This window comes from Theobroma cacao, chromosome 10, assembly GCF_053813885.1.
Source record: "Theobroma cacao isolate CCN51 chromosome 10, ASM5381388v1, whole genome shotgun sequence".
NCBI lineage: Eukaryota > Viridiplantae > Streptophyta > Magnoliopsida > Malvales > Malvaceae > Theobroma > Theobroma cacao.
Window position 1 is genome coordinate 9,886,033 of NC_142648.1, and position 72,089 is coordinate 9,958,121.

The following is a 72,089-nucleotide window of genomic DNA, read 5'->3' on the forward strand; positions in this document are numbered from 1 at the left end:
GCCATAAACTGTCAAATTGCCATCATAGTTATTTTTCCAAGTATAAAAGGGTCTTTCAATGGTTAGAAATCAGTTTTTTGAGAGAATTGAAGGTTTCCAAGTGATATAAAGTTGAAAAACCAAAAAATCTTCTCTGCACCTTACTGCACTTAAACGCCAATCTTTGTAATAGTGTTCATCACTTCATCTTGTACCATCTAGATCAAGTAAGTGATCATAGGTACTTTTTTATTTCTTCTCTTCTTGTACACTTAGAGTGAGCGAGTCACTCTAAGGGATTTATTCAAGCTTGGATTGCTTGATTGAGTGTAAAGGTTCCAACTTAGCCTAGAAAAGTTGGTTGTTGGGTTTTGGTTGATCCCGGTAAAAACCATTGTTGTAAGTTGTGGTTGAGCCTTTGAAAAACCACTTTGGGTTTTGGTTGAGCCCGTGAAAAACCATTGTGAATGGTTGTGGTTGAGCCTTTGAAAAACCACTTTGGGTTTTAGTTTAGCCCGTGCAAAACTAGTGTAAAAGGTTTTGGCTAAGCCTTTTAAAAGCCATTGTAAAGCTTGGTGAAAGCTTGTGAATTTCACTGGTTATTAGTGGAATTGTTGGGAAAATCCTTGATTGGATAATCAAGGTAGTGGATGTAGGTCTTGGACCAAACCACTATAAATTATTGTGCATTGTCTACTCTGTTTTTATTTTTTTTGTGCTGGAAATTAGTTCCTCATCTTGTCAAGAGCCGATTTGTGCTATTCACCCCCTTTAGCACATATTATTGGGACCAATAAGTGGTATTAGAGGCTAACACTCATTTTTAGGGCCTAACATCCTTAGGGTAGATCTTAATGGCTCTAGAAAATTTTATTGATGTTGAGGGTCAATGTATAAATATGCCTCTTCTATTTAATGGATCAAACAATCTTTATTAGAGTACTAGAATGTCCAATGATTACAAATTCGGTAAATGGTGAGAAAACTCCCAAAGATAGAAATAAATGGACTGAAGCTGAAATAAGGAGAGTACAAATGAACTCTAGGGCCATGTACACTCTCATTTGTGCACTTGATTATAGAGAATACGATAGAGTGTTCATGTGCAAAAGTGCCAAGGAAATTTGACAAAAATTAAAAGAGTTATATGGAGAAACAAATATAGAAAAGGAATTAGAAGACAACTCTTGCGAGAATCAATGCTCAACAAGCAACATGGCAAATGCAAACAAGGAATCAAGTGAAGATGAATACTCAAATCAAATTGAATTATGCTTCATGGCTCTTGAAGACATAAAGGTAATTTCTTCATCTTGTGAACTTAATTCATATGTTTTTGGTGAATTACATGATGTTTTTGAGGATTTAGCATTTGAGTTTGAGAAAATGAATATGAAGAACAAGAAAATCATTTCTACACTCGATGTTGAAAATGAATTTTTGATTAAAACAAAAATTGACTTGATAAAAGAAAATGAAAATTTGGAAAAGGATTTTGAAACTTACCAAGATAAAATTGATATTTTAGAAAAAAGGAAATTTTGACATGGAAATGAAATTTGAAGATTATTGAATGAGAAACAAAAGGCTTTCATGAATTCCTCATTTTCCAAAATGACTAAAGGCAATTATTGCACATGTTATAGTTATTGTTCATATACTTGTCCAATTAAAAAATGTGTGCCTTACAAATTTAGACAAGTGTGGGTTCCAAAAGGAACTTTATGCAACGAGACTAACTTTCAAGGATCCAAAGAAATTTGGATACCAAAGATCAAATGAAAAATATCTTTTGTAGGTGTGCTAGAGCAAGGAGAAACAATTCTTGAAGAATGAATGCTCTTGAGTCACACATAAAGGAAAATGGGTGATTTCTATGCTAATTTTTTTTTTAGAATCTTCATTGCTTATTTATTGAATGTTTCATTCATTTGGCTTGGTTTCTAAAATTGTTTGCTACATTGAAAATCTTAGTTGCCTATTCTTGCTTGAATATTAAGTGCATAATTCTTTGAGCTTTATTGATCAATCTTGGCTACGCAACTTGATTTGATATGATACATACTATAAGTTGCAAGGAAGACTCAAATGATTGAGTATGTACTTATATTTGATCTTGAATATATTATCATTCTTGTTTTGAGAAAATTGCTTTATTAAGATTGATTGATTATGGAAAATTGTTTCTATAAAATTTCCTCATGATTTATGACATTGTTTCTATACTACTTCTTTGAGGAAAATGATTTTTATGGATAATTTTGAAACATGAAAGGCTAGATAATGTGATAGAAATATGAGCATACTTGATGACTTACACTCACACCTATTCAAGTAGCCTAAGACAAGGAAAATTGAGTTAAAAAAAATTTTGTCTTTGATTTCCTTGTGCTTAACATAAGTTGACCATTTGAACAATCTTGATTTACATTCTAGAACTTGCTTGAATAGTTCAAGATGGTTGACAATGAGCTTGAAAGTTTTAACTACTTTGATTGGTACTTTTTAGGCAAAATGACCTTAAATGAGAAAAATGTTGCCATCCTTTAAGTTTAGAATGACAATAAGTTAAATTGAGTGTGATAGGTTTTCATGTTTAATTTATGTGTGTGAAGCTTAGTTAGGATTTTATTGAATACTATGTGCTAGTTATTATGGATGTTCAATATATCTTGCTTAGCTACTGTGGGCATTGTATATCTTGTTTAGCTGTTATGGATATGATAAATAGTTTATTGCAAATCTTTAAAGAAAACTAGATGCATTGACTAAGAGGGAGCAACTCATTATTCATAAAGATTTGAAGCATTCATATTGAACATAGACATTGCACTTTTAATCTAGGAGTGTTTTGTCATCATCAAAAATAAGAGAAAGAGAATGTTGACTCTATATGTTTTTTATGATAGAAAAATATTCCCATTCATTTGTGTCTAATGCCTTTACTTGAGTGTGTAGGAAAATTAATGTATGAAATTAATAAATTAATCTTTCAAAGAGTATATCAAAAGAAAAAGAGGGATAAAAATAATAAGATGTAATTGTCTAACAAGGAGGAAGCTTATTGGTTAAATAAGGAAGAATGTTGGTTGACTAAGTGTCAAATTGGAGGAATGGTGGGCTGAAGAGTTTGAGAAACAGAACCAACTTAGTCGATCAAGTCAGTCGACTAAGTGCTCTCTGCCAGAATCTGCAACCTGAAACAGAACCAACTTAGTCGACCAAGTCAGTCGACTAAGAGCTTTCTGTCTACAAATTGAACCAGAGCACTACAAGACAGATTAATGGCTAGAACTCATCATCAATTGTTTCCAACGGCCATAAACTGTCAAATTGCCATCAGAGTTGTTTTTCCAAGTATAAAAAGGTCTTCCAATGGTTAGAAATCAGTTTTTTGAGAGAATTGAAGGCTTTCAAGTGATATAAAGATGAAAAACCAAAAAATCTTCCCTGCACCTTACTGCACTTAAACGCCAATCTTTGTAATAGTGTTCATCACTTCATCTTGTACCATCTAGATCAAGTAAGTGATCATAGGTACTTTTTTATTTCTTCTCTTCTTGTACACTTAGAGTGAGCGAGTCACTCTAAGGGATTTATTCAAGCTTGGATTGCTTGATTGAGTGTAAAGGTTCCAACTTAGCCTAGAAAAGTTGGTTGTTGGGTTTTGGTTGATCCCGATAAAAACTATTATTGTAGGTTGTGGTTGAGCCTTTGAAAAACCACTTTGGGTTTTGGTTGAGCCCGTGATAAACCATTGTGAAAGGTTATGGTTGAGCCTTTGAAAAACCACTTTGGGTTTTAGTTTAGCCTGTGAAAAACTAGTGTAAAAGGTTTTGGGTGAGCCTTGTAAAAGCCATTGTAAAGCTTGGTGAAAACTTGTGAATTTCACCGGTTATTAGTGGAATTGTTGGGAAAATCCTTGGTTGGATAATCAAGGTAGTAGATGTAGGTCTTGGACCAAACCACTATAAATTGTTGTGCATTGTCTACTCTGTTTTTATTTTCTTTGTGCTAAAAATTAGTTCCTCATCTTGTCAAGAGCCAATTTGTGCTATTCACCCCTCCTTCTAGCACATATTATTGGGACCAACAAGTTACAGGGGAAAGTTTAACTCGAGTGAGTAAACTTAAAGAGTTGTTAGAGAGAAAATTTAGCTTGTCTAATCTTGGTCTAATGTCTTACTTCCTGGGAATTAAAGTTAAATAGGAAGATGATAGCATCATGCTATGTGAACAAAAGAATGTTAGAGATGTTCTTAAGAAATTCAAAATGTCTCACTACAATGTCGTATCAACTCCCATGGCAATTAATGAGAAGTTATCTCATGATGATGGTGCCATATTAGAAAATCCTTCAGAGTACAGAAGTCTCATTGGATGTTTGTTATACATCTATGCCACAAGACTTCAGATAATGCATACTATGAGCTACTTGTCAAGGTTTTATACAGCAACAATGCTAATCACATGCCATTGCAACTAAAAGAATACTGAGGTATTTGAATTGTATAATCACATTTGGACTCAAATTCACTCATTGTGGTGAAATATTCTGACAATGATTGGATTGACTTTATTGATGATGCAAAAAGTACCTCTGGTTATGTATTCTCCGTTGGGAATGAAGTATTTTCATGGTGTTCACAAAAATAGGAGACTATAGCTCAGTCCTTAGCAGAGGTTAAGTATGCCACAGCTGCAGCAGCAGCAAACTGAGAATTTGTTTAAAGAATGACTTGGGATTCCCACAAACAACTGCATCAGATTTGTTTGTTGCACTACTAAAAAATAAGCTTTTTCTGGCAAAATTTTTTGTTGGAAAAAATTAAAATTCCATTGAAAATTCTATTAGTAAAAGCATCAATGGAAATCCACCAGAAATTTCAACGAAAAATTTCGTCAAAAAAGTACATAATCTATCAATTGTATCATATTAATTTCATTAGAAATGTTTTTCCAACGGAATTCTGTCAAAAATTTTCGATGGAATTTTTTATTGGAATAGTATTTCCTAAGGAATTTCGTCGAAAATTTTGCACAATATTTCTCTGGGAAATGCTTTTCCAATGGAAAATTTCGTTGAAAATTTCATTAGTAATTTCCGATGAAATGTTCCTTCAATAATGCCTTTCTAGCAAAAATTATCAACTAAATTTTAGTAATAAATTATCAATTGACATCCACAATTCACATCCAAAATTTATACGAAAAATATGGATTAAAATCTAAAATTCAAAATCAAGTTCATGTAATTAGAAATTGTCATCAACACACAATATCTAAAAATGTCAAACAAATGTAAATATAAAGCTAATTATGTTATTGTATGCCACACCCTAACTTTAATGTTATTGTATTATTGTGTGTTGCATTAAGTACAATTGTAACAAGCAGCTAAGTACCAAACCCATACACGTGAGTACATGTAGTCACCATTCCTCCAATTACTTCAGTCCAAGCATGTGGATCGAATTCCAACAGAGATGATGAATCTTTACCATGCTTCTATGATGATGTAGAATTATACATTTCCTACAAAAAAATTAAAAAAATTTATGTACATATTAGAATTTCATAGATGTTTGATACCCAACAATTTATCAAAAATTTATGTAAATATCATTATGCAAGTCCTTTGACTTACAACTTCCCAAATCATCAATCCTATATAAATTAAAAAGGATTCCATTGGCCAAGTGTGAATTAAATTCAAACTTAAAAATTTTCTAGAATCGTTATTACTTATTATATTAATTTTTGGAATTTTTTAAGAAGCTGAATGTAGAAATTCTATAGGCAATGATGGCTGCTTAAAGGCTCAATGACCAAAGATGCAAGAAATACTTTGCTAGCTTTGATGACATGTATAATAGATTCGAGAAAATAACAGGGGATGCATTTGAATATTTATTAATTGTAGTTTAGTAACAAAAGCATCCAATCCAACAATGTTATATCTTTCACCTAACTACACCAGAATAATAATAAATCTATAACATCATTTTTTATACACTACATATGGAAAATGGTATGCCCTAATTTTTTGTTTTTCTAATAAGGTTCTTTTATACTTCAAAAACAAGTAGCTTTCAACTAATAAGTCAGTGTGAAAAGCGAAAGGGGTCCTCTGATAGTTATATATATCTTTGACTATAGAATGTATTATGAATTATATTTGATTCTAGTAATAAGAATTTGATGTATCTGTTAATTTACTAAGATTAAATTATAAAATATAGGCGTAATATTAAAAAGAGAGAGGTGAAGGATAAGACAAGCTGAGATTTGCTTACATCTGACATGTGAACTCTATTGTACTTTATGTGTGGGAACATCTATTTGACATTATACCTATCAAGCCTAGCACTAAATTATTTACCATGTTACACATGAGACTAATAGAGTGATTGTATATTTGAACAGCCCCTGAAGAATATTTAAAAGTCGGTATTGTGCTTAGAAGCACAAGTAAGTCGATTAAGCCTCGAACTAGTTCAAATAAGAATTTTAAGGTGAAATTAAGAGTTTCACAGTCTAAGAATGACTCAAAAGGGTAATTCGGAGTTCGAGGATCAATTTGGAGTCAAACCAAAATTTTCACTATCTAAGGAAAAAATGGTCATTTGCCACCTGAGGATAAAATGAGAATTTTAGAAAATATTTTTGGCCCTATTTGACGTATTGGAGTATGATTTGAGCTTTAGAAGTGAAAAAGTTTTTAATTCTCAGTGTTTTTGGAGTATAACGGTAAAAATGGTAATTTTACCACCTCGGGGGTAAAACGATAATTTTGCACCCCCAGAGCATTTTTCCAGCACAAGGTCTTCACCCACCATCATTTTTGACCATTGAATAATGTGTGGTGGAGATTTAAAGCTTAAAAGATAAGAATTTAAAAAAATGGACCAATCATGGAATGCCATGTGTCATCTTTTATTATTTTATTTTTTTTATAAAAAGACATAAAAATCAGCCCATTTCTTTCATATGGCCAGCCAAACCAAGAGAAAAGAAGAACAAAAGGGAGAAAAGAAAAAAAAAACCTAAGTGGAGAAATTCGAGGGAAAATTGGTGAAAATTCAAAGAAACAAGTGACAAAAGGTAAAATTTCTTGATTTTGACTTGTGATCTACCTTTCCCATGCATTTCTCCTCATTTTCCATGGTTAAATCACATGTTTTCATGATGAATTCATGGCTGGTCAAAATGGATATGGAGAGAGAAAGATGTTAGATTGATTTGATTTTAAGTTATGTTAGTGTTTTTAGTTAGTTAAGCATGTTTAGAAACAAAACAACAAGAATAGGATCCATTTTTCCCATGAACCTTCAATGGCCGAACCCAATGTGAAGTAAACTTACTGTCATTTTAATTATCTAGGGTGGTTTTTAGATGATTTCATGAATTTTATGAAAAAATAGATTTAAAAAGGTAAATTTTCATGTTTTATGAATAAACGAGTTTCAATGAAATTAATTTATAAATTGTTTTGAAGTTAATAGTGATTTGCAAAATAGAGTACACGGAGACTGCTATTTGCTGCAATTTGATTGTTAAATTGATTGGCTTATGATAAATTGGCATGATTGGCTGGTTGGCAATTGTATTGAAATACGAATTATTTGGTTGCCTTGAAAGGTTATGAATTACAATAATTGCCATATCATATTATTAAATTTTATTGATTGGTGGGATAATTATTAGCTTACTACAGTAGGCAGGTTCCGTGGATCAGCCTATAAGAGGGGCATGGTAACCCCGTTTATATGTGCTCACCTCGGTTGTAGAGGCGCGTAAGGTAGCTCCTGAGGTGATATTTGAGTTCACTTCATGTCACACCACCACGTGATGGTGAACTTAGCCAACGCCAAGGAATGGCTGTGTTTTTCTCAAATTAAAAATATGTTTTAAGTATATACGAAATTTTTAACAGCCTTAGTGGTCTTAGTAGGATGCCTCGGCCAAGGTGTCTCTGACGATGGATTTATGGCACAAGCCTAGTTTTATGAGATTCATAAGCCTCTTTACGTATTTTGAATGAAATGTGTTCTAATGCTATGACCAGTTTACGACGATTTACTTTATTGTCTTCATGTACTCAACTCTAGATGTTTATGATGTCTCTTTACTCACTGGGATTTTATAATCTCACCCCCCTCATTTCCTCACATTTCAGGCTCAGGAAATTCCATAGTTAGCTGACTTTGACAAGGACCTTCATTTGGACTTGAATCAGCAAAAGTTGTAGGTTTTCAGCTTTTGATGCATTTTGGTTAGATGTGGGCCCACGTGTCGCTGTAAAAGCAATTTTATGCTTTGGTTATTTGCTTTATAATATATATGAATATAATTCACCTTTGCGCTATAAGAATTATTTACCGATAGCTTTATAAAAATTATTTTACAAGAAAATAGTTTATTTTATTGAATATTTTTATTATTTTCAAATAGTTAAATTTTCACTTCAAATGAATGTTTTAGATACTTAATTTGTTTTTAAATTACTAAATATATATTTTCTGCTTCCCTACTATATTTTTAGCAAGTTTTGAGATTTTCGATGAAAAATGACGAAAATGCCCCTGTGAGCCAAAAAACAATATGTTATGTTCTGATTTGGAAATGACTCTTAATCCTTCGAATTATGATATTTGATAACTATTGCTCACCGGGGAAGTGCAAAGCTGATACGAGAGCCTTGCGAGGTTTCGATCGGCATTTGGGGTGAAGAATGTCTGTCGAGGCTTCGAGACGGATGTCACGGGCCAGATGGGGAGTTCCAAGTCGTGACAATTAGAATGGTATCAGAGCTTTTAGTTTTAAAGATCAAAGCCTTTGGTTTTAAAGATTAGAGTACAAAGCTTTTTGTTTTAAAGTTGTTTTAAAAACTACAGTGTCAGTGTGGCCCAAGTTAAGTTAAGTTAGGTTAGGTAGAATAGAATACGTGCTTCTGCATATAAAATTTAGAGTTGTTTAGACTCGTTCTGTTTCTTCTTATAGATCTTATGAGAGCTATAAGAACTCCTGTTCCCAGTAATCCACTTCCTTGTTAATGTCATGCAAAGGTCATAAGTAGGGTCATTGTTCGGGTTTAAGATGCCACCCATGACACGAGCCAGTGTTGGAGAGATCTTAAAACGAATGCTCTTAATGAAAGATTAATGAAATGATATATCCCTCCGATTATGGATGGAGAAATTTGGAGTTAGACTAATAGGCCGTGATAATTTATTCATTTGGTGGAGTTATAATTGAACTCATGGTTGTTAATTAGAAAAAAAAAATCTGGGGACTATGGATTGTATTGGGGTTGATATAAAGGAGCACGTGTGATAATGGTAATAAGGGGCACACTTTGGTTAGAATGAATAATGATGGTTGTAATTCACTTGGAGTGTATAAATTGAGCATTGAAGTAAGAGTAAATTTATACATATGTGCATGAAGATAAGAACACTATGTTAATTGAGCGTGTTATGCCTATATAAAAGTGGTGTTGATTTCAATTAAGCGATTGTGAGATTTCAAGAATTGATTGGATCTATTATAGTTCATGGATGTAAGCATGTGAATTAACTCGAGAGTGAGTATCAATGATTACTATAATTGATGTGTTGTCATGAAGTAAGAAGTTAGTAAACAAATCTGCTCTAAGGATGAGCTTGAACTTTGCTATGCATAGTAAGGAGGAGCTAAGGGATTAAAGGACTAGATGTGGAATTGGCAGCTTGAGGTTAAATGGCTTGGAAATGTCGAATCTAGTCTAAGTGCCATATGAAGTTCTATAATTGAGATTGATATACGAATTACTTGAAAGATCAATTTAAAAGTTTATTCGATTCAAAGTGTGGTCTATGATACGAATGATCAGTCTTGAAGGTGATCTCCCCAGAGTAAGGAATTTAGAAAATGTTGATATTTGGATATACTCTAAGAGAGAGAGAACTTATATATCCTAAGTTTAGGACAACTTTGATCTTATGATTGCAAAGGCAAGGTGTGATAACTAAGTAAATTATTCAATTAATAAATGTGATTGGTTATTGATGAATAAAGTCAAGATCTTAACATTAAATGGTGTACAATTTGATAATTATGTATTTAAGAGTTATTTGGAGACAATTCCTTCATCAAATTTGCACTAAATGCTATGATAAAGGCATATCAATGTTAATATGGACAAGGTGAAATTTGAAATTTTAGTTGCAGCTACAAAATTTGAAAGGATATAAGTGACGCTTATAATGGATTTTTGATTCTATGAGGATTGTGAATATAAGTGTAAAGAAAGATGAAGGTATGAGATATCGATGAGGAATATCAATGTTAAGTGATGAAGTATGAATAACGAATTAAAAGTGTTATAGGATGAGATGAATTTGAAAATATTCACTTTACCTAATATATGTGATGAGCACAAGAAGATATAAATGGTCATAAAAATTATGACGTAAGCTTGAAGGGAAACCAAACGGTTGAGAATGATTAGTGTAGTAACCTTAAATATAGATGAATAACATTGATTAAGTAAACTCCAACAACCATCATGCCACGGTGCTAAGAACACTTCATGTCTAGGACGCATGAATAAAATGAGACAGATGTGAAGTTGAACTTACGAGTTGACCTAAAGTCATTGAACTTGATTCTACGTTTTGTTAACTGGAGTTTTAAGGTTTTGGAAGGTATCGATATGAATGAGTTAAAGCTGAAATGGTTAAAGGCATTCCCTTCAGGGGGAGAAGCAAAAAGTCTGGGGTTTGAAACTTGGCGAGAGGTCCTGCAGGGCCTGTCGTGTCACCCTTAGGCGCCACGAAAACGAGTAAGTCAAGTGATGGGGACCCAGACATAACAATACCTTGGAGTGGGCCTCGAAGAGGATGCCACATAAATGGCTAAGTTACGGGTTAAGTGATCACATGTTGTGAGACATAAGTTTAAGATAGATATCCCCAAGGAAATACCCAAGAGAAGTTCTACCGTGGATCTTGTAAAAGCAAGTACTAAGTTATGTGATTATAAAAAGGAAGCTATAAGCTGAGAGTAATATTAATATTAATATTCAAAAGTACTTGAGGAGAATCTAGTTTTAAGTCTTGCAATTTCAAGTACAATTTGTAAATTGGTTAAGGAAGAATGATGTTATATTCGTATGAAAGAGTGGAACTTTATTAAAGGAAATGTATGGAAAAGCATAAGATAATATATTAGTTTGACTTACTATAAGAGGTCAAAAGTTGGATGGCCATGAGTGGCTTGTAAGTAAACCAGGAATGTATAGGTAAGTGTGTAAAGGAGCTATGATCGATAGATAAGGGTAAAACTTTAATGATGAGACAGTGTTCGCTACGTTAGACCTTGAACTATAAAATATGGATATGTATCCACCTTATGAATACTCTGCTGTGATAAATTTGAAAGAATTTTCGCAATGAGACAACATTAAAGCTTAAGGAGCAAATGGCTATACAGTCAAGTTAGACTCATGATTGACATGTCATATAAGTATGAGGATGGGATACAAGCATAAGTATACTTGGAAATATTGGTTTGAGGCAATGATTATCCTACTGTTTTATGGAGCCGATGAGGTTCTGGTCTCGACATAATTGTAGACGTAAAACATAAATTGTAAAATGTACTTCCCCACAAGTTTCAATTTATTTTTAAGTAATTATCAAGGCAAAGTATTTGATAATGGTAGACAAAGGTTGAATTGTGTTTCGAATGTTTAGAAAATGAGGATGATACAGTTTGATTAAATGACACTATTATGTATGAGGGAATAGAAATACGCTACGGGAACTATAAAGATCTACTTAGAAGAGAAATGATGATTCGAAAATTCAAGTACTCATGTACAAGTAAGGGTTTAGTGATGAGATATGACATAGGATTGAATTACTCCAATATGAACTTTGACTATAAAAATTTGATTTATATAATACGTGTTGTTTGGGGATGATGCCAACTAGTGGTTAACTCTCATATGAGAATGGAATATGTGCAATCGACTTCATGTAATCGAAAGTGTGAAAATTTGCCTTGATTGGCATAAGCCCATGACTCAAAATGGATGATTATGGATTTAATCTTCTAAGGTAAAAAGGGCTGAAGGAAATTGATATCAGAAATATCTTGATAAATGATACTTTGATTTTAAAGTGTACTTGAGGGGAGATAAATGTTTATTTTCATCTTCAGATTGATGAACTAATAAGGCCATGAAATCTAGTGTTTGGAGAAAATTTTGAGAAATCACAAGTTGGATATGTTTGTATGTGACGTATAACTAACAAGTTGGTTATGACCTAGGAATTATAAGGATTGATTAAGTCCATAAGGATACATCCAAAAGTAGGTTCATTTATTTAAATATATCGAGGTCATAGAAGATATCTACTTAATAAGTACTCGATCCTGAAAGTACTAGAGTTTTCTTTTTGAGAATATGGTTATTAATGGTTATCAAATTTGAATTATCTGTGATGTTAAATATATATATGGACAAATAAAGAGTGTTTGATTCTTATGTATCATGAAATGCTTGAATAGGAATTGTAGTGCACACCCTTTTAGGAGAAAAATTGATTTGGAAGCAGTTGTAATATGGAAAAAGTATTCTGAAGTGGGAATTATTGATTGTTGACAAGTGATAAAGGTAGCGTAACGATAAGAAATCCCATTAGAGATTGAGTTGTGTGGATATAAAAGACTTTGGGAGATAGTTAAGGAAATGGTATCAAGGAGATGTAATCTGTAGCGCGGTTAAGCCGTAACTGATAGACTAATATGATTAAGAAGATTGAAGCTACATAAATGTGAGGTAAACATAAATATGAGGATACGTACAGGAATGAATAAGAGCATCCCAATGATCAAAGTATTGTGGATGAATGCTCGAATGGAAGAGATGATAGGGGAAGTTGAACATCAGATAAGAAGACAATACCCCACCTTTTCTTTGAGTTCAGTAAATGAAATTTTGAGGTCAAAATTTTATTTTAAGGGGGGTAGTGCTGTCAAGCCCAGCCCTAAATTATTTACCATGTTACACATGAGACTGATAGAGTGATTGTATATTTGAACAACCCCGGAAGAATATTTAAAAGTCGATATTGTGCTTAGAAGTATAAGCAAGTCGATTAAGCCTCGAACTAGTTCAAATAAAAATTTTAAGGTGAAATTAAGAGTTTCACAGTCCAGGAATGACTCAAAATGGTAATTCAGAGTTCGATGATCAATTTAGAGTCAAACCGAAATTTTCACTATCTAAGGGTAAAATGGTCATTTGCCACTTGGGGACAAAATGAAAATTTTAGAAAAAATTTTTGGCTCCATTTGACATATTGGAGTATGATTTGAGCTTTAGAAGTGAAAAAAATTTTAATTCTCGGTGTTTTTGGAGTATAGGGGCAAAAATAGTAATTTTGCCACCTCGAGGGCAAAACAATAATTTTGCACCCCCAGAGCATTTTTCCAGCACATAGTCTTCACCCATCATCATTTTTGACCCTTGAATAATGTGTGGTGGAGATTTAAAGCTTAAAAGATAAGAATTTAAAAAAATGGACCAATCATGGAATGCCATGTGTCATGTTTTTATTATTTTATTATATTTTTATAAAAAGGCATAAAAATCAGCCCATTTCTTTCATATGGCTGTCCAAACCAAGAGCAAAGAAGAACAAAAGGGAGAAAAGAAAAAAAAAACCTAGGTGGAGAAATTTAAGGGAAAATTAGTGAAAATTCAAGGAAACAAGTGACAAAAGGTAAAATTTCTTGATTTTGACTTGTGATCTACCTTTCCCATGCATTTCTCCTCATTTTCCATGGTTAAATCACATGTTTTCATGATGAATTCATGGCTGGTCAAAATGGGTATGGAGAGAGAAAGATGTTAGATTGATTTGATTTTAAGTTATGTTAGTGTTTTTAGTTAGTTAAGCATGTTTAGAAACAAAACAACAAGAATAGAATCCATTTTCCGCATGAACCTTCAATGGCCGAACCTAATGTGATGTGTAGAAGTAATGAATTGATTTTGTGATCAAGTGAATTGGTTGAAAATTTGATGAAATGATGATTTATGGTGAGAAAATGGAATAGGAAAATTTTTAATGATAGTGCACCACAATGGCCGAAATTTTCAAGAAGAATTATGAGGGTTATTAGGCTGAATTTTAGATTATTGGAATTGTATTTAGTGAATTGAAATATTAGAAATGAAATGGAGCAATTTAGAGACAAATCAGACACAATTGTCATTTAATCGGGTAATAGGCTGAATTAGGTTAGCACCGCATTTAAGCGGTAGTCGAATAAGTTGCATATCATATCATGCATATACACCGAGCCTGAATTGATTTTATAATGGTCAAACATTAATGTGGTGAATTATGTATTGTACATTGTGGGTAGGTGGTGAGCAAATTACACTGGTAAAAGTACAGAGATTGTGCTTGAAGACTGGGATTAGGAGTACATCAACTCCTAGCACTGTGAGTAAACTTACTGTCATCTTAATTATCTAGGGTGGTTTTTAGATGATTTCATGAATTTTATGGAAAAATGGATTTAAAAAGGTAAATTTTCATGTTTTATGAATAAACGAGTTTCATTGAAATTAATTTATAAATTGTTTTGAAATTAATAAAAATTTAAAAAATAGAGTACACGGAGACTGCTATTTGTTGCAATTTGATTGTTAAATTGATTGGCTTATGATAAATTGGCATGATTGGCTGGTTGGCAATTGTATTGAAATACGAATTATTTGGTTGCCTTGAAAGGTTATGAATTACAATAATTGTCATATCATACTATTGAATTTTATTGATTGGTGGGATAATTATTAGCTTACTACAGTAGACGAGTTCCGTGGACCAGCCTATAAGAGGGGCACAGTAACCCTGTTTATATGTGCTCACCTCGATTGTAGAGGCGCGTAAGGTAGCTCCTGAGGTGATATTTGAGTTCACTTCACGCCGAACCATCACGTGATGGTGAACTCAGCCAACGCCAAGGAATGGTTGTGTTTTTCTTAAATTAAAAATATGTTTTACATGTATACGAAATTTTTAACAACCTTGGTGGTCTCGGTAAGATGCCTCGGCCAAGGTGTCTCTGAGGATGAATTTATGGCACAAGCATGGTTTTATGAGATTCATAAGCCTCTTTACGTATTTTGAATGAAATGTGTTCTAATGTTATGACCAGTTTACGACGATTTACTTTATTGTCTCCATGTACTCAACTCTAGATGTTTATGATGATGTCTGTTTACTCACTGGGATTTTATAATCTCACCCCCCTCATTTCCTCACATTTCAAGCTCAGGGAATTCCATTGTTAGCTGACTTTGACAAGGACCTTCATTTTGACTTGAATCGGGAAAAGCTGTAGGTTTTCAGCTTTCTATACATTTTGGTTAGATGTGGGCCCACGTGTCACTGTAAAAGTAATTTTATTCTTTGGTTATTTGCTTTATAGTATATATGAATATAATTCACTTTTACGCTATAAGAATTATTTACCGATAGCTTTATAAAAATTATTTTACAAGAAAATAGTTTATTTTATTGAATATTTTTATTATATTCAAATGGTTAAATTTTTACTTCAAATGAACGTTTTAGATACTTAATTTGTTTTTAAATTACTAAATATATATTTTCTGCTTACCTAGTACATTTTTAGCAAGTTTTGAAATTTTTGACAAAAAATGACGAAAATGCCCCTGTGAGCCAAAAAACAATATGTTATGTTCTTATTTGGAAATGATTCTTAATCTTTCAAATTATGATATTTGATAACTATTGCTCACCGGGGAAGTGCGAAAGCTGATACGAGAGCCTTGCGAGATTTCGATCGACATTCGGGGTGAAGAATGTCGTCGAGGCATCGCAGCGGTTGTCACGGGCCCAATAGGGAGTTCCGGGTCGTGACAATACCAATGATGGTAGTCAAGAACATTAAATATACACCCTATGATAAGTTTGGCTGTGGATGGCATACTAAAAAATACACAACGAAAAGAAAATTAAAACTTTAGAACTAAACAATCAAAACATGCCCCACCCATGGATTATCTTGGTGATGTTTAACACATAAAAGCACAAAATTAATTATTATTTAGAAAGTTACCTTACCAAGCAATTTTGTAATCAAAATAGCACTTCCCAAAGCAATCTCGTGAACACCACAAGGAGCAAAAATGTAAAGCCCAACCTTATAAAATACTTGTCATGACATACATGTGATGGATAGCATGTTTGCATGCTAAGAGAGTCCCGACAAATTTACAAAAGTCGGTATTGTACCTAAAGGTACAATAAAGTTGATTCAAGCCTCGAACTACATCAAATAGAGATTTTAGGGTGAAATCAAAAATTTAAATTCTCAGAGTGACTTAAAATGGTGATTCAGAGTTCGAGGATTAATTTGGAGTCAAACCGAAAATTTCACTATCCAGGGGTAAAATGGTAATTTTGCCACTTGAGGACAACATGGGAAATTTTTTGAAAGATTTTGATTATATATGACTTATTGGAGTATGATTTTGAGGTTGAGAAGTGAAAAATTTATAATCCCGTTATTTTTCTGAGCATAGTGGTAAAATGGTAATTTTGCCACCTTAGGGGCAAAATTGTAATTTTCCACCACCAGGACACTTGTCCAGCACATGGTCTTCCCTTATCTTCATTTTGACCTTTGACTAATCATGTGGTGGAGAATGGAAGCATAATTATTAAAGTATACAAAGAAAAATGGACCAATAAGAAAATGACAAGTGTCAAGCTTAGGATATTTTATTATTTAACTTAAAAATCAGCATAAATCAACCCATTATCTCTCCAAATATTCGGCCAAGCAAGGAAGAGAGGGAAAGAAAGGAAGAACAAACCCTAGGTGAAGAATTTCAAGAGAAAAAGTGTGGAAAATAAGGAAAACAAGTGAAAAAGGTAGGATTTTTCAACTTACGCTTGAAATCTATTTTCCTTAAGCATTTCTCCTTATTTTCCATGCTTAAATTACATGTTTTCATGATAAATTCATGGCTGGTCAAAATGGGTATGGAGAGAGAAAGATGTTGGATTGATTTGATTTTAAGTTATGTTAGTGTTTTTAGTTAGTTTAGTATATTTAGAAACAAAACAACAAGAAAAGAATCTATTTGCCCCATGAACCTTCAATGGCCGAACCCTATGTGAAGTGTAGAAGTAATGAATTGATTTTGTGATCAAGTGAATTGGTTGAAAAATTGATGAAATGATGATTTATGGTGAGAAAATGGAATGGAAAATTTTTTAGTGATAATGCACCACAATGGCCAAAATTTTCAAGAAGAATTGTGAAGGTTGTTAGGCTGAATTTTAGATTATTGGAATTGTATTTAGTGAATTGAAATATTAGAAATGAAATGGAGCAATTTGGAGCCAAATCGGACACAATTGTCATTTAATCGGGTAATAGGTCGAATTAGGTCAGCACCACATTTAAACGGTAGTCGAATAAGTTGCATATCATATCATGCATATACACCGAGCCTGAATTGATTTTATAATGGTCAAGTATTAATGTGGTGAATTATGTATTGTACATTGTGGGTAGGTGGTGAGCAAATTACACTGGTAAAAGTACAAAGATTGTGCTTGAAGACTGGGATTAAGAGTACATCGACTCCTAATACTGTGAGTAATCTTACTATCGTCTTAATTATCTAAAGTGGTTTTATCCGATTTTGTGGATTTTACGGAAAATGAGTGTAAATGGTAAATCTTTTTGTTTTACAAACAAAACGTGTTTAAATAAAATGATTTTATAAATTGTCTTGAAATTGAATGATGACTTTGAAAATAGAGTAACTGGAGACCACTTGAGGTGCTGTAAATTTATGATTTGAATCGAATGGCTTATGACAATATTTGCATGAATGGCTGAATTGGTATTTGAGTTGAAATATATGAAATGTGTATTTAGCCTTGAAAGGCTGTGAATTACAATAATTTACATATCGTGTTATTGAATTTTATTTACTGGTGGGATAATTATTAGCTTACTGCAGTGGGCGGGTTTCTGTGGACCAACCTATTAAAGGGGCACGGTAAACTCCGTTGTATCTTACCTCAGTATGAGAGGCGCGGGTGGATAACTCCTAAGGCTAACACTTTTAGAGTTCACTTCACGCCAAACCACCACATGAGGGGGAACTCAGCCAACGCCAAGAAACGGCTATGTTTACAAAATAAAAACAAGATTTATGCGTACATAACTTTTTATTAGCCTTGGCGGACTCGGTTTGGGATAGCCCTCGGCCAAGGTATCCTTGATAACTGAGTATGAGAATAATTTTTGGCATGAGCCAAGTTTTAAGATACTCATAAGCCATATTGATTATTTAAATGAAATGAATATTTATGTTATGAAATATATATTTAGATGGAATATTTTAATTGTCTCCATTTACTCGCCTTTAGATAGTTTAGATGGTGTCTGTTTACTCACTAGGATTTTATAATTCACCACCCTCATTTCCTCACATTTCAGGCTCAGGAAATTCCATAGTTAGCTGACTTTGACAAGGACCTTCATTTGGACTTGAATCGGCAAAAGCTGTAGGTTTTCAGCTTCCGATGCATTTTGGTTAGATGTGAGCCCACGTGTCGCTATAAAAGTAATTTTATGCTTTGATTATTTGCTTTATAGTATATATGAATATAATTCACTTTTACGCTATAAGAATTATTTACCGATAGCTTTATAAAAATTATTTTACAAGAAAATAATTTATTTTATTGAATATTTTTATTATATTCAAATGGTCAAATTTTCACTTCAAATGTACGTTTTAGATACTTAATTTGTTTTTAAATCACTAAATATATATTTTCTGCTTACCTACTATATTTTTAGCAAGTTTTGAGATTTTTGACAAAAAATGACGAAAATGCCCCTGTGAGCCAGAAAACAATATGTTATGTTCTGATTTGAAAATGACTCGTAATCCTTGGAATTACGATATTTGATAACTATTGCTCACCGGGGAAGTGCAAAAGCTTATATAAGAGCCTTGTGAGGTTTCGATCGGCATTCGGGGTGAAGAATGTCTGTCGAGGCTTCGTGGTGGTGGTCACGAGCCCGATGGGGAGTTTCGGGTCGTGACAAAAAACCTTAGCCAATAAAGTGCTTGGCCTCCAACGATAGTACATACGATTGCACATGAACCTTCAACAAAAAAGGAAGTTTTTAACTATACTTTGTGCTAGCAATGAGAACAACAATTTTCCTTTTTTTCTTTTTCACAAGCTTAGCCGAACCTCTCTTAAAAATTGCTTCATAAGCAATTTCCTCTTTCACACAAAAGGAGTAACGGAAAGGAGAGAAAAAGCTTCTTCTTTTTTTTGACAAAAATTATGTTTTCTTCAATTATGAAAAATCTCTCATATGAAAAATAGTTAAAAGGTAACTTACATAGTTAGGTTAAAATAACTTCAATTTTGCAATTAAGCCCTTACTACTATAACACATTATAGTATTGGGCCTATTACTTAATTAAACTCTTTTAATTAAGTCCTTGAAAATTAAAATCAAAATTAATTTTCTTTATTTTTTGCAATCAATGACTTATAATTATAACTATTTATAATTATGCCTAAAACTTAATTAAACTCTTTTAATTAATGAAACTTTATTGAACTCCATATTCGTTCTTGCAATTATAACATTAGCTTTATAGAGACTTATGACACCTTTTCATAATCTCCATATCGTCTTAACTAAGGACTTCAATAAGCTAATGTTAACCAAGAATTGATAGGATATGTCCTCTAAAACACTTGAGGTGATGATTCCTATCTTGACAACTCATTTGCCTCATATACTTCATACTATTCCAAAAAACATCTTATTTAGGCATCTTTAGTTAAGCACCTGTAGAGATGAAATTAAAGCATAGCACTGCACATATAAGACAACCTAATGTCTCAATTCAATTGAGTATTTACACGACTAACACATGAGAAGTATTGCATAGACACTGAAGTGTATTACCAAATACATTTCTTATAACGGGTCATGTTCAGTGAACTTGCTCTCCTAAGTAAGCACCTATTCTAGTTCTAAGTATTTCTATACTTCAATCTATGAGATAAATTGCTTACTTCCAAAGTAAGGAACATAGAATATACCAATCTCTAAGCATCATTGATCTTCAATCTCAATGATACATTGACCAAGAACATTTTGATATTATGCTTTAATGCATAAGAATCTTATAACTGCAACCCATTACAATTCCTTTACAAGGCATATTAATCTCATGGATTTCATCCAATAGACTCATAACTTATTATAATTGATGTCTTATTGATGAAAGAAAATCTCTAATCATTCAATATAAATGATATTGTTACATAATTAGAATCAAGCCTTAACCAATCCCAATTGGTTGTAGAGTTTATCCCAACACCCCATGCAACCTAGATGATAACTCTCAAATTTGGCATCAACAGGATGTTCACGAAGTTCTCTTCCCATGTTGAACACAATAAGAAATGATCCCTTAAAGCTTGCATCCTTTGAGTGATGCATGATTTCAACTAATAGGTTTGTAAAACCTGATACAATAAAAAAAAACACAGTTTGAATAAAAAAGGGAACTTGGGTATTTTCCTATACCAAATACTAGAATTAAACAACAGATAACATGTATACAAAAAGGCAAGAAAGAGGTGACAAACACTTTTCTGACTATTTCTTTTTTCTAAACTAATTAGTAGAGAAGACTCATTCATGTTTGAGAAGTTTGTGAAATTTTTTAATTTTGACATAGTTTTTGTCCTGGGGTTTGTGAACTTCAAGAAACCATGTAGGTACCTCCTGATCATTTCAAAGTGAAGAGTAAAGAGTGAAATAAATAACCAAATAATCATTCAATGGAATATGTTCCCACTATAAAACAAGAGAAGTCCTTGACATAAATTTTTAGAGAAGAAAAACAAGAAGAAAAGGTTAACTTCATTAGAGAAGCTCAAGGGGAGGTTGGAAATAGAAAATGAGAAAATTAAAGCTTGCAGATTTGGCAGTTGTTTTCAGTTTCACAGAGTTGGTTTACTTATTGATACCTTTCAATCACTGTTAAAACATCAAAAAAATTTATTATGCGATGGAAACAGCTACCTTCAATTGATTATGCAATCAATAACATAACAGAAAAGAAAAACAAAAAAGGGGTTAGAGAGAGAGAAAAAGAAGAAGTAATTGAGAAAAATGCATTAAAAACCTTACAAAGGCTTACCTGAAATACAGAAGTTTCGAGATTTTCTTTAAGCATGAAAGAGCTCAAAGCTCTGAAGCAAGTAAAAAGCTGAAAGAGACAACAAAAAATAATAAATAGTAAAAAATCTATAGAAAAATCTTCTACATAAAGATCATATGAACACAAAAGACATGCTTATTATCATATATCTTCTAACGTTTTAGGAGGCAGGGTGGGGGAAGCACTATCAAAGTACATTTTTCATATATAAACAAAGATATTGATGAAACAAGAACACAGACAAAGATCTTCAAAAAAATGGTGCAACCACACATTGAAAATGGAAAGATTATTATTGCAAGGTATAGACAGTTCCCTCCACAATTCTTGGTAACCAAACAAAAATAAATAAAAAGAGGAGAAGAATAAGTAAAAATCTTAAGCTCCAAAGCTGTGAATCGAAACCATAAAAGAAGTGAAGAGTTTGGAAAGCAAAGCAAGGAACCTTCAGTCGACACAACACGGGAAGCTTCAGCCGTCTGTCTGGTCACGACACAGGAAGGGGCATCAAAGGGATAAGGGTTCGGCTGATTTGGGAAATTTTGGTAAAGTGACTCACATGGGTTAGGGGTAAGCGATTAGTATATGAATCCTTGGTTTGGTTTGGTTCACTTTTAAAATTAAATTGAACGGGGGTAGATTTGATAAAGGTTTAAGGTACTTTCCATCCATCCACAAGTTCGAGTCATTACATCAACAAAATTTTAAATAATTTATATTAAGTATTATTATATATGAATATTTAATAATATCTTTAAATATTCATAATATATTAGACATTAATGTATAATATATCATATTTAATATTATTAAATTACAAACAAAACTAATATTATTTTATTATTTATTTATAATATATTGTTTATTAATTATTAACTAAATTTATTATTTGCAAAATATTAATCACTTATTTATATAAGTATAAGTAATATGTTAAGTTTATATAGTATATATTTATATATATTACTTTATTATATATATATATATATGAAATTAATTACCTAACTTATATGTTATACTATTTTATATCAAAGTTTGTATAAAAAATAACTAATTATAAACAATATGTTATAAAAACTAAGGTGATAACTAATAAAATTTTTAAGTGTAATCTTATAAATAAAGTTTATTATAAGTTATAGTAATATTTATGTAAAAATTAAATATATATATATATAATATTTATACAAATATATATTCATAACATTTTATATGACAAACATTACTAAGGTGGAATAATTATAACATATTAATAGATAGAATATTTATTATCATATATTAATATTAACATATAAGTTATATCATTTAAAAAATATAACTTGTAATTACATATTAGTACAGATTTATAAATAAATATATAATTAATATTAAATTTCTATTATTATGATTTGTATACATACATATAATAAATTAATATATTTTAAGTATATTATTTAATTAAGTTTACTATCAATTTTTCTTAATTTATATTAACTAATATTAGTATACGCATCAAGTATTTTTATTTTTGCATATTTTATATGATTATATATTTATAAATAGTACTCCTGATTTCAATTATTAAAATTATAATATAAAACTAATCGTAAAGGATTACGTACTTAAAGTAATATTAGAATTATTTAATACATATATAATCAATGTAAAACATAATGTTATATTACTTTATTGTATATATTAATGGCACAAATTGTATGTTATAATGTTATATATATACATATATATTCCAAAGTTTGTATAACTAATAACTAATTGTAAATAATTAATATGTCATAAAAACTAAGATAATAGCTTATAAAGTTATTAAATATAATCATATGAATAAAATTTATTATAAGCTAACATATAAAACATATTAATATATATATGTAGGATATTTAATGTCTTATATATATAAGTATATTTATATACATATACATATATCAACTTATAAAGTTATATCATTTAAAATAAATAACAGTTAATTTCATATTAATACAGGTTTTGTATATAATTAGATATATATAATTTGTGTACATATAATAAACTAATATATTTTAAATATATTATACTAATTATAAGTTTACTATATATATATAAGTCTTCTTATAATTTATATTAATTAATATTAGTATGTACCTAAAATATTATTAGTTTTTGTTTAATATATTATTTGATTTTATCATCTATTTTTATAAAATTAAAAACTTTATTATGTTATGTTTTATAAACTTTTTAATTTTATAACATTAATGAATTTATAACAATTAATTTATAATTTATGATTCAATAAAGTTTTCAAAAATATTTAAAAATAATAATAAGCCAAGGAAAACATATTTAAATTTTTAATATTCTAAACTCATTATGTATATATTTAATTTTATTAATATATTTCCTATAAAGGATTAATAAGACTTTAGAAAATTTTTAATATATTTTAAATAAAAAATTTTGAAAATACTACTACCAACGGAATTCTCCAATAGAATATTCCTTTAAAAAAATATGTTGGTAATGTCTTATTCTAATAGAAAATTTTGTTGGAAAATTCAGTGAGCTTTAAATTTTTTTACCGCTTTAAACTTTCCAACGGATTATTTTTTATTGGAAATTTCCAACAAAAATCTGTCGAAAAGTTTAGCAGGAGTAAATTTTTTTGCACCAAAAAAATTTTCGATGGATTTTCAACAGAATTTACCTGTTGAAATTATTCCATTGGAAATCCATAGAAAAAAGTAAAAAGAAATTTCTGTCAAAATTCTATTGGAATTTCTAACGGAATTTTTTCCGTTGGAAAAAATCAATTTTCTTATAGTGTTGACAACAAATCTGCTATTGCCATGGTAAAAAATCTTGTCTTCCATGATCGCACTAAACACATAAATATTAAGTACCACACTTTAAGGAATGCTGAAAAACATGGTGAAGTGGCTGTCATTCATTGTTGTTTAGATGAGCAATTAGTTGAACAATGACTAAGTCATTGAGCACGTAGAAGTTTGAGTACTTCAGAGTTAGAATGAAGATTGTGAGTGCAAGCATTAAAGGGAAATGTTGAAATATAATGATCTCATCACACGTGGATACTATAACATGTGTGTTCCGGTTCGATTTCATGTAAAGGCAAAAGAATTTTGGTGAAGCCTGATGACTTTACGTGTTACATTGCATGGAGCAGTGAGTAGTATGTTTTACACTTGTTAATTCATCAAGAACAAGTGCTAGTGTTTAATTAAACTTGTATCCCTTTGTATATATGTGCTGTACTTAATCAAAGTGTAGTTTGACCTTCTTCAACAACCTCAAAGTTTCCCTCTATTCACCCTTGTTCTACCACTCTCTATCAAAGCTCACATTACAAAAGGATATTCTGCATATTGTCCTTTTTCATTTAACATGATCTAGGTGGTATTATACTGAATCAAGGAGAAAAAAGTTTAAATTTGAGTATATTGATCTTTTTTATCTTTGATTTTTGAAATTTTAATGTTTCTGAGTATATTTTGTTGTATGATCTAAGGTGTAAAGGAATTATAAAGGAACAAGGCTATAACGATTGGATCTTGAATGTTGTTGATGCTTTATTTTGGGGTAAAATACCTTGATCCTCTTAAGTTTTGATCAAAATTACACGGAGATCTATTAGTTTTCGAATGTATACTCCATCCTAATAAAGTATTTTTCATTAGTCAATCGTTAATATTTTTGTTAACTAGCTGACATGGCAAGGGTAAAAAAATAATTTTACCCTTGATTAATTTTTATAATAATTATTATATAATTTTATTATTTTTTATTAATTACGAAAAAACCTCCCCATCAGGGGAGCACCGGAGATCCCCTGAAGAGCCTTGATCGGGCTCTTTAAGGGAGCATCGGTGCTTCCCTCTCTTGGGAGCACCGATCGATGCTCTCCTCCCTTGGGAGAACCAATCGATGCTATTTTTTTAGTTTTTAAAAAATATAATAATAATTTTTTAAATTAATAAAGAAAAGACATTTTAGTTTTTTCATAACTTCGGTTAACAATATTTGTGTTCTTGGGACGAAGTGTTTATTTCGAAAATTAATAGACCTCCATGAAATTTCGATAAAAACTTAAGGAGTTCAGGGTATTTTACTCTTTATTTTGTGTTTTTGATTACTTCTAGGTATCTTTTTCTAGTATGATATAGGTGTGCAGCTATGATGAAACAAGGGGAAAATTGAAACATTGAAAATGTTGGTTAATACCGTATCTTTTTTGTTGTTATTATTATTGTATGATCGAGGTGATATTATAATGAAATATTGAATACAGGATAGCATATCTTCTTCTCGGTCTGATCACATTGAAATTTGGACTTGTAGATTCAAGGATTGATATTTGTGTTCTTTTAGTGTGACTAAGGTGAATTTTGATGAAATGGGAAGGTTTATTACCAAAAGGATGTGAGATCTGTTTGGGAAATCGGGTTTGACAGAATTGGTGAAGAAAATTTCTTTATTCTCTAAGTTTCCTGGGTTGAATCAGTTTTGGCATCAAGTAGGGCTGAGATTAGCTCCAGGTTTCAGAAGAGTGGCGTTTGGAAAATTGCTAGAGTTTGTGTTTCAATTGACTCATGAACAGGGAAACGAGCTGCTGATTGAGATTTCGAAGGGCAGTGATGTCTTGAAGATTGACTCTGGTTTGTCTTAACGAATTATAAACAAGAAAGCAATAGGAAGAAAGACCTGAATTTCAAGCTCAAGACCCACAGAAACAAAAAAAAAAAAAAAACACAAGTACATATAGAAAAACGAAAACCACAAGCGAACTATGAAGGCAGATTTGAACTAGGTAACATAAGAAATTGCTAGACTAGGTTTTTATAAGCGAACTCCGCGTGGTTGGTTTGAAATTATACCTTCTTTCAGTTGTTTCCATTACTATTTTATTGCTGTATTGACTTTGGCTTGTGCTGCATGATTCTGGTTTGCATGAATGTTAAAACTGTGGATCGTTTTCGTAAAGTTAGAAAAAGGAGAGTCCATTGAAACAAGGTGTAATATATGAGTTGATAGGCAGGTTAACTCTGAATCTATGTTCTGGAATAGGAGGGCTAACTGCTGGCAGAAGACTTTTCTCTAGTTCTACGTCCATTGTAATTGGTGGAATTCACTGTTCACATGTATTGGGCTATCTTTTAGCTATTTGTTTCAGTATAAATTGTTCACAACTGTCAATGTTTCTGTATAAGTTGTTCAGACGTGTCCCTGAATTGCATTGAAGAAATGGGAGCTCCAATGAAGTACATCTGTGTTCTTATGTTTCTTGTGGTTTTGAGCATTGCTGGCTTCAATGGAGTAGATGGATATGGGCCATGTGGGAAACATAACATCGAGAAGGAAGCTGAGAAGCTGGCTCCTTGTACAAAGGCAGCACAAGATTTGAAAGCTCCAGTTTCCAAGAGTTGCTGCACTGTCATGGAGAAAAAGCTCAAGAATCCTGGCTGCCTGTGTGCTATTATGTTATCTCACACTGCTAAGAATGCTGGAGTCAAGCCAGAAGTTGCTGTGACCATTCCCAAAAGATGCAACATTCCTGTTCGTCCCGTGGGTCACAAGTGTGGAGCCTTCCCACTGGTTTAGGCGTGAAGACTCCCATGCTTCGTCTACCTGTACTAAACTACATGATGTTGGCAGTATCAGTGTCCCGGATTTTGTCCCTGTTGCAATCTACTTGATGAGTTTCAACCTGACATCCAGGCTTTTAAGTAATAAATAAAACTGCAGTTGTATCTTCGAATAAAAAATGAAAATTGTATTTGTTTCTTGTCAATAATAAAGAAAAGTTTAGTAATCTTTCCAAAAAAATAGCAAACCCATAAAATACATTCACATAAGCCCTATCTCCTATACATTCTTTCTTTGGATTTTTTCCTTTTAATTCTATCCTGGAATTCATTTGCAGGTGCAAATTTTATTACTTACCTAAAAACATGAATTCTTTTTTTATATTGGAATTTGGATAAATTACTTATTTGGTTACATAACTTTTTAAAAATATTTAATTTGGTCACCAAACTTTTATCCAAATTAATGTTTTGATCACTCAATCGTTAAAACTAACGATTATTTGACAAGTTTTTTGACTTTGGCTATATGATATGTCCATATCAACTCATCTATCATGTGTATAATATTATGTGACAAATCAGTTGACATGGACATGTCATGTGATCAAGATTCATTGACATGTCAGACAAACGTTAACTTCTTACCAATAAGTGACTAAAATATTAATTTGATAAATATTGATAACTAAATATGACTTTTCAAAATTAAGTACTTAAAACATAAATTTTTGACTGGTTAATGATCAAATAGATAATTTACTTTTAAAAGTTTGAATTACTTTGTAGGTGTAAACAAGCCTAACTTAATAGATAATATGAACTATTTTCATATTGAAATTTTGAACGAGTGAATAAATTACAATCAAGTGCTAAATTACAATTTAACTTTACATTATTGACAAAAATGTGAAATAAAAAAGTTTGAATGTAATATAATATAATATTATGACCACTAATAAATTCCCAAAGCATAGACAACAAAAAAGTAATACAAATTAAAGATCTCAATTTGGGTTTGGATTGCCTAGGGCCAACCTTGTTGAGTTTCCAATTTGTATGCCAAATATCAATATTCACAATTCAAATGGGGAGCTGACCCAGAAGCCCCACTTGTCCAAGTAAAGCAACTTAAATAATTTGAATGGCAAAGAAAAGAAAAGGGGGACAAGTGGGTTCTACTCTGGAATATGGTATCCAAGGCTTGCTTTCCTTTCCTTTCCTGTCCTAGAAAGCTTTGACGTAGAGCATTTTGAGCAACAGTTTTTGTGTGTATTGAGACTAAAGGATTGTGTCACTGAAGCTTCCTGGTGGCTAATAGTACTCAACTGAATTGTGGGTACTGTCATCCACTGCGAGAAAATCCCTGTGAGTGACTGGCCGAGGAGTGTAAGGGGGTGTTGTACATCTCAATAGTGCCCAGTTAACTCCATTGAAGAAATGGTGATGCTTAATTGCCGTAGAACCCATTGTTGATCCCATTCGCCTGGAAGGGTCCTTGACCAAAAGCTGTGCGATCAAGTCCTTCGCTGGGGCTGGCACCGATGGTTCCTTAGGGAACTCCAGTGCTCGAGCCACGATATTGGCTAGGGTCAACTCATGATCAATCCCTTTAAATGGTGTGAACCCATAGAACATTTCAAACATGAATATCCCCAGCGTCCACCAGTCCACCGCATTGCCATGACCCTCCCCCGATACGATCTCCGGCGCCAAGTACTCGTGCGTCCCCACGAAGGACATGGAACGAACGTCCACCGGTTCCGCCACGATCTCCAAGTCCCCACGATGCATTGACTTTTTTCTACGTTTACGACTCTTAGGGTGTAAGCATGAGACCGCTGGTACTATACAGTTGGGTAAAATGCATGATGAATTGGCAAATGGAGGTGGATCAGCCGCAGGATCACTAGATGAATTCGTTGCGGACGTGTTTTGATCGGAGACGAGCTGAGCCGTGGATGTTGGATTATCACTCTTCAATGAAAGATCGAAATCTGTGAGCATTATGTGACCGTCCGATCTCACCAGGACGTTTTCTGGCTTGAGGTCACGGTAGACGATTCCCATCATGTGTAGGTATTCTAGAGCGACCACAACTTCGGATGCATAAAATCTGTTTAACGTTTTAATTAATTAATTATAAAAATAATATCAATCAAAGTTTAAAAACACAGTCCAGCAATATATGTAAAAAGAAAGATTCAGAAGCATAGTGATTGAGAATAAACAAATTCATAAAATATTCAACTCCGATAAGATTCCATATATTAATGTCATTTAATATTTTTTTAAATATTTTAAAATTATTTTTTATGACTTTTTTTACTTATTTTATATTAAAAATTATGAAACAATTAAAATTGCGAATATATATTAACTACAAATTAACAATTAAAATCTCCTTGGTGCTATTTTGTACGTTCCGACCGAACAGCAGCCATTTTATCCCATGCAGTGCCTAAACGCACGGGAGAAAGTCGCGTGGGATATAAAATGGCAACTCTGGAAACCAAAAGGCAAAGCTTCAAATCTTCCACGGCTGGGGCCCACATATATTGTCACTTTGCGCTAAGTGCTAATGTCACGGACTCATTAACCTTCCTCCTAAAAATTAAACTAATACAGTGTGCAGCACCCATACGAATAAGTTTCTCGAGTTCTCTTGCTAGCCCAATATGAGATTGAAGCATTCAATTTACTTTCTCTCAAAAACCAGACGTGACACTTTTCCCTCACACTCATTCAATCTGGTGATAGCGACATTTTGATCACCGTTAATCTTTTTGCTTGCTTCTCTTCAAAAGTGTTTGATTTGAATTTAATGTGTTATGATATCACTTGTCATAAGGTAATTATCTCCAGTCTAAAATAATCATTTAATAGACTTTGTAGTATCACGTTTATAAACATCTCAAAATCTGTAAAACTAAAGCATCTCAATCTATTTTTCTCTGAAGAACTAAGCGTGACGCTAACATCATGCTCTAGACCTTGGTCAAAGAATGAAAACTCATTATTCAAAATGACAATCATAGCCATAAAACAATAATTATAAAACTCTTGTTCTTTTGGGTCAAATATTTTTCTTTTATATGTATAGATTTTAAATTATTGCAGACGTTGAGATTTGCAAAAAGGGGAAGGGGTCCTACAAAAGGCGATTAGAAGAATGCAGGCAAACGACAAATTAGAAATTTCCAGGGAGCTCCAAGGCTTAAAAGGACAAAAGCTAAATTTAAAACTGCCTGGACATGGTGTGTTGACTTGTCAATCATCTACCATAATTCACGTGAAGTAATTTTAAATATATATGAATGAGATTCACCAAAATCAGTAAAAGTATCCTAAAGCTGGCCATGAATTGAGGCATGTGCGGAGCAAAGTTAGACAGAGTTTGTGAACTTGTTTTCTTTAAGAGAGAAAACTTCATGTGTATAATAATAATGACAAGTGCATGAGAGTGAGACACACATCGAAAACCTGAATGGGCTCACATCCACTGTTCCTCCAGACATAGATAAAGCCATTGGAGCCCACATGCAATGAACACTACTTAACATATGGTAAAACCCCAGTTATGATGACACATCATTTCTCATTATGCACTCAGTAATTTCATACTTGCAAATGTATGCTATATCTCAACTTGGTATATGAATCCATATTTGTATGGGTAGATATACATATATATAAATACAGATAAATGTACGTACCGGACTGCGGTCTCATGGAACCGTCTGTCAGGTTGTCGTTGACGGAGAACATGAAGGTCGCCGCCGGGGCAAAATTCAGTCAACAGACAAGACCACCTTGGACAGTCTAATGTGGCATAAAGAGTCGGTAGAAATGGATGGTCCAATGATTCCAATATTTCCCTCTCTATTGTCGCCCTGCTTTCTTTGTTTCTGCTCACAAGCTCCTTTTTATCCATTACTTTGGCAGCGAAAAAGCACCCACTAGCGCCCTTGAGTTCCACTAGGTAAACGCTCCCTATGTCACCGCTGCCAAGCCGGTGAACGAAGCGCAGGTCTGCAAGGGTTAGCACATTATTCTCAGACTTCACTTGTTGGATGGCATGCCAGCAGGGGTCACGTGGCGGCGCGTGGTGGTGCTTGGTGGAGGTGGATAGTAGGCTGGAGGGAGTCCATGTGGCTTCAGAACCTGAACTCGTGCTACGTTTCGTTTCGGGCACGGTGGTGGAGGTGGTGGCTGTGGTGGAAGTAGTGGTTGTGGAGGTGAAGCTAAGGTTGTCAAGGTCATCAGCAAGGTCATCGACACATTGTTGCATGGTGATGGAGGGTTGGAGCCACCCTTGCTGATGGAAAAGGGAGCGGATGTGTAAGATGAGAATAGGAAAAGAGAGTGAGAGGGGGAGAGGTTTTTGAAGTGTAAGGAAAGAGAGCATGGGCCGGCAAAATGAGGTCGGGCCATGTGGCAGAGTTTGGTGTTGAACCATGGGACCATGGAGGACCCACTTGGTCAATTCCCATTTCTGGTTCTTTGTACTTCCATAATTGGAGTTCATCCTTCGAAACCATGAATTCTTGAATGTCACTGTTGGGGCTACAAGATAAATAAAAATTGTATTACTTCATTTTCTATGTGTTTTTCTCCTTTTATCACATTTCAGGTCACTTGATTTGGTTTGTGTGTATTCTAGGTAAAATAATTTGTGATGATGGGTTTTGTTATTACCTTGTTTAAATATCTTGTTTTGGGTAAAAATGAAATTAATTTCTCTTTTTTGGTATCTGAATGCAAACTTTCTGTTTTATTAGGCAAGAGTTCCTTTTCAGCAATTGAATGTCTCTCTGGACATTCCTTCTTTTTTTTTTTTTATCTCTAACTTGTAACAAATTTCCCAATCTTTCCCTGATAAAATATTAGAAGCATCTAAACATTTTGGCAGCTGTTGTCCTGTAATGGAAAATAGTTGTCAAAATGGATTTCCAACAAGGGACAGATACACGATGATACCCCCAGCCAGAGTTGTCAGCCTGTTGGCATTCTTTCTATTTAATTTTCTCCACTTGTTAAGCATCCATTTGTTGGCATTCTTTCTATTTAATTTTCTCCACTTGTTAAGCATCCATTTGGCATAAAATATTTCCAAAATCTATGCAGATTTTGATCATCATACAAAATGCTGTTCCAAGCAGCTGTTGTTCAGTGACCAAGTCTCCAAAGAATTCGAAAAGGAAAAGGCCACCCTTTCATGCATACCCCAAACTGCTGAAAACGATATATGCACGTGTTCTTCTGCCTAGCTAGTCTACAATCAATGAGGAATTTTCAAAACACAATGATCTGTGACTTTGAGAATTTTTCAAAACCTGACCTCTGTCGACAAAGGAAAGGAGACAACCTTATCGAAACATAAACATAAAAGCCAAAGCAGATAAGGTTCAACCTTCCAATTTGAACAGTATATATATTGCAAAGCTGATATATTTCAGATTGTACCAAAATGAGATGATATCAGCAATGAAAGAAAGATCCCGGAGCTAGAATCCCAGAAAGTGCTAAATTAAAACAGTTAAGGTGCTTCTCATGTATCCATCCTAGATCCCTCTCTGCTAAAACATAAAACATAGCCAGCTGATAGCCTGCAGCTCGGTAAGGAGACTTGAATTTCAATGGCATACATACAATCTAGTTACATTGACAACAAGGATATTGCAGCTTTCTCTGAAACCACCATCCTTAATCTCAATGATTAACATTAAAAACATGAAATCGTAACAAAAAAGAACTTTATATAGATATAATGTTCTTCGATTTACATTTAAAAACTTATGACATACATTCACTATATTCATGTATATAACAGTTTGACAAAAGAAGAGTTCCCATTGGATCCGTCCAGAGTACAACAATACGTTACAGTACTAGCTATTACCCTAAATCAGAGAAACAATCTTTACATAAGAAATTTTGATACATCTATATGGTTGTTCCACCAATTACGCTCGACTAAATTAAATAAATCAAAAGAAAAATGATATACATATTACACTTCAACAGCCAATTCCAAATTACGACCATTGGAGACAATAAATGTACCATAAATCAGGTATGCACACGATTTAGAGAACTCAAACTATGTATGTCTGCTTCAAGCTCTTTGGACCTCGTTTTCTTCTTGGGTTAGCACTAATCATGCAGGAGAAGGCATTGACAAGTTCAGAATCCTCTTCAGTTGTCAAAATCTTTGCTGCATTTGGGTCTGCAAGCAGAAGTTTTGCCACAAGATATCCAGCAATAGACCAGGTCTGGAACAGGTGTGATTGTTTTCCAATAAACCTTGCCTTTTTAGTATCATAGTATTCGGGCCATTTGTCCCTAGATATGCGTTTCTCAGCAACTGATATAGCCTTTGCAGCAATTTCTGGTCTATTCATCTTCATGCATGCGACTGTGAGCTGTAAAATGGGACTTATATATAAGAATTTCGTACTTTGGTTTTCAAGCTTACACTCTAAATAAACCTCTTTCAATATTAGATATATATAGATATGAAAATGGTTAGGAATGTCATAGTGGATAATGCACTGACACCTAAAGGTAAGCCCAGAACAGTATAGTCAGTCACAATGGAACAAATGTCCCCAGCATCTACATTTTCTTTTCTTTCTTTCCTCTTTTTATGGATAGTCATGTACAATTACTTTAGGTACAACTCCAGATTAATAAGACCTTCAAATCATTAAGAGGAATAAAAAGTAAACATCCTCAAAATCTACATGTACCAAATGCAAACCTAAGATCCAGCTATTAAAAAGACAATTTAGAGAAACTAAGAAGGATGCCACCATTACTAACCTGCCACAGTAAAGTCGGCCACGAACCACCATTGTGGTAGGACCAAGGCCTGCATCACAAACAATCTTTCTTACAATTAAAATACTGATGTAAACAAAAACTAAGAGCATTATCATATTTGAGGTAGATATTTTACGTGTTCTTGGGATCACTGCCTGTAATGATCTGCCACTCCCGACCTTCAAGAGCTGGGTAGCAGATCTTAAATGGCATGTCGGCCACCAAATCTGCCCATTTAGCTTCGATGAGATCCAATATAGCATGTGACTGATCAGTTGTTGCAAGACCACTAGCAACGGCCCACAAATTTCCTAGAGAAAAGAATCGGAAATCCATATGAGCTGGTTGTAAGTTCCCAATCAGAAAGCCTCCTTTATTAGGCATCCATTCCACCAACCAAGGAGAAATTTGATCCGGATAAATATTGAACTTATTAACAGCATCATATGAATACTCTTCAGTCTTGTAACGGTAAATTTCATTAAGTTTTCTCATATCAATCCAATAATATTCTCTGATATGAAATGACAGAGCAACAAGACGATTATTAAGTGCTCGAATAAGATCAGCTGATCCATCCTCTGGAGTAAGCATTTCACGTGCACAAAGTAATGCTGAATAAAAAAGCGCCTACAGGAAAGCAAAAATTATCTCAAGATCAGGTCTGGAGTTTTTGCAAGTAAATATGGCAATAATGAAGCCATATACTGTTACTAAATTCTTTGCCATATAGTTGCCACTTCCACTCTCTTGTATGGAAATTTCTCTGCATTTTCAATGTATATTTCTTGAAAGTTAAAAATAAGTTGACTCAAATTTGTTGTTTTCTGCATAATTGGTTCAGGTTCCACATATTGCATGTTGCTTTTCAAACCAATTAATGTGTGTATTTGAGTCAAGTTCTGGTTAATTGCTTCTTCAGAGAAGTTTACTGATGATGCAATCCTGGGAGCTAAAGCCAAAGATGCAACGCTAGGGTAAAAGGTAGTTTAGACATATTGACATCCAAGTTCTCCAAACCCGAAAGTTGAATTAACACAATGAAAGTTATTAGCCGGAGCCAAATGCATCCTTCAAAGTGAAGCATTGGCATATCCAGATGTATGTTACCAGCACCACATAAGACCATCTCAAGAGAGATTATTTAGCCAGGATGTCATGATAAGTCTATAATATTTTGGGTCAGAAATGTCTATTTCTGATCCTCTTTCTATAGATAGAAGAAAAAAACAATGTTTGTTGGGCAAAAGGTGGTCTGTAAATATGGTTAAACACCATTAATACACATCACAATCCAATCAATCCAGGATAAGATTCATTCTCAGCTTTCAGCATTTACCATTTCAGTCCTCCTAAGACGGCCATGCAATCAAGCATTTAAGAGCTTGTTGCCTATTAACAGGAACACAGAAAGGGCAACTACCTAAGGCTCAAAACAAAAATAAGTTATATAACTGTCATTAAGTTTATAGCCATGCCAAACACAGAACCCTCACCAAGTTTGACCCAAATAACATGAGTGCGTTTATGGGTATCATATGGAGATGCACATGAATTTCACATCTTACATGCTCTGAGGCCGCCTACTCTCAAAACCTTTCCCAACTCAACCTCCTTGAAGCCAAAATAAAAGCCCTTTGAAAACTCAAAGCCTAAATATACTGTCTGGATTCAATTACACAACCCTGCCATCTTTAATCCCTTTCATAGTCCATACATACCTTTTCTATCAAAAAGAGAATATATATATATATATAATCCTAAGTGAATTTCATTTTCAGGATTTCCCACTTTCTCAGCATGAAACAATTCAAAAAGTACATCACCATGTTTATCTAGTTAGTGGTTGCAATATCATTATCAAACAGTGAAGTCAGTTTGGCAGTTAAGGGGATAAATTAGCCTTGATTTGGTTCTTCCTATTGCTTTGCTTCAAGGAAGCAAAAACGAAAAATGTTTGGATAGAAAATTGAAGAATTAAAATAAAAAACGTAATGTTTACAAGTGAAATGCCAGATTTTACTTGTATATAGACTAATCATGTTATAAGTGGTATTACATTTTAATCAGTTCTTCATTTTCAATTAACTATAATTTTCCTTTTATAATTTACTTTTTATTTTACAACAAATTTTAGGAAGCAAAAAGTAAGTAGCGATAGCAACAACCAAATGGAGCCTTCTATTATTTTGCTCTTTGCATTCCGATATTGTTATTTACCTGAATTTCCAGAGGGTGTCCATGAATCCCCATGCGACGATCTATCATACAAGAACCATCTGTCACCAATAATGTAGGAAACATATCAAAACCATCAGCAAGACATAGCCGTAGAATCATCTTGATTCCAGTTTGGACATCAACTCTCTCCTGAACTGAAAGATCGCCAGAGCATTTTCCATATGCCCGTAATAATATAATCCACCACAATCCTGCAATTGAAATAGGTAGTCACAAAAGAATTCAGAAATTTAAAGTATTTCAATAAAAAAAATTGAAAACACAAAACCCAGTTTAGACCAGACTTCATTACCAGAATCAACAGGAGCAACACGGCCAATAGCTGCTTCTCCAAAGTCAGGATCCAATACCTCCTCTGTTGCTGAATCATCACCATCAAGAGGAACTGTGCGCACTTTAAAACTTGCAGGCATCAATCCCTGACCAGGGCTATGACAGTCCATTGTTTTTTCCCAGCTCTAAAATATGAGTAAGTAAATTAAATAACAAAAATAAAGCAGGATATTTTTCTAACAGGAGGATATCCATTAAAACCATTTTATATTCAAGTTTGTCAGATGGACATAGATGCAGATGCATGACCAGAACTGCATGTGCACAAATGAAGAGCCAATCACAGAAGGATGTGTACAAATGAAGAGCCAATCACAGAAGGATGTGTACAAATGAAGAGCCAATCACAGAAGGACGTGCACAAACAATGCTACTGCATATCGAACTGTGCAATCACAGTGGTTCCAACATAAGACATTTACATATATGTGGAAACAACAATATAAAATAGTTCTTATTCACAGACACTTACAAAGAACCATTAATTGTGCTACATGGATCAAATTTTTCCATATTATTCTATTTAAGACCATATTCAAAGCAAGATCATTACATCAGATTCCTTTAATTATATTAATTATGCTCTCTAATAAAAGATTACATGACCATAGTTGTCAAGATATTCAAATCCATGATTATGCTATTTTACCTTTTTCTAGAGAAGTATCTGCTGTCTCCGATGCATATAACCATCAGGGTAACAAAGCATTAGGATGTAAACCACTTCTAGAATTTTATTGGCAACAGGAGGCAGTTAGAATGGAAAGTGAAATTATTCATGAATTAATCATCATAATATAATCATGAAGGATTAATCAAACAGAACAGTACAAGAGTAGCTACAAATCACTGTTTCACTTTTTAATCTTGTTTGGTTTTATATCTTGATTCTTAAGCCCATTTAGTGTCTTTATTTTTAGGCATGATACTAGATTTAAAGTTTGCCAAAAGTTAGTATAAATTTTTTATTTTTTTGGTGGTGGGTTGGGGGGATGGGGGTTTGGATGTGTAGCCATCATCAAGAAAGTGGGAACATATAGATAGCCTAAGTTGGTGACTAAAGATAAAAGATGGTTGTAAATGGGTTTTGGGGTTAGCTTGACCATTGTAATCTCGGATCTTTGAAGTAGATTTCTTCTTTGTAGTGCGCATGGATTTAGAGAATTGTTTCTCGAACCACGAATATGGTTAGTGTTCTCTTTTTGTGGTTCTTTTTTTCTTGTCTTGAGTTTCTTAATTGGTTTGTTGCATTGCTTTTCATCAGTCTAATTTCTAAGTTGGTTAATTTGATTGTATTCATCTGCAACTGTACTTCGGTTAAGGTCTCAATCACAACAAACTGAAATTAGAGAAAATTTTCTTAGAAATTGATTGATAGGGTTGTCTGTCATGGCTTTCGATAAATTTAGAAGTAGCAAGAGTTCGGTTGCATGAGTTACAGAGAAGGCTGATATTGAGAAATTCGATGATACAAAAGATTTTAATCTTTGGCATGTAAAGATGAGGTCTGTTGACAACGATGAGCAAGGAAGACTACTTGAGTCAACCCTTTGAGTACAATGCAGTTTGCCTATTGGAGGAGGTTCTTTGGGAGGTAGTGGATGAAACGACTCAGCATGGATTATGGAGAAAGCTCGAGAAAATTTATTTGACCAAATCCCTCACCAATCAGCTTTACCTAAAGCAGAGGTTGTACAGACTTCGTGTGAAAGAAGGTATGTTTATGAAAGACCATCTCAGTAAGTTCAATAAAGTAATTTTAGAGTTGAAAATATAAAGATTAAAATTGAATATAAAGATCAGGCTCTTTTACTCTTTCATTCTTTGCCACCATGGGTTAGTAGCATGAGGAAAAAGGGTAGGGAAGAGTGGTGACCAGAGTGAAACTAAATCTAAGTCACATTCAAAATGGGATTGTGACATAATTCAAGTGTGGAGAGAAAGATCATGTTAGGCAAAACTATCCTAAACTCAAAGATTGTAGGTTGGATGATGAAGCTAATATAGTTACTGGTTGGGGTTTTGAGGATGATGGTTTGAGCTTCACTGTTAATACTAATAAGCCTAGCAAGGTTTGGATTCTTGATCCAACATGTCCTTATTACATGTGCAGTAAGGGGGGGAGTGGTTTGTTACCTAAAAAACCATTAACAATTCTTAGGAGATACATTCACCTCTCTAGGTTTGGTATGGAGTTGTTTGTTTCAGGATGTATGATTGTATTGTGAGAGAACTAATGGTTCCTCATTTTCAGGTTTGAGGCTGAATTTATTATCTTTGTGTTTGTTATAGGAGGTTGGTTATGAGTTCTCCGAGAAGGATGGTTTGCTCGATGTGTGTGACATAACTCATGTTTACTTCAAGGTATTTGGATCAGAGGTCTCTCTCATCTTCAACATCTTGTAGTTGGAGGTGGAGTTGACTTGATGTGTAACTATATATGGCTATGTCATGCGGTGCTCATATTGGTGACTTAGAGGTTTCACCTTTGTTGAGGTCCGCTCTTGTTAGGTTGGGACGCATGGTGGGTTTAAGTTATGTGCGTCTAGCTCTATCTGGGTTTGCATCTAATGTAGTTCCAAGACTTGATGATTTGTGGATGTGGCCTTCATTGCTCTTGGTGAATAGTGTTGCATTCCATACCTTTAGGAAAAATCGAAATTCACTGGGAGGACTACCAAACTGTGACATTGAATCCATAGTTTGCTTGGAGAAAGGTGAGTCTAGAAAATTCTGCATGGGTTGCATTGTGGAAAATTACGTTATTAGGAAAACACTGGGTCAACACATAATTGAAGAATGGAATAATAGTCTCTTGTTTAGAGCTTGATATATGGCTATCTTTGTTACTCTAGGTGAATTGATATGTGTTAGTTGAAACTGCTTATTCCTGGTAGGTTGGCTCATCTCCATCCAGTGCAATGGTTGTTGGAACTCCTAGTAGTTGGTTGGGTTACTCTGGTGAGCATCACTGTTGTTCTTTGGTTCAAGCAATGGATGGTAAACTTGATGGTTGCATATTTCTAAAGTATCAATTGTGTGTTAGAGGATTGCAGTGTCAGTTCCTTCTTAGTTCCAAGGATGTGATGGGAGAATGTAAGACCAAGGAGGTTTTCAAGGAGTTGTTTGCATAGTCAGACCATGGAGTTAGCCATAAGGTGGAGCTTGTCACAGTTGTTGTTCTCTTTTTACAGTTTCCTTTCTTGTTTTGAGTTTCTTGATTGTTTGTTGCCTTGGTTTTGATTAGTCTACTGTCTAAGTTGGTTAATTTGATCGTATTCTGTTGCAACTCTGACGTGGATTAAGGTCTAAATCACAAGAATGTAAATTACATACAAGAAATATGCCTATCCTTTGATAAATATAAGTCCAATGGCAGCAAATAGAATAGGGAAATTTTCAGAACAATCAACTTAAAGAGAAGAAAGAAACTAAGAAGAAACAATGGCCATATTAATGGTCTTGGCTAGCCAATAATATCAGGTGTTAACTGACCTAGGATCATAACTTGCTAGCGTGATTTTTGCTTTGCTCCTATGTATACATACAAAATTCACAAAATCGTCCTTGAACAGGAATGAAAAGGGAGGAAAATAATTTATCAAGACATGGAAAGATCCACCAAAACAGAAAAATTACCACCAGATATAGTCACTACAATGATACTATTGAATATAAAAGTACCTGTAACTGAAGTGTATGGAGGATGAAGTTCCGAACAATGTCATACTCTCCTTTTAATAGAAAAGCAATACCAGAAGGTATAAAGTCACGAATAAAGACTTGATCGTAATTCAACACATTGGAACTTGTGGGGTCATTGGCAGCAATTGTTCCAATAGGACTGCCACAATAGTAAACCATAGAGTCCCGCAGCAACTCCCATGCTTCATCCTCAATAGAATCTACACTAGCCTTGTGAAAGGTACTTGTGCCAGTTCCAACTGTACCATTAGACGTCAACCCTTCCTTTTCCCTCTTCAACTGCTCAACAGCCTCAAACTCCAGAATGTTTGGTGAGTTTATTGAACCATTAAGATTTAATTTCTTTGCACTATCTACAAACCATGCCCCATTTCCTTCATCCATACCTACTCCACTCACACTTTCAGCCCGCTCGCATTTGCATCTAAGAAGCTTCAATCTACCAATTGCCCTATTCCCATACAAACCGCCACCTAATGGCTTACACATATAGCTTCCTATTTGACATCTCGCCAATCTCAAACACTTGAAGCGTTGCATATAACTCGAGCCTTTTTTGTTCACAGACTTAATGTGGTATTTAGAAGAAAATACTAAATCCAAATTGCTAGAACAAAGATCACTACTAAAAAGCCGAGGGACAGCCCCAGATAAAACGTGCAGAACTGCCTCAGAAGTTCCCATCGACATGATGCTTATCAAATCAAATTAACTGTATTAAAATGATATTTCCTCCAATTAAACAAATCCAGACGCTTCACTTCAATTCAAGATACCTACACCTTAAATCAAAAATCAAAGGAAACAATTAATCCATGTAATGGGGGTTCAGATAATTCCAGAAAAAGGAAACAAAAAACAAAAAAAAAACAACTAAAAGAATAAGCATATATTAATACAACAGCCTTGCAAAGATAAAATTAGAAGTGCATGGTTTCCAACCAAATATATATATATATCTTTTTTTATTTTCTCCTCAACAGACTAAACAAAGGGTGAGACTTGAAGCTCATTGCACAAAGCATGCGAATGAAGAAGAAGAAGAAAATCAACGAAATTCATGATAATATCACATTAAATTAAAGCAAAAAGAAACACATAATGTTACATCATCAAACTATTCCAGAAAAACCCAGGAGCAAAATTCAAATAAAATTGTCAATATCCCACACGCAAAAGCATTTTTTCTTCAAAAAAAAAAGCCCAAAAATGCAAATCCCAACATGAAAGCAACGAAACCCAGACAGAAGTACATACAATTACAAAGCAATAAGAAACTAAAAATTGCTAACCTTATTGGGGCTGTTCTTGAAAGGATGTTTGGGAAGCATAAGAGAAGGGAAAAGCTGAGATAGTTTTTATAAAAGAAAACAAAAAGAGATAGAAAACGTTTGCTTCTCTTTTATTTACGTGTGTCCCATAAGCAACTGCACCATCGCTTCCATAGATTATTGTTATTGAGTCATTTTTTTCACATAAACAGAACGCTTTTTTGTTTGCAGCGGGCGACACCAGATATTCACATGACCAATCTTCCACGTCTCCTTTTTCTTCTTTGGCGTGCTTTCTCTTTCTTGTTCATTTTTTTTTTTATATTTTTTTTATCTAATTTTAGTATTTAACTTAAATTCTGCTCACCACATTGCAAAGTTAGTAAAAAAAAAAAAAGTCAAGGTGATGATTAGTATTTTATAATATAATATAATTATAGATAATATGATTGTAAGGAATATAATGATAGAAAAAATAATATTATAGTATTTGATATATAAATAAAATAATTATTAAAATGTAAAAAAGATAATATTGTATTTTTTTATTTATAAATATTTTGTTAGAAATGTAATATTAATTTTTAAAATTACTCTTATTTATTAAAATATAAGTTTAATATATTATATTTTTTATTATTAATTTTTATATAATATTATCTCTTAAATGTATTTTTAATGTCATATATTTTATTTTTATTTTTTATTATAATATTATTATTTTACTTTTATTTCTTTAATATAATTTTTTATATTATATATTTTATTTTAATTTCTAATTCTTATATTATATATTTTATTTTAATATTTTTTATTTTAATTATAACATTATAAAATATTTTTAACAATATAATAAAATTGAAAGGTAAAATATCTTTAATAATATTACAGAGTGTAATGTAATATAATTGCATTAGTTTTGAATTGCAATCACATTACATCTTTTGGCTATAATATGATTGTATTACAATCTTATATTGCAGTAGTCTATTACAAAATAAATATTACAATATATTTTAATTGGACACATTACAAAAAATGTGTTTTCACTTTTTTCATACCAAATGCTATCAAATATCAGATCATTTGGAGGAAGAGATGCGTTGCCGAGCACCATTAGAGATTATGTAATTCGAGATATGTTTGGCTTGAACTTAATAGGAGGACAATATTTTGAATTAAAAGCCCTTCAATGGGGCATGTTAAGTGGAGTGCTTTTTTTTCTTTATCTTTTTTGTCTCATTGGATTATTTCCATAATAAGGTTTGTAACAAATTGTGGAATGGGATGCTTAAGAACTCGATATTATTTTAATTTGTTAGCTTCTATTTGTGATTGAGTTTGGTAACAAAAGTTAACTAGTTTTCAAAAAAAAAATGTTTTTTTCTTAAATTTAAGTAAATAAAAAAATTGATATAAACTCGAAAATATATTTCTGTCTTTGTAATGAAGAAAAAAAGACATTACACGGTGAAAACCTTGACCACGATTAAGTGGATGACGTGGCATATTGAGTGCCACTCACCAAACAAAAACAAATGTGGCTGCACCCAACCATTTAAAAGGGACTTTCACATAAAAATCTTCCCTCACTCTGCGTTTTATTTGTTATGGGCCTTGTAATGGTAGGATAGTGTTCGGTTGAAAGAATGATTTTGTTGGACTAAAATAGTTTTGGGTTTTTTTATGCAGTTTGTTTTTTCTTTTTAATATTTTATAATCAAAATTAAGTATTACATATAGATTCTATCAGTTTATAATTAAAAATTGAGTAAAAAAGATTTAATTCATTTTTTATATCAAAATCTAAGTCTTTTGGTGAAAGAAAACGAGATAAGGAAAAGAAATGCTAAGATTCAGCCTCATGCTCAAATATAAAAATAATCAAGAAATAAAAGTATAACACTGTAAAAAAATAAAAAAAATATTTAATCAGAAAAATAACCAAAACCCTTAAGATCAATGTTTGTGTTTGTCATGTAATTTTTAGATTAATTATGAACATTTATAGATTCAAGTATTATATACCTTACTCTATATATTGTAATCAAAAGTCAATTAAATCCAAAAACGCTTGTAATGAAACAAGTAACTTAAAAAGAGAATAAGATAGTCTAAAATCCTATAATCAAAATATTTGCTTTTTCACTTTTAGAATTTATCAAATTTTCAACCACCCAAATATTTAGCCTCTAACAGTAATTCACACAGTGACTGTCTATTTCCAACATAATGGGCTATTTTAGTGTAAATAAGACAATATTCCTTGGAATGTCTTTCCTCATAAAACTCACATGTCGGAAAAGGACTTTGAATAACATTGACACCCAGTGTATCAATTTTCTTAGTAAGAGAAGCCAATTGTGAAGTTAAGGCATTGATTGCATCAAGCTCATGAATATTAGCAATTTTTCTTGGACCCAATCTTTTGAATGACCATTGATAATTATTAGATGTCATCTCTTCTAACAAATCATAAGCCTCATTAATGGATTTACTCATCAATGCACCTTCTGCTGTAGTATCAAACATGATTCTAATTGGTCCTAGCAAACTATTATAGAAAGTTTGAACTTGCAGACATTTAGGTAACCCACGGTGAAGGCATCTCTTTAGTAAATCCTTATACCTCTCACAAGCCTCATACCATGATTGAGACTCGAATTGTCTAAAGGAGGTGATATCATTCCGCATCTTAGTTATCTTAGCTAGTAGAAAGAACTTTGTCACGACCCGATACTCTCATCGAGCTCGTGACAACCACCGCGGTATCCCGATCGACATTCATTACCCGAAATGTCAACCGGAACCCCATAAGGCTTTAATATCAGTTTCTCATTTCCCTTGTGAGTAACCGTTGCCAAATATCATGTTCTAAAAGATTTTAAGTTATTTCCAACTTAAATCAATAAAAAAAATAATTTTTGTCTCACAGGGGCATTTTGATCATTTTTTCTCAAAAATCTCAAAACTTGCTAAAAATGTAGTATGCGAGTATAAAACATATAATTCATAATAAAAAATAAGTTTAAACGTCTAAAACCTTCATTTAAAATAAAATTATGACTATTTGAATATAATAAAAATATTCAATAAAATATTCTATTTTCTTGTAAAACAATATTTATAGAGTTATCGGTAAATAATTTTTGTAGCGTAAAAGCTAAATAAATTCATACATACTGTAATACAGATAACCAAAGTATAAAATTTAATTTACAGTGACACGTGGGCCCACGAACGTCCAGAAGTATTAAAAGCGGTAAACCTACAGTTTTTAAGGATGCAAGTCCAACTGTAGCCTTCAACAAAGTGAGCTATCTACCGACTATCCTGAGCCTGAAATGGGTGAAAAGGAGGGTGGTGAGATTATATAATCCCAGTGAGTAAACAAATACCATCTAAAATATCTAAAACTGAGTAAATGAAAACAAATAAAATAGATTAGCATAAAAATGATTCTCAGCATTTTGAACTCATTTTAATAAGATAAAATAGATTCATTTCACCAAAATAAACAACGAGGCTTATGATTTTCTGAAAAGTTTAGCTTGTGCCAAAATCATTCTCATACTTAGTTATCAGGGATACCTTGGCCGAGGGCTATCCCAATCGAGTCCGCTAAGGCTGTTAAAAAGTTATGTACGCATAAATCATGTTTTTATTTTGAAAACATAGTCGTTTCTTGGCATTGGCTGAGTTCACCCTCACATGGTGGTTTGGCGTGAAGTGAACTCTAAAGTGTTAACCTTAGGAGTTATCCAACCGCGCCTCTCATACTGAGGTATGAATATAATAGGGTTACCGTGCCCCTCTAATAGGCTAGTCCACGGAACCCGTCCACTGCAGCGACTAATCAATAACCCACCAATTCAATAAAATTCAACAACATGACATGGCAATTATTTTATTTTACAGCCTCTCAAGGCAAATCAACAGTTCGTACTTTTTCAGCACATTTACTAAATCAACCATTCATGCCAATATTACCATAAGCCATTCAATTCAAACCATGATTTATAACACAACAATTAGTCTCCAATTACTCCATTTTCAAACCATCTTTCAATTTCAAGATAATTTTATAAAATCATTTCATTTAATCACATTTTGTTTATAAAACATAAAGATTTGCCATTTAAATTCATTTTCCATAAAATCACAAAAAATTGAATAAAAATTCACTTTAGATAATCAAGATGATGATAAGGTTACTCACTGTATCAGGAGTTTGAATTTTGGAGTACTTCGACTATTGATCCTCGGGTGCAATTTTTTTGCCCTTTTTGGGAGGATTCACCACCTAGACATAATGCAAAATCAAGCAATTTACCACATTTGTGCTAAATTGTTATAAAATTAATCTAAACTCTATATGAATGCATGATATGAAACGCGAATTGTTCGAATTATCGTCTACATGCGGTGTTGGCCTAACTCGATCTATCACCCAATTAATTGCCCAATACGTCCAATTCAACTCCAAATAATTCCATTTCTCTCCCAATACTTAAAATCACCAAACACAAGTCAAATAACATAAAATTTAGCAAACCATCCTCACATTTCTTCTTGAGAATTTCGGCCATGGTGAGTGCATCAACACTATGATTTTTTTCCTACTTCATTATCTCACCATAATTCATCATTTCCTAACCAATTCACTTAAAATAAAATCAAAATCATCCTCAATATTCCACATGGAGAATTCGGCCAATGATGGGTGATGGAAAAACATGAATTTTTCTTGCTTGATTTTCATGTTAAACATCACTAATTAACTAAAAACACTAAAATACATTGAAATCTAACCAAATCAAGCATCAAAACCTCTCTCTAAGTGTTCAGCCAGCAAGATACCCATCATGAAATCATGTGATTCAACCATGGAAAATGCAAAAGAATGTATGGGAAAGGTAGATCACAAGTCAAAATCAAGAAATTTTACCTTTGATTGCTTGATTACTTGAAATCCACCAATTTTCTCTTGAATTTTCACCCTAGGGTTCTTGTTCTTTCTTTTCTTCCTTTGTTCTTGCTTTGGCGGGCCATATGAAAAGAAATGGGCTGATTTTGTGCTGTTTTTAAAGTCAAATAATAAATGGATGAAAATTTGACACATGTCACCATTCCATTGGTCCATGTGTCATACTTACCCATTAAGCAATCTCTCTCCACCACTTAAATTATCTCAATTATCCATGATAATATTGGGTAAAATTCATGTACTGGACAAGTGTTGGGTGGTGTAAAATTACAATTTTACCCTTGGGTGGCAAAATGACTATTTTACCCTTATGCTCGAAAAAATGCCGGAATTAAAAATTTTCACTTCTCAAACTCAAATTATACTCCAAATGATCAATCTTAGTCAAAAGTTTCATCCAACACTTACATCTTAACCTTGGGCAACAAAATGACTATTTTGCCCCTAGGTCATGAAAATTCCAATTTAACTCCAAATTGGTCTCCGAACTCCGAATCACCATTTAAAATCATTCTGGGGTTTTAAAATTCTCAATTTCATCTTAAAATCTCTATTTAGACTAGTTTGAGGCTTAATTCAACTTAATTGTACCATTTGGTACATTACCGTCCTTTAATGATTTTCGAGGTACCCAAGTAAGCAAACATGCATTCTTATGTAGGAATGGCATAATAAACATATTGTAGAGCTAGGCTTGACAAACTTAGCCAAGAATTTCTTAGCTAAATCATCCCAAGTACTAATGGAACCAGCTGAAAGCGAATTCAACCAACTCTTTGTCTTGTCTTTCAGTGAAAACAGGAAAAGCCTCAATCTAATGGCATCATTAGAAACACTATTAGTCTTGAATGTATTGCAAATCTCTAGAAAATTCACAATATGTGAATTAGGATCATTACTCGACAATCGCCCAAATTGAACAAAAGTCTGAATCATTTGAATGATTGCAAGTTTAATCTCAAAGTTATTGGCTTGGATGGAAGGTTTATAGATGCTTATATGAAGGCCTAGAATGAGAGGTACAATAAATTCTCGTAAGAACTTGTTTTCTTCTTGTTGATCAGCCATTGTTTTGAATTGAGTTGAAGCTTGTGAATTTTCTTTTCAAAGTTTTTAAAGAGCTTTTTCGATTTCTAGATAAAAAAGGAACAATCTCTAAACTTCTCACTCTTCACATACAACGATTGAAAGCACTTGAAAACAAAGAAAATAAAAGTTTGAATTAAGATTAAGATTGCTTTGTATTGATATTAACAAAGAAAATTTGAAATAGTTCCCCAACAACGGTGCCAAAAACTTGTTGTCAGGTTTACCACACAAGTGCATGTATCTTTCACAAGTGATATGATGAAAAGTAGAATATTGTTCCCACAGAGAATTTGCTCAAATCATTTTGCTAAGTATTAAAATTAAAACAACTCAATCTTATCCAAACAACCGAATTTAAAACTACTTAAAAATTAAAAAAACTAAAATTAAGACTAAAACTGGAAGCAAAAGTATCAATTTAATTAAAATCAATCAATCAAAAGTCTATGTCACGACCCGGAACTCCCCATCGAGCCCGTGACAATCACCGCGAAGCCTCGACAAACATTCTTCACCCCGAATGTCGATCGAAACCTCGCAAGGCTCTCGTATCAGCTTTCGCACTTCCCCGATGAGCAATAGTTATCAAATAATCAAAATACGAAGGATTACAAATCATTTCCAAATCATAACATAACATATTTTTTTTGGCTCACAGGGGCATTTTTGTCAAAAACTTCGAAACTTGCTAAAAATGTAGTAAGTAAGCCGAAAATATATATTTAATGATTTAAAAAAAAATTAAGTATCTAAAACGTTCATTTGAAGTGAAAATTTGACCATTTGAATATAATAAAAATATTCAATAAAATAAACTATTTTCTTGTAAAATAATTTTCATAAAACTATCGGTACATAATTCTTGTAGCGTAAAAGATAATTATATTCACATATACTATAAAGCAAATAACCAAAATATAAAATTTCTTTTACAGTGACACGTGGGCCCACATCTATCCAAAATGCATCGGAAGTTGGAAACCTACAGCTTTTACCAATTCGAGTCCAAATGAAGGTCCTTGTCAAAGTCAGCTAACTATGGAATTCGCCGAGCCTGAAATGTGAGGAAATAAGGGTGGTGAGATTATAAAATCCCAATGAGTAAACATATACCATCTAAACTATCTAAAGTCAAGTAAATGGAGACAATTAAAATAAATCATCATACTGTAATTTCATTACCTTTCAACTCATTTCAACCAAATAAAATCAATCCATAAAAATCGAGTAATCAACTTGGCTTATGAATTTCTTAAAACTTTGGCTCGTGTCAAAACTCATACTCAGTGATACCTTGCGCAGGGCATCCAACCGAGTCCGCCAAGGCTGTTAAAATTTTGTATACACTTAAAATATATTTTTAGTTTGAGAAAAATACAGCCGTTCCTTGGCGTTGGCTGAGTTCCCCTTCACGTGGTGGTTTGGCGTGAAGTGAACCCTAAGCTTTACCCCAGGAGATACTCTACGCGCCTCTCTATTTGAGGTAATAATATAATGGAGTTTACCGTGCCCCTCTAATAGGCTAGTCCACGAAACCCTCTCTGCAGTAAATAATTAATATATAATCCACCAATCAATAAAATTCATTCTAGCATGACATTGCAATTTATCGCAACCTAGCCTCTCAAGGCTGAATACACAATATAAATAATTCTAACACCAAAATCAATTTAGTCATTCATGCTCATTTATTGTCATAAGCCATTCAATTCAAAACCATAAATTTGCAACACAAGCAGACAGTCTCCAATTACTCTATTTTCAAAACCAATATTCGATTTTCCAGAAAATTTATAAAATTATTTTATAAAATCACAATTTCTCTTAAAACATAGCAATTTACCATTTAAACCCATTTTTCATAAAATCACACAGTTGTATAAAACTACTCTAGATAATTAAGACGATAATAAGTTCACTCACAGTTCTAGGAGTCGATGTACTCCTAATCCCAATCTCCAAGCACAATTTCTGTACTTTTACCAGTGTACTTTGCTCACCACCTATCCACAATGTACAATACATAATTCACCACATCAATACTTGACCATTATAAAATCAATTCAGGCTCGGTATATATGCATGATATGATATACAACTTATCTGACTATCGCTTAAATGCGGTGTTCACCTAATTCGGCCTATTATCTCCAATTTAACTCCAAATCAATTCTTCTCACTTTCTACACTCCAATTATAACTAAATTACCTCCATGACTGTGAATGAGATTCAATTTATCAGTCTCGGTAGCAAATTACAAAAATACCCCTAGTGGGTAAAAATCGTATTTTTGCTCCGAAAATTTTTATTATTTTTCTAGGCTCATAATTCATCATTTCTTAACCAATTCTCCTAGAATGAAAATCAAATTTATCCTCACTCAACACATGGTAAATTCGGCCATTAATGATTGTGGGAGAAAATAAATTCTTTTCTTGTTGTTTTGTTTCTAAATATGCTAAACTAACTTAAAACACTAGCATAACTTAAAATCAAATTAATCTAACAACTTTCTCTCTCCTAACCCATTTTTTCAGAATTGAATTCATCATGAAAACATGTAATTTAATCATGGAAAATAAAGAGAAATGCTTGGGAATAAGAAAACTCAAGCTTAATAGAAAAAATCTCACCTTTTTCACTTAATTTCCTTGAAAATTCACACTTTTTCTTTGATTTTCTCTCTCTAGGGTTTTGTTTTTATTTTCTCTCTCTTCTTGCTGGTTTGGCCGGCCATGGAGTGGAAGATGGGCTGATTTTGTGCCTTTTAAAAAGGAAAATAATAAATTAATAAAGGCATGACAAGTGGCATCATGTCATTGGCCCGTTTTTAAAATTTTAAAATTTTAATCCTTTTTATCTCCACCACACAATTAGTCAATGGTCAAAATGAGGATAAAGGAAGACCATGTGCTGGAAAAATGTCCTAGTGGTGGAAAATTACAATTTTGCCCCTAGGGTGGCAAAATTACTATTTTACCATTTTACTCCAAATTATACCGAAATTAAAATTTTTCACTTCTAAACCTCAAATCTTACTCCAATGAGTCAAATTATACTCCAATAAGTCAAATGAGGCCAAAAAAAATCTTTTCTAAAATTCTCATTTTGTCCCCAAGTGGTAAATGACCATTTTGTCCCTGGATAGCGAAAATTTCGGTTTGACTCCAAATTGATCCTCGAACTCCGAATCACTATATTAAACCATTCTGGGACTTTAAAATTCTTAATTTCATCGTAAATTCTCTATTTGATCTAGTTCGAGGCTTAAATCAACTTTATTGTACCTTTAGGTACAATATCGACTTTTGTAAATTTTTCGGGACTCTCCTAGCATGCAAACATGCTATCCATTATGTGTATGTCATGATAAATATTTTTATAGAGTCGGGCTTGTCATCTTCTCCCCCACTTGAATCAACCATATGATCTTTCTTCTTGATTGACTTCAACATCCGGCTAAATATTAATATTTTAATATTATTTTATTCTAAAAATTTTATCTTATCTCCTTGGTACCCAAAATACCTTATTATGCCTCACTTGACTTTCAAATCGCCTTTTATCTCACAAATTCTCCTTCGATAAAATTATTATTATTTTATTATTATTTTTTTCACTTGCGAAATATTTTATCCTAAACTATTCCTTTCGTCTCTTATCACTTTTAAACATTTTAATTGACCTCAATTTGCATTCGATCAACTTTATTTATCACCATATCAAAGTATGGGGTATTTCAGTCTAGAACCACAATGTCCCTCAATGTTTTATCTAAATTTTTACTACTCCCTCTTAACTTACTAAATAGGCCTGAGTTGTTAACCTAGAATTCTAATTTATTTATAAATCTCTTCCGATGTTTTTATAAAAATATCTTTCTTAACCAATTTACTATATTCTTATGCAAGTTGAAATCAAGAAAGACTCATTAGTCTTAAACTTTAATTATGGTTGTATATGACATGTAAGTGTATTCTTACCCTACATGTGAATCAAATCAATTATCTCATGCAATTGATATTGAACATATGCTATTTCATCCATGGCTTACATTAAGCTCCCTCTTCCAGTTCCGTTTAGGTTTTCAAATCAATCTAATTGGTGGCCAATTAATCAGACGCATTAAGAATAAGATTGAAATAAACAACTCAAACACTATCAATCATAAGCAAGAAAGAATATTAAAAATTCAGACTACCCATTAGGTTCAATCGTGATTCTAGATTAAAAACTTAGTTAAACATAATTCTTAAAAACATCATCCAAAAAAGAAATTTAACCATCAAAATTAAAAAAGAAAATATAAAGATAACAAGGAAAGAAAGAACTCTAATATTTATCAAGCCTTCGATCCGCAATCTTCCTTGTTTTCCTTGCTTTCTTGCTAGCTTCAATACCTCTTTTTCTTCAAAAAAACCTTACTTACTTGTTGTTTCTTGAATCGTGCTCTTGAAAGAAGACTTAAATAGAGCTTGAGTCTAAGGCAAAATATAAGTCATAAAGCACTAAAAGTCTCATTCCTTCATTGGGAAATGTAGCCATGGTGCCGAAGCTTTTTCAAGTCTAAGGTATCTTTGTGGATCGGAGTGCCACGACACTAGTTCCTTCCATGGCCACGGTCCTCTTTGTTTTGTCTTGAAATATTAGGCTTTGCTGCACTTCTTCAACTTAAATATTATTTTTGACCCTCTTCCATTCTGAACTAGGGGAAGTAGTAAACATGACTGTTGTAACTCAACCTCTTAACTTTCCAATGGCTAAAGAATCATGTTAATTGGACTTCTAGAATGAATGACATGCTCCAAATACCGCATCATATTCAGTCCATGTAGACTACTACAATGCTCTTTCTTTGACAAGGAGTTTGACTACGATTCGTTCAAAACTGGGAAAAATAGTAAACATCAAAGTTATAGCCCTTCCTCTTATCTTTCTATTGGCCTAAGAATCACCAAAGTTGGAGTTCTGTAGAAAGAGTTATGGTCAAAATACTGCAATATGTTCAAAAAATTCTACACTTAATCATCCTTGCTCGATTCCCCTCAACGAAGTTTTATGCACTTGCACAGCTTTAAAATAGGGACTAAATCAATGATGGCTCAAATTAGGACTTTTTAACATAAAAATGAGCTAAAATTACTAAAATTAAAATATTCCAACATGTATTAAACTTAATAACGAAAAGCATAAAAACTACATAAAATTACTTAAAAACACAAGGACTTAGCTATTTAATATTCAAAATGTGGCAAAATAACTTTACATCAGAGAGTTATTACTCACTCATCTCATAGATTATATGAAATTTACATCATATACACACCTCATGGCATTCTTCATGCTTACTTTATTTCTTCATGTAGTTGAAAAACATACATTATATACATAATCTGTGGCATTCATTTTGCTTTCTCAATCATCTCATGTAGTATATGGAATACACATCATATACAAAAAACATAGCATCTTACATGGAAAAATCATTGTGCAATCTATCACATGTTTCATGTCTCAACATAACTAGCATATACATCATATCATTCAAGCATTAATCATATATCATATCTTGTATCCACACTAGTCCGAAGATCGGAGTAATCGAGTGCTTCAAACAATAAGATGCTTGCTCCCCCTTGTTGAAAACTAATACATAATAGAATGTTTATATATAAAGTAGATTGTAAACAAATTTAAAAATTTTTGCACAAACTAATTTTCATTTCATAACTATTTACAGAAAATCATACTCAATAAAATTCATCAAATTATATTTCTACTTTACTTATCAAAATAGTTTTGAAAGTGATGTATCCACTCACCTTGATCCAAGACTTAGTCACAACCTTTCTCTAGTGATTTTCTCAGAGTTTTGTTCATTCCCATCATACAATAATCATAGAAATCAATTTCTAAACTAACAACCTCGAAATAATTATTCTAAGAACTTTCAAAAGTTATTCATTTTTAACCAAGTCTATTTTCTCTTACTAAGCCCATTCTATATTCAATAAATCTTCTACGCCTACCTTAAATGAGCTTAAATTACTTGAAAAATCACAAAACCTTAACTTAATCCTCCAACAGAATTTCAAGACCAAGAAACAAAATTTTTAGAATCAAAATGACAAGCTTTAAGGTTCTCAATGCTTTAAAATATCATTTTTAATTATTAAATCTTAAAATCAAGCTTAGAATCATTAAAAAGAATGATTTTTGCTCAAAAAAGAGTTAAGAAGGTTTTAGAAGAGGCAGACCTTGTAAAAATGTGGTTGAAAGTTGTTAAACCTTGAAGAATGTGTCATATTTATAGTTTTAAATGAGAAAATACCATTTTGCCCCTTTTATTTTTTCTAAAAACAAGGTCATCTATCGATAAATTGGAGACATTTATCAATAGATGAGCTCCAAAATCATTTTAAAAATCTCTTGGGTCTCTATCTATCAATAAATGCACGACATCTATCGATAGATATTCATTAAAATCATTTCTAGGTTCAAACGAAGAACATCCTATCAATACATGATGAATACTTATCGATAAATAAGCTTTGGTAGCTAAAAATCAAGTCAAAAACCTTGTCCAATTGAGCTCTATTTCAAACCAAACTTTTATATCATCTTAAACGTTAAAACATGAAATTTTCAAAATGCAAAACTAAATTTCAAGTGTTCAAAACACAATTTAATTTGCTCAAATAAGGATTTTCTAACTTGGAAATTCTACATTAGGGTTGGCTTTCACAACTACCTCACCCACTGTCATCTAGGTGTCTTTAACTAATGCTAAAAATCCATGACATCCATGACTAATCAATCTCATAGCCTCCAAAGCTAAAACTATGCTACCCGACTTCATGCCACAATCCCCTTAAATTCTAAAAGATTCCTCTCCTAGGTAGTTAAAGCGTACTACTTAGTAGTGGCAATCAACGCTCAAATAATTGGATGACAAACAGTCAATACCCAATATCATGTCTAACTCTCACATGTTCAACAAGACCAAATTTGCCATGGTGTCTTTACTCCTAATCCGGACCGCACAAGCTTTAAACTCATAGCATGCCACAATCACTTTTCCTAAAGGTGTGGTCACCATTAAATCTTGCTTTTTTTTGGAGTGCTCTATACCCAGTCTAAATACAAAGTATGAAGAAACAAAATAATGCGTAGCACTAGGGTGTACAACACACGTGCATCGATAAAACAAATGGGTAGAATACCTATAACAAAAGAATACTTGTAACAACGGCATTTGATGCCTGTGTATCTTATGGGGGTCAATGCATAAACTTTGGCCTGTTCTTGACCAGTAGTACCCGTTCCTCAAAATCTAGATCTGGAAGCTCTACCCTAAGTAACTATACCAATACCTTTGCCCTTACCTCTTTCAACACTTTTGAGATGCTGTGTAGCAACAAATGAAGGTGGTAAAGCTAGCTAAGTGTGTCCCTAAACATCTCTTTAAGAGGAATGACTCGAAGGACACTTTTTACTGTAGTGCCCTGACTGTCCACAAGTATAGCGTAAGTTAGACTCTCACATGCACTGCACTTTATGTTTCCTACTGCGAGTGGAACATGGAAAAAGAGGAGGATAACTCTGTCGAACACCTCACTATCCATAAGCTGGAGCCACTCTATTGTTTTGGCTAGCTCCTTCTCCTTCAGTAGATTTCCCTTGATAAAATCCCTGTGTACCTCCCCAATGGCCCTATTAGCGTGATGAATCTTTATGGCCCTAACGGCCCCCAATCTTAGCCTCTTTGGGCTTAGGTCCATTTGTTCAACCCTTCACATCCTTAAGCTTCAATCTCTATGTGTAGTTCACTGTTTTAAAATAGCTAGCGAACTCATATGACATGACAACCCTATACAACAGACATAATAGTCTATTCACAAACCTCTAGGTCTACATCCTCTCTGTAACGGTCAAGTATTGAGCATACCTAGCCAACTCAGTGAACTTCACTCTGTATTCTAGCATTGCCATGCCTGGTGTTTGCACTAAAGTCTTAAACTTGCGTGCCTTAGCCTCTTTCACACAATTAGATAGGAAACGCTCTAGAAATGTTGTGTTAAGCTCATCTTAAGTCATCAGAGTAGCATTAGTTGCCTTATCCTTAAGCAACATCTCATACCATTATTGGGTTACTTTATCGAGTTTGAAGACGACAAAGTCAACTGATCTTGTGCTAGTGCAACTCAAAGCATTACATATCACCTTTATCTTATCTAAAAACTTCTGAGTATCCTCTGTTGCATCTGATCCCAAAAATCATGGAGGTCTTAGTCTCATAAACATTGACAACAGAACCTTAGATTCGACTCTAGCAATCCTAAACTGTTGGTGGTCATCATGACTTTGTGCTTCGGGGGAGTCTTGAACAATAAGGTGTCCCTTGCCCCATCTCCTCTAATCTAATATCTCTTGAGCTAGTAACTCTATAGTTTGACCGACTCCTTGTAAGTTGACAGCTAAGTCTTTTATGGTCATTTCCCTTATTGGGAAAGTTACAACCTCATGAGCCTATCCCTCAACTACTACCTTAGAACCTATATATATGTCTGTGCACTGGTGGGGGTATCAATCCTCCCTAAAGTAGTGACCCTACTGCATCTACCACGGCTTCTAACAATAAGTGTACATGGTCTGTTAGTGGTCTCCGCAGGAGCCTCACACTTTGTCGCCTCTCTAGCATTAGTTCGTGTCCTAAACGGCATACTTCACCCAAACAAAAGCAATCATATATGGTAAAACTTAACATTATAGACTTACGACAATACTAGACTTATCTCTTAAACATAAAAGGGTTAAATAGATAAGGAATTATATGCAGGTCTCCTGTTATTGGTATGTGCTTAGGTACACATAACGAAAATATGATTCCTACATACGACTCTAAATATTCTGCTTACAACTAAAGAAATCCTAGGACTTTATGAATCTAGAGCTCTAATACCAACTTTGTCACATCCCATTCCTTAGAGGGATTGTGCAGAACGTGGACCCAGTCAGCTATAGCTCGTTAAGCCCTAACAAGCCTTCTAACTTCAGTCAATCATCAATCACATAAAGCATAGATAAATGTAAACATAAGCATCCATGCATAGGCATAAATACACGATTATGGACTTTTCAACATAAAAAGGTGTATACGCATCTCATGCAAAACGTATGTAGTTAGTACAATTAACATAAAATCTATAAAGGCACCCTAGGTGCTCATAAAGGCTCGCAGGCCACCATTCTCAATATTTACATAATCTCGTCAAATAACTTGCCATTCCAAGGCTTAACTTTTGAGTATCAACAAGTATATAAAAAAACTAAAATATAAAGATTGACTCATCAGCAGAACATGACCTGACTCGTTAGGCATCAAGTAACTACTAGACACCAACCAATGAGAGATGAATGGATCACAACCCCATGACATTGGCTACTAGCAAGGGAGTACTATCATTGATCTACAATAAAAATAAATAGGGAATATAACATGTTAGTCACAAAGACTCTGTAAGTGGATATAGGAAGGGGACAAGCCAGAGGATAAAAGTATTTCATACAATTAAAATATTGAACATGTACGAGTCATAAATTTATCCTCATTCTATAATGATCATGAAACATAGCAGATAACATCATTCATGCAGTATTTCATGAAACACAACTTTGTATAAACCTTTGGAAATCATTTACTTTTGAAATTATCATCAAATTCACTCAAATAACCTTTTCTACAATGAATCTATCGATATTCTCGAATGTATTGATACCTTTTAAAAATCTATCTATACTTTAGTGAAATGTATCGATACATTTCATATAGAAAGTCTCATAAAGCATTTTTTTTTAGAATGTATCGATATCTACTCCATATGTATCGATACTTTGAACTCAGAACCCAAATTTCTAGGGAATAATTCTCTATTTCTATTTACTGTAAGTCTTTTTACATATTGAGACTAATTATAAGGCGAATTTCTATCTAACCAAGCCTACATTAGTGCCATGGTAGATATACATCATAATTGATACTCAATTAACATATCATACCAACATTCCTAACAACGTTACAAGATTGTCAACCATAAATCATTAATTCAAACATTCTGATGGTTTGACCCTCATTAACCTTGGGCTAGCAATGTTTGACCAATTGCATCTTGGGTTGGCAATGTACAATCCCCATTACACCTAGGGCATTTATGATGTATCATGGGAGTAGAGTCGTCAATACACCCTGAGAGTAAAATTATGCCTCACTCTAATCAAGTACTCATACTCATATCACTTAGTATGTGGAAAATACCTCACATACTAGCATATAACATCAATCTTACATGCTTAATCACCTTATGTAGTAAATGAAATCTACATCGTACATACATTTTCATGGCATTCATCATGCATACTTAATCATCTTATATGGTATATGGAATTATATCATATACACAATCTCATGGCATTTATTATGCTCACCTAATCACCTCATATGGTATATGGAATGTACATCACATAAACAATCTTATGGCATTTATCATACCACACATGCACATTATAGCATTTATAAATAAGCATACAATTTCTCATACCCACACTATTCTGAAGACCATTGCAATCGAGTGAACTTCAAACATTAGGTGCTTGTCCCCCTTTGTTGAAAACTAGTGCATAGTAGAAAATTTTCTTACATAGTAGATTCGTAAATAGTTTGAAAATCATTGTGTTAATCATATCATAATTAATAACAATTTATTTTCTTAGAAAACAATTTTCATTTTTAAAACTCAAATCCTTTGATAAACCATTTTAGAGATATCATTTCAACATGCATAAATAATCATTTCTATAGAAATCATGCTAACTTTACATATCAAAATAGTTTGAAAGTGGTGTATGCACTCACCTTGATCGAAGACCCAATCACAACCTTTCTTTTATGATTTCCTTAGAGTATTCAAACATTCCTATCACACAATAATCATAGAAATCAATTTCTAGATTAACAACCTCAAAATAATCATCCTAAAAACTTTTGAAAGTTATTTGCTTTTGACAAAGTCCACTTTCTCTCACTAAACCCATTCCAAAATCAATAAATCTTCTACTCTTATCTTAAATGAGCTTAGATAACTTGAAAATCCACAAAACCTTTAATTTTAATCCTCTAACAGAATTATCGAAGTAAGAAACAAAATTTCCAGAACTAAAAGACAAGCTTTTAAGGTTTTCGAAGCTTAAAAATGTCATTTTTATCGTTAAATCTCAAAACCAAGCTTAGAATCATCAAAAGAAATGATTTTTGCTCAAAAATGAGTTGAGAGAGTTTTAGGAGAAGTTTACCTTTCAAAAATACAGCTTAGGATTGTAAAAGCTTGAGAAATGTGAAATATTTATATTTTTAAAGGCGAAAAGACCATTTCAACACTTTTATTTTTATGAAAACAGTGTAATGTATTGATACATCAGGCAACTGTATTGATACATTTGGCTATGTATCGATAGATGTTTATAAAATTCCAAATCTATTAATACATCTTTACATGTATTGATAGATGAGGTTCATGTATCGATACGTTTGCTCAAGTATGTACACATACACTTTGACACTTGTCCAATTTGACCCCTTTTTAACATTCAACCTTTCCAAACATCATAATCTTTGAAAAAATGAATTTTTCTAAGTATAAAACTAAATTTTCCTGTGTTCAAAATACAAATTTAACTTGTTCATCTATGGACTTTCTAATTTAGCAATCCTACATTAGGGTGGGGTTTCATAGTACCTTATGGGCATTGCCTTTGGTGGGGCAGAAATACCATTGATTTTCATGTTTATGTGGGCAGTTAATTGTTGTACTGTTATTGATGAGTGAATTGTCTTAATATGGTATGCTGAGGCTTAAATGATGTAATTAAAGAACCAAGGAGTGCAAATGGTTTCCAACAATGTAAGTGTTGAAATGGGAATATAATTAAAGATTATATAAATCTTTATTTATTCTAAAGGGATGGCTTGGATATCTTTGAGTTATAAAATATGTGCAGAAAAATCTACATATTGAAATAAAGTATTGAGACAAGCAAGGTAAGTCTCAAGACCTCTTAGGCAATTTGGTCATTTATGCTTCTAGTTTCTCAAAGCATCGAGACTTGAGCAAGATGTCTCGATACTCTTGTCCTGTTCTTATGTGAGCTATTTAGTATTTGTTGGTAAGTTAAAAGCTTGGCAAGATGACAAAGCTTATGATTAATGACAAAGTATGATTTTTAAGGTAAAAATGTGTATTTTGGTGGGTGGGACCCATTTGCATCACAGATTTGCATAGGAAAAATAAGCAAGGTTTCTAGTAAATGTGCATTGTTTATAAACTTTTTCTTGGCTATTGCTTGCTCCCCTCATTATCCCTCATTGAGTAATTATACTCACCGTTTTAAAAATTCATGTTTAGTAGATTTGGAGCTAACAAGATGATACACACTTGAGGGATCTACGTATTCATTTTGGTAGGTTCAAGATCAAGGCATTCAATAGTATCTTTCGCACCCGAGCCACTCCTCTAGTAGTCAATCAATGGTTTTTTTAATTGATTGGTCATTGGACCTTATTGTGTATATAAGTACAGATTATGAACAAGTTTAGAAATGCCTAATGTAGGGTAGTATGGCCATGGGTTGGTAGACTTAAATATGATTATATAATGCCAAGTACAAGTAGCGACGAATTATTTTGCGTAGGGTTGTGCTTTATGTTTATATAAAATTTATGCGATTAAATGAGTTGCATAATAAATTATAGATTGAGTGGCCCCGGATGAGGTATGCTCAAATAATGGTATTGAGGCTTGCATGGACTTAGTAGACTATGTCCATTGAGTCCTCATGCCGATCACTACCTTGGATAGGGTTGTGAAAGATGGTATTCAAAAAATCAAGAGAGTTAAGGAGAACTTTTTAAAAAAAAGGGAATTGATTAGGGGAAATGGGAGGAATTAGTAAACAGACATTAAGGTAATTTTATTAATCAACTAAACATATATTTATTTAATTTAAAAAGTAAGGGTCGGTTGTTTGATTGATTTGGGTAAGAAAATCCCACCTTAATAATTGATTGAGCAACTTGAAAATGTTGAAGTGCAAAACAAAGAGGGACCCAAACACCGACAGACCCATTGAAGCCAAATGTAGTCAGCTTCAATCAATCAGTCGATTATAACCAACTTATTATTATCCCTTGACCTTTCTTAATTCCTTTCTATCTTTCTACTATTTATTATCAAAAATAAAAAAGTTTTTGAAAAAAAATCACCACATAGTGAGTAAATACTCATCATTGCCTCTTCAAAGGTTTATTAAGAAAATGCCGCACATTTTGTAATTTTGAGAAAAGGAAATGCCCTATGTATAAAAAAGAAAATAAATCTTTGAAGAGGCAATAGTTAAGGACTTGAAGTCTTTTAAATCCTAAAAACTTGATTTACAAATTCTTAATAACATCCTTTTTAAATAAAAAAAAATACCTATTTTCTATAAATTATGTTTATTTGCCATCAATTGCTTTATTTTATTCTTTCTTATATACGAAAAAGTAATAAGAAAGCAAGAATCATTGATCAATATATAATATTAAAATTATTAACCAGTAGGGACAACTCTCAATTAAAAGGATACTTTTTAATTGATTGCTATGTGTTATTATGCTTTTAGTATAGAAAGAAAAAAAGGAAAAGAAAGGAGAAAAAGAAATATATTTAAGAGCATAGTTTTTAAATTGAGATATATATCGTGTATTGAAATCTTAATTTTTAGTTATTGAATATCGTATTGCATCATAAAATATAATAAAATATTTTAAAATTAATTATAAGTAACATGTATACATAAAAATAAAGAAAAATTTTCAAAAAAATATATTTATTAATAATTTTGAGAATTATATGATATAAATTGAAAATATAAATGGTTTTTGACTTAAACTCTCAACATGTTCCTTAATAATATATATATTTTAAATAAGATATGAATTTTATGTTAATTTATTAATTCAAAATTAAAGAAACATTTAACATGTTGAAGTTAAAAGCTGAATATGATTTTTTTAGTATCCTTTTATCTAAAATCTAAATCTGAATGATTAAAACCAATAAAAAATAGTTTATCATGTTTCAACCAATAGATAAATAAATAAATAAAATGAGTTTTTGTAATTGGATTAAATAAAGCTTAAATATTGTTGTATCGTATTGTACATGTATCATGCAAGCCACGTTTAATTCATATCATTTTTCATTTGTACTATAATGTATGATATGATAAATTGATAATTGTATTTAAGAACAATAAACATAATAGAAATGTATTGCAGGATTTAGTACTAATTCATTGTTACAACAAAAAATTCTAAGTTAAATATGAATCTTGTCAATTCTTTTATTTTTATTCAATTCTAGATTTTGGTTTTAACTTTTTTACTAGTTACCGTACCTTCTTTGCCTCATTTCTCACATTCTCATGTTTCAGGATCATCTCATATGTAAGTAAAGATCTAACAAGTTCATCTAATTTAAGAGTATTTAAGTTCCTTGCTTCTTCAATAGCAATTTTTGGTCTCCAAGACTTAGGTAGAATATAAAGCAATTTAGTCACTAGTTTAACATTTGGAAAGTGTTTCACTAGTCATTTCAATCCACCAACTATATTTGTAAACCTATCATACCTTTGATTTATAGATTTTCATTTCTTATCCTAAAACCCATAGTCTAATGTAAGCAAACTTATTTTCTCGACTTGATTAGTTCCTTCATGGGTGGTCTCTAAAGTATCCCATATTTTTTGTGCACTTTCACACATTGACACTTTGTTAAATTCATTTACACCTAGAGCATAATAAAGATTATTTACAACTTTGGCATTGACTTGTATCTGTTTTTATCTTTTTCATCCCACTTTCTTTTAGTCATAACCACTCTATTTCCTAGTACTTCCTTATAAGGAACATAAAGAACTTCTAAAATGATATTCCAAACATCAAGATCATGTGCTTGTATGAACATTTCCATTCTTTTCATCCAACAAGGGTAATTTTCACCGACAAAGAAAGGAAGTCTTACTATTGATTGTCCTTCGCCAAAAACGATTGCAATAGTTTCCATTTTGCTTATTTGAGCTTCAATTTAGGATCACTCAAGGTTGTTAGACCTACAAAAGTTAAATCCTAGCTTTGATACTAATTGTTAGTGCAATAAGCTCAAGTAATGGATGTTAATGTAGAAGTCTTAATAAACAATATATCAAGATGTAGTGAATTGATATATTAAAATTTCTTTGAAAATTTAAGTATAAAGATCAAAACTTTTTCACTCAAAAATGTTTTATAGCTTCAAAAACAATTCTCAACAACAAATCACTTAAGCACAAAAACAATATATCAAGATAAATATTTTTCTTAAGTTAAATACCAATTATGTGAGGTAAAAATTTTTTTTTCTAGGTGTAAAACAATAAATCAATATAAATCTATTTTACTAAGGCAAGAATAAACAATAAATAATAATGCAAAAAATTAAAGAGAGACACAAGAAATTTATAGTGGTTCGGCTTTTTCCATGCCTACATCCACTCCTTTGGTAACCAAGGAATTTCAATCCACTAACAAAGATTCTTGCTTTTGAACGGGAAGCAATTACCCTTACACAATTCACAAAGGGATTTTGCATTTTAACGGTAAGCGATAACCCTTACACAATCCATAAAGATTCTTGCATTTTACCTAGTTCAAATGGTAACCCTTACATAATCCACAAAGAGATTCTTACTTTTTAATGGACATAATATTGACAAAAAGACGATTAGGTGAGATCGAGACAATGGCACTCACTAAAGAGTGCAGAGCGATCATACAAAACAAGCTTTCATCAAAACTTAAGGATCCTAGCAGTTTTACAATTTCATGCACCATTGGTGCATTGTAATTTGCCAAAGCTTTGAGTGATTTTGGAGCTAGTATCAACCTGATGCCATTGTCTATTTATAAAAAATTGGGTTTAAGGGAGATTAAGCCCACCACAATGACTTTATAACTGGCAGACCACACCATCAGATATCCAAGAGGCATTGTCGAAGATGTGCCAATGAAAGTTGACAAGTTTATCTTTCTAGCAAATTTCATTGTACTTAATATGAAAGAAGATAGAGAGATTCCAGTAATCCTGGGGAGACTTTTCTAACATACTACTAGAGCACTCATAGATGTAGAGAAAGGAGAGCTTACCTTGAAAGTCATAGAACAAGAGGTAACCTTTAATATTTTTAAAGTTTTAAAATTTGCTAATGATCATGATGAGTGTTATGTAATGAATATAGTTAATAGAGTGACAAGAAAAATGTTTAAGGAAAGTCATCCTATTAACCCACTGAAACTTCGTTAGTAGCTAATTCAGAGACAAATGACAAAGATTTTATTGGATGCTCTTTTCTACGTCATGAGGACACAGTATGAGATGTTCGATGCATCATCTTCATCTACACCAACAAAGCCATCCATAGAAGAACCTCTAAATTTGGAACTTAAACCTCTACCTAATCACTTGAGAGTTGCATAACTCGATAACTCATTTACATTTCCTGTTATTGTTTCATCTAGTCGTACTAATGTGCAGGAAAATAAGCTATTGAGAGTTTTATGAGAACACACAAAGACATTGGGATAGATGATTGCAAACATAAAGGGGATTAGTCCATCGATATGTATGCATAAGATCCTATTGGGGGAGGACCATAAAGCCACCATAGAGCATCAGTGAAGACTCAACCTAACCATGAGAGAAGTGCTAAAAAAAGAGATCATCAAATGGTTAGATGCTGATATTATTTATCCCATATCGGATAGTGCGTGGGTAAGTTCAATGCAATGTGTACCAAAGAAAGGTGAGATGACAGTGGTAGCTAATGATAATAATGAGTTCATCTCTGTGAGAATTGTAACTAGTTGGAGGATATGCATGGATTATCGAAAGCTTAACAAGGCCACGAGGAAAGATCACATTCCATTACAATTTATTGATAAGAAGTTAGATGGGCTAGTAAGGAAGGAATTCTATTGTTTCCTAAATGGATATTCAAAATAAAACTAGATAAAGGTAGCCTTGGAAAATCAAAAGAAGCTGACATTTACTTGCTCTTATGGCACTTTTTCTTTTAGGAGGATGCCATTTGGACTTTGTAATGCTCCAACCACTTTCCAACAATGCATAATGGCTATATTTTTTGATATGGTGGAGTAATCACTTGAGGTATTTATGGACAACTTCTCTATTTTTAGTAATAATTTTGATTATTGTTTTTTGAATTTTGATAGTGTTTTGAGATGATGTGAAAAGACAAATCTAGTGTTAAATTAGGAGAAGTGCCATTTCATGTGACAAGAAGGCATAATTATCAACCATAAAGTTTCAAGCAAAGGATTGGAGATGGATAAAGAAGATATAGAAATAATCGAGAAACTCCCACCACCAAATTCGGTAAGAGGTATTAGAAGTTTCCTTGGACATGTTAGATTCATTAAGGATATTTTCAAAATCTCTAAACTTGTGTAACTTGTTGGAAAAGGATGTTCCCTTTAAGTTTGACGATGCATGTCATGCTACATTTGTAGAATTGAAAAAGGGGTTGATATTTGCACCGGTTATTATAGTTCTTGATTGGTCACTTCCATTTGAGCTTATGTGTGATGCTAGCTACTATGTTGTAGGTACAATGCTAAGACAAAGAAAATATAAAATTGTTCATTCTATATATTATGCTAGCAAGACCTTGATAGAAACTCAAATGCACCACACAACCACTAAAAAAGAACTATTAGTTATTGTGTATACATTTGATAAATTTTATTCTTACTTGATTGCCGCAAAAATGGTTGAAAGCTTCAACATTGCCTATGAATGATGTAAAGGTTGTCTTGAAATTTTTAGAGAAGAATATTTTCACAAGATTCGACACACCAAGAGAGATAATAATCAAGAAGGCAGCCACTTCTATAATAAATTCTTCACAGCCTTACTTGCAAAGTATGGAGTGTCTCAGAATGTGGCAACTGCATATCATCCTTAAATAAGAGGACAAGCTAAAGCATTTAATTAGGAAATCAAGCGAAACTTAGAAAAGGTCGTAGCTCCATCAAGGAAAAATTAAGCCTAGAGACTTGACGATGCCCTATGGGCATATAAGACAACATACCAAAATCCTATCAGTATGTCTCTTTACCATCTAGTTTTTGGAAAAGCATGTCACTTGCTAGTTGAATTCGAGCATAGTGCCTTTTGGCCGATTAAAAGGTTAAACTTTGATTTAGAAGCTACTAGTGAGAAGCGTTTACTTTAATTAAATGAGATAGATGAGATAAGATTAGATGCTTATGAAAATGCCAAGATTTATAAAGAAAAGACAAAAAGATGGCATGATAAAAAGGTTATTAAGCATCATTTTAAGCTAGGACAACATGTATTGTTGTTCAATTCTCATTTGAAGCTATTTCTCGAAAAGTTAAAGTCAAGATGATCAAGATCATTTCTTATTTTAAGAGTGTTTCCATATGGTGCTGTGAACTTGTCGATGGCACAACCAATGAAAAGTTTCAGGTAAATGGGCAACGACTAAAGCGTTATTGGGGAGTGACATCGATCACCAATATTCCTCTATCAGTCTTTCGAACTCCATTTAATCTAAAAAGAGAGTTTAGCTAAAGACGATAAAGAATGCAGTACTTAGGAGGTAGCCCAAGTTTTCTACACTTAGATAATTCTTGCTTATTCAAATTTTTAGTGGACTCTTATTTTTAGTTTTTGTTGTATTTTAATTATTGTTTATTAATTTTATTATCTTTTTCGTGTTTTTGCAAGTTTTTTTATGACTTTTTCTTAGTATTCAAAAAATATATAGCCAACACTGCGACACCAGCCATGGGAAGCTGCGGCACTAGAGTAGCACTTGGGTTCCATAGTGGAACCCGAGGCTGAAGCATTACGGCGATATCCAAAGAATGTTGTAGCACTTCACTCTTAAAAAAAGTAAAAGGCCAAAGGCCCGAAGCAGTGCTGTGACATAATATTGGGCCCATGACCTTATAAAAACCCCTCTTTGGTCCATTTTTTAACTGTAGCATCAGATTTTTCAACCATTCTCCCCCACTTTGCAAAACTTCAACCCCTTCAACACCTACCCACTTCAAAACATCTTCAAAACATCCATTTCTTTGAATTATAACTCAAGTTTAGAGGATTTTAAAGTATTTGTCCTTCTTCAAAGTCCGTGAAGTGTAGAAAAATTTTGGTAAGTGCTCTAGTTCTTTGAATAAATTTTCTTATGGATGAAATTCTATTTTAAAGATGAGTTATTGCTTAATATTGATGGGCATGTGCTAAATTTGATAATGTGGTATGTGGGTTTCATGAATTTTTAAGTTTTGTAGCTTTATTTGGAATTTTGAAAAGTGGGTGTTATGAATAACTCTAATTTTACGCAGTTAGAATATAATTATGATGTTATGGTAATATTAACGTTATTCAAATTGTTGTGGTGTTGAGTCTATAATGACTCGTTCCTAGATCTCTATCGGCGTTTGAGTCTTGTGAGAGAACCCAACAAGTCCCAAACAAGCCTTAATTGAAACTTTTGTTAATACCTTATATTCATTCCACCGATCTATGTAATTGCTTTGAGTTGTATAACTCTTTGTAATATGATTTAAACAAAAGTCGTTATAAATCGACTTAACTTTTATTCCACATAATTGTAAAAAAAATACATCAAGGTTTATAATCTCCAAATGTACATTTGCATTAACACTAGTGTCTATTCACAAACAAAAAATGCTATGAAAGACTAGACCTCTAGCAGTGGAGCGACTCAAAACAAAGTGTTATGAGATGCCTTTACCTATCCACAGTGGACAATATGTGCCGATGAATACATGTTAGGCTGATCAAGATATGCAAAAGGGGAGATAAGGGGGGTGAGTCTCACAGACTCAGTGATCATCGGCTCTGTGAGTAGGGTGTAGATGGGAAACAAGCTTAGAGCAAATAATTTGAAAGATAAAACCAGAGTATAAAATGATATCCTTACAAAAGCAAATAACAATTAAGGTATTTGTGCCTTGCAAAAATAATGTCATGAAAATCATTGTATAATACTTTCCTTGGCAAACAATGCCAAAATCAAAGCATAGCAAAATAGATTTCAATCGTCGAAATCATTTATTTCCATCATAAATACAATGGCTGTATAAAAACACGCACGCTTCCAAATTGTGTGGCATGTAAAAATAACCAAGTACATCCACATACATCAATTCATGATCAACATATAAAGCACTGAAAGCTTTCAATTAAAAAAAAAAAGTTACGAGAAAACAATATCTCTCCACCATAGAAAGAGTACGAGTCTAAAAACTTTCAAGGCTTTCAAGTAGGTAATTATAGATAATCAACCTGTGGACCCTCTTCCATGTAATAACAATCTGGGAAGCCCCCCTCTACCGGATTCCCAAAGCCATGGTAGTCTCGATGATGTTGGCCGACATCGGAGAAATCATGTGGTTGCAACCACGTGTATCAACTCATGCCCTAGTCATGTATAACAACCCATGGCCTTCCCACGTATAATCACAAATCGTGGCCTAGCCACATCTAACAGCCTATCGGTAACCCAAAAGGTTCTCTGCTAGAGCTCACTTGTGCACAAAGGTCACACTATCCTGATGTGACATTCGACCTACTCTTAAAGCTCTCGATTTGTCAAAACAGTTTTTAAAACCAAATCAAGGTTTTCAAGAGTTTTTTCTTAAATCATTTGAAACAAAGGTTCGGTAACCTTTCAAAATTGTTTTTCACATTAAAATGTATGGTGTAAACATTTGCATAAAGTTCGGACTAAAACCGACTCTCAAGAATTTGCATTTAAACCATTTATCAAGTGCATTTAACTTTGCACGTCACATAAAGATACAAGGCACGATTTTGATGCAAAACATTACAAAAAGGCTTGTTTCCCAGTTTTTAAAACACCTTACATATATATATATATACAGTATACATAAACAACTTCTAACTCAATTTGCATTCACAAATGCCTATTGTTTCTACCAACTCATGCTTTCCACAAAAGCAGTGTATAAATCATTCCAAACCATGTATTCAAATCACTTATCATTTTCTAGCAACTCATGCTTTCCACGAGGGCATTGAATAATACTATACTTATACTTTAATATAGCATAAAATCTTTTAAAATTGGCACCGCCTACTCACCTCTCTTGGCGAGATATTACTTTGCCAATTTAAACTCCTTGCATTCTTAATCGATCAATGTCATTTGTTGTTTAGCTATTATCCTTCTTGATTTACACATACGACAACTATCCTTTACTTGTCAATTTTCTAGCAGCAATTAAATTTAAAATACTTAGCAACTTTACAAATTATTATATCTCACACTTGCTGCCCACACTTAGCTTTGTGCTTTTATATCCCATTTCATTCTCTTTCTCATTCAAACATTAATCATCATTTTAATAACTCAAATCATGCTAAAATCACCATGCTTCCTCAATTAGCTTTTGCATATTCATTTGCATATTGACATATTTTTACTAAAGGAATTCATATCCTTTACACGCATAATTCTCTATATTACATGTACCAACAATTATTTATAACATTAAGTGCCCATTTCAACCTTTCCAAGCAACATTCATCATAGTCCATCTTATATTTTCATACCGTTAACCACATATATGGTAGCAACAATCAATCCAATTTCACTCAATTATTTCCAAGCTTACATGCATAATTTGTCTAAATTTTAATGCTTTATTTCCTAATCTTCCATTCACATTATTCATCCTTATTTCTTTCAAATAACATAGCAAGAAACCTTAACATTTCTAACTAGCTCATGCATTTTTAGATCTTTCCAACAATCATCATTCTTCACAATGTGTCTTTCAAACTTTCAATCAACACAACAATAGCCATTTTCTCAAAATCTTCTAACCATACTTAAAGCATTATACATTTTTACCTTTGAGATTGCTTGAGCCTCGCATGCACTCCAATATTCTTCCAAGTTTCAATCACCAAGCTGCCAACATTATTCACAAATTATTGTCTTAACAATTCTACCAATCGTAGGCCTTAAAACACATTATCATGCTTACCTTTTCTCTTTCACTTTGAATCCATCATGCATCCAAGAGTTTGATGGCTTGCATGTCACTAAATCCTTTCCAATCAAGCTTTTCTTGGCTGCCACAATACATTTCTTATGGTTACCAACCGATTGTCAAAACATAATCAAACCAAAACCACAATGCTTACCCTTGTTTCTCTTGAATCTTTAGAACCAAGCCTTCCTCTTTCCTCGAGCTCCATGGTTCTTCTCTTGCATGTTGAAGATTCCTTTTTGGGTGATGAAATGCTAAACTCAACAATGAAGAGCAAGGAACCCATGGTTTCCTTGAATCCTCACAAACCCACGCCTTCCCCACTTTATTTCTTTTTTCCTCTCTTTTCTTTTCTCCTCGGGTGAAACCTTTCAAGACCTAATTTCCTATTTCTTTCCTCTCTTTTCTTCTCTTTTTAGGTGGAACCTCTTAAGAACCAAGCTTTTTCTCTATTCTTTCACAATGGTAGGTTCTCACAAGCTTTCCAAGGCCAATTCTCACTTTTTTTTCCACTTGAAATTTTGCTATTTATTTGGCCACCCACTTAGCCAATCAAATTGCATACACACATTTGCCTTTTTATTCTATTTGGCCACCTTGCCAACCTATAAGATTTCATGCATCCAATTTCCATCTTTTTTAATTGGTTGAATATCTACTTCCCTTATCCATCCATTCTTTAATCTATCTTTATGCATTCTTAATGCATTTCCATTTCATCCACCTTACTTATTGATAACTATATGATATAGAGTTATTTTAGCTTAATTTTGATAATAATTTGGCTTAGTTTTTGTAGTAATGCATAGAAATTAGTAGATTTTATTTAATTATTTTAAATTAGTTATTTTAGGTGAGTCAATCTAATTTTGGTTAATTTTGTACTTAATTTGGTGTTAATATGATTAAGATAGGTTGTTATTGATTTAATTGTGTTTTTCTAGGTATTTGATGAAAGAAGAATTTTAATAGAAGAAGGAAAGCAATTTCAAGGTGCAGACTTCCAATGCATATGTTTCGGTATTTTGGCCATAACTTTCTCTACAGAGCTTCAAATGAAGCAATTCTTGGACCATTGGAAAGAAAAGAGAAAAATATACAACTTTCATTTTACCACTTCACCATGTTCGGCCTGTAGGATAGTCAAAAATCTTGTCAAAATTGACATACTGCAGTAGTCTTATGGCAATTACGATTTTTATTAATTAATTTGGCAAAGTTGCGACTTACATAGTCTGATGAGAAAATCTCAGCTAAAATTGACTTCTTTCTACAACTAACTTAGCCTAACTAAAGCCTATAAAAACAACCTTTTAGAGGAGAAAAAAAAAAGAGAACAAGAGAACACCAGATTGACATCTGAGAGTCAAGCCACAGAGTCATTAAAGCTAAGAAGAATTTACAGGATTCAAGGAGATTTGGAGATCAAGAACACAATTCTTGAGTTTTTCTATATTTCTTTTATTCTTTTATTTTCTTGGTTGTGCTTTTAATGTTTAGATTTTATTCGATGATAATGTATGACTTGATAGGGAACTAAGTTTTTAATCTAAGATTATGATTGAACTCAATATATGGTCTGAATTATTTATCTCTCTTTTACTTATCTTTGATAGATTTAGGTTGTTTATTTTATTCTGTTCTTAATGATTTTAATTGTCTGATCATCAATTAGATTGAACTGGAAACCTAGGTTAAACCTTGACGAAGGAGATTTAGGTAGACCTTGAATAGAATAGCGTATGATCGAATGCACTGAGTTTATTAGGTGATTTGATTTGCATATAGGGTAGACATACACCTATAAACCACACGTAGCCAAAATTAGAGCACAAACTTAATGAATCTTTCTTCAATATAATTTGTATAGACATATAGTAAATTAATTGGGAAATGTATTTTTATGAGAAACTCGACAGAGACTTATAAATAATTTAGGACTCTAGGTTAGCAACTTAATCCATGAAACTAAGTTAAAAGAGAGAGACAATATTCAAATGAAGTATTGAGAGATATCATAATCTTAGGTCTAGTAGTCATTCATATTTAATAAGGTAAATTTGTATAGATTAGTTTTCGTTATTAGTTTATTAATTTAAAATTTTCTTTTTAATTTTAATTGTTTAGATAAAATTAAGGTGTGTTAATTTTAGTAGTTAACGGTAAAGATTAATTCAATTCTTTGTGGGATCGACACTCTACTCATCTCTATATTATCTTTACATACGTACATTTACTATAATACCTCGTACTTTGATATGGTGGCTAATAAAACTTATTGGATGCCAATTGAGGTTAATTATAATGTTTAAAAGTGATTCGAAAGTGAATCGGGGCACAATAAGACATTTTGGGTGAATCAGAGGTTAATATTAAAATATTAATATTTTATTCAATGTCAAAATTTTTCATGAAGAAGGAGTATACGGTCAATGTAAGTGAGGGAGAAGAAGAACGAAGAAATTTTAGAGAAAAATGACGATAATGGGGCCCATGTGTCTTTATTAAATAAAGTTAGTGCAGGTAAATATATAT

General features: G+C 32.7%; 3 protein-coding genes and 1 long non-coding RNA gene across 4 annotated transcripts; 1 reads left to right on the top strand and 3 right to left on the bottom strand.

Moving 5' to 3' along the window:
• Window positions 1–20,166: 20,166 nt before the first annotated feature.
• Window positions 20,167–21,926, bottom strand: LOC18586689 (uncharacterized). Its single transcript, XR_001929669.2, has 3 exons — window positions 21,747–21,926; window positions 21,281–21,349; window positions 20,167–20,600 (listed from the first exon to the last, which is right to left on the bottom strand). It is a non-coding gene; the product is annotated as an uncharacterized LOC18586689 (long non-coding RNA).
• Window positions 21,927–26,492: 4,566 nt separating this feature from the next.
• LOC18586690 (uncharacterized) lies at window positions 26,493–27,104 on the top strand. The gene has a single exon (XM_007010198.3). It carries the CDS (start codon window positions 26,537–26,539, stop codon window positions 26,891–26,893), a length of 357 nt encoding a protein of 118 aa, XP_007010260.1. The 5' UTR covers window positions 26,493–26,536; the 3' UTR covers window positions 26,894–27,104.
• A 776-nt stretch (window positions 27,105–27,880) lies between these two features.
• LOC18586691 (serine/threonine-protein kinase D6PKL2-like) lies at window positions 27,881–31,210 on the bottom strand. Its single transcript, XM_007010199.3, has 2 exons — window positions 30,594–31,210; window positions 27,881–28,993 (listed from the first exon to the last, which is right to left on the bottom strand). Exons 1-2 carry the CDS (start codon window positions 31,166–31,168, stop codon window positions 28,192–28,194), a joined length of 1,377 nt encoding a protein of 458 aa, XP_007010261.3. The 5' UTR covers window positions 31,169–31,210; the 3' UTR covers window positions 27,881–28,191.
• Window positions 31,211–32,658: 1,448 nt separating this feature from the next.
• Window positions 32,659–41,508, bottom strand: LOC18586692 (neutral/alkaline invertase 3, chloroplastic-like). Its single transcript, XM_018129310.2, has 7 exons — window positions 41,274–41,508; window positions 39,961–40,763; window positions 36,236–36,401; window positions 35,923–36,134; window positions 33,839–34,332; window positions 33,703–33,751; window positions 32,659–33,302 (listed from the first exon to the last, which is right to left on the bottom strand). Exons 2-7 carry the CDS (start codon window positions 40,669–40,671, stop codon window positions 32,976–32,978), a joined length of 1,959 nt encoding a protein of 652 aa, XP_017984799.2. The 5' UTR covers window positions 40,672–40,763; window positions 41,274–41,508; the 3' UTR covers window positions 32,659–32,975.
• Between the last annotated feature and the right edge of the window lie 30,581 nt (window positions 41,509–72,089).

Bases quoted from the DNA above. Each gene is read 5' to 3' on its own strand.
- LOC18586690 (XM_007010198.3), top strand. From the start codon at position 26,537: ATGGGAGCTCCAATGAAGTACATCTGTGTTCTTATGTTTCTTGTGGTT.
- LOC18586691 (XM_007010199.3), bottom strand. From the start codon at position 31,168: ATGCAACAATGTGTCGATGACCTTGCTGATGACCTTGACAACCTTAGC. The intron at 28,994-30,593 runs GTACGTACATTT...AACGTTAAACAG, and splicing joins TTCCATGAGACCGCAGTCCG to ATTTTATGCATCCGAAGTTG.
- LOC18586692 (XM_018129310.2), bottom strand. From the start codon at position 40,671: ATGTCGATGGGAACTTCTGAGGCAGTTCTGCACGTTTTATCTGGGGCT. The intron at 34,333-35,922 runs GTAAATAACAAT...GCTTTCCTGTAG, and splicing joins GACACCCTCTGGAAATTCAG to GCGCTTTTTTATTCAGCATT. The intron at 33,752-33,838 runs GTAAAATATCTA...TTTGTGATGCAG, and splicing joins GGCAGTGATCCCAAGAACAC to GCCTTGGTCCTACCACAATG.